The sequence below is a fragment of the Hyaena hyaena genome, unplaced genomic scaffold (genome assembly GCF_003009895.1).
Source record: "Hyaena hyaena isolate Hyena2069 unplaced genomic scaffold, ASM300989v1 scaffold_625, whole genome shotgun sequence".
In the NCBI taxonomy this organism is placed as follows: Eukaryota; Metazoa; Chordata; class Mammalia; order Carnivora; family Hyaenidae; genus Hyaena; species Hyaena hyaena.
This window is the reverse complement of record NW_024081256.1, coordinates 852,779-924,867: the sequence shown is the minus strand read 5'-3', so window position 1 is coordinate 924,867 and position 72,089 is coordinate 852,779. Positions and strand designations below refer to the sequence as shown.

The window sequence follows — 72,089 nt, the reverse complement described above, 5'->3', positions numbered from 1 at the left end:
ATCACTAAACATGGTTGATCACTTACCCTTTTTCTAGGCACTTGTGCTATGCACAGAGGTGATACTCACAATCTAGAAGTTGGCCCAAGGACTGAAGTGCTGTAAATGGTCAGCATTCAGACACAGCTGGTGGTTACAGTGTTACTGAATATTCTACCTAAAACTTAAATATGCTTTTGGCCATGCTTAGATTTACGTGGATTTCCTAACCAGCCAGAAAGACCCTTACTGATGCTGTGGATGTATGTACTAATAGGATTTACCACTTACCCCAAATTAAAAATAAAACAAAACAAAACAAAAAACTGATTCATTCTCAGATCAATAAAGCTGTGATGGGTTAAAATAGCATGTTCTACTTAATGATATATCTCGTGCAGAAAGGTGGGCCAAAGGACAGCTGAGGATGCCCGGGGCGATTCTCTCTAGGAAGTAATTCTGCAATGAATAGAAAAGCTGACTGTACCTTGAGTCAGAAACTTTACAATTAGATTTGGTATGTCCATTACCTGGCTCTGATGACTCAAATCCGTTAACTCCGAAGGCCAGACAGTTCTCATCTGTGAGCATTCACTTTATGTATGCCTTGTGCCCTAAATTCCACTAAACACTATAAAATACAGGTATAAAGTTTAAAGAGTTTATGATTTAACTGGAGGGAGACCTTCAGACATGTCAAAGGACAAAATAAAATGGTATACTTTCTTCTCCTTATTTGGTTATAAACTAGGTATTATTGAAAAAGCACAAAGAAACAAATCATTGCTAGCAGTTGTCATCAGTGACGACCCACATACCACTACCAAGGATTGTTGGGAGAATTAAGTTGAACAAAGGGTGGCTATGGATTTTAAAGTGTAGATGTTCACAATGAAGTGTAAGGTATCTTTATAAACATAGCTATATGATTAAATGCTGTTATTCTATGAAACCAGAAATCTATTGCTGAGGTTTTTATGTTAGATCTACAGTTATTTCCTTTGAATTGAAAACATGTAAGAGTAAATTCACCAATGAGTCAGTCTGCTTTTGTTATCAGATATAATCACCTAGAAAGCAGGTGGCCTTTATGGGGCTTTAGGGCTTCTTCCAGTGTTCTGTGATGTGCTTTCATCATTCACTGTCTACTGCCACAAATCCATTCAGATTCAGTTACTTTGGTATAAATTCTTTTATCTTTTCTATTAAACAGCAAAGGTCATTTGACAACAAAATTTTGGACAATGCCCAAATATAATTCCAGGCAAATTACCAACACCATGGGTGAAGCACTGAAGGTCTGCAGATCCTTCATAAATGGTCAAAGTCAGATCTGTGATGGAATTGATTAATAGTTTGCATTTACATAGGATCTTCAAGGCTGTAAATTCACAGACTTTGCAAACTTTGCCTGTCATGAAGGTGAAGAACAGACCTGAAACATAACAACCATGTGCTGGCACATAGGGATTTGTTAGACTGAAGTGTTACATTTAATTGAAAATATAAGAGAATGTTAAGTAAGAAGAGTGCAATTATGTGAAATGGAATAGAGCCAGGCCTCTTTTTCTGTCTGGGGGCATTATGGACTCCTGAGAAGTGACCAGATTGTCAGTGCTAAGGCTTACGTGTGAAGGACACCATGGGGGCAACTAGTCACAGGGGACAGTTATAAAGCGAGAGTGGGGATTTTATTTCTTACAGTGAGATGGCCCTCATCTGGATGACAATACAATCATAGGGTGAAGTGACCTGGAGAAAAGATCCTTGTGTGAGCGCTTTTTCCATTTTATTCTTTCATTAGAAATCTCAGAACTGGACATGAAATTTGGCTTAAACTTCACAAACTGAAGTATTGCCCAAATAAAAACAATATAATGTAGGATTAAGGAGAGAATTCTGGAGTACTAACCACTTCCAATGAACTATACATGTTTCCAAACTAGCTGCATACATTTTAAAGGCTAATTACTCAGGAGAGAGGATAGATAAGTTCACTTTCTATTTTGGAGCTGAAGAAAATATGTATGAAAGAGTAAAGGAAAAGGGTAAGGCTGTAAAGAAATACTTCATGTAGACCATGATCCCAAAGGCAGTTTTACTGTTAATATTTTCATAGCATTTTTGTTTTAACATTTATTTTTACATATTAATATTTCCTTTCTCAGCTCTTTGATGTGGCAGCTTGACATGAGTTCCCATGTACTGCTGAAAAATGATTGCACTGATACAGTTTTATGTTTTATTTCCATTCCAATCATAAAGAAGGAGTGAAGGCAAGAAATGAACTGACTGGCCAGTGGCAGCACTATGTTGAAAACCCTAGGCTCATACGAGAACCTCAGGCTTGGAGTAGGGTACCTTTCTTCCCTGTACTTTCCTTGTCAAATGTTGTTGCATTGAGAGCCATTTGTAAAAAGAATTTACAAAATTCTTTACGTTCTCAGGTGTACCTTCAAGACGCAGCTTCTCATCTCCCAACTTCTCTTTATGCTAGAGCACTGATCTGGGTCTTTCATAAATACTCTTCTTATTTCTTACTTAGAACTGATTGCTATTGCAGTCCTAACCCGCATTTTGACTGTATTCGGAGATAAGGTGTTTAGGAAGTAAATAAGATTAAATGAAGTCATAAGGGTGGGGTCCTGATTCAATAAGACAGTTGCATACTCAGAGGAAAAACCATTTAGAGATAAAGAGGCCATCTGCAAGCCAGCAAGAGAGCTCTTACCAGAAACTGATCCCTTCCAGAATATTGATCTTGGACTTTCCAGCCTCCAGAATTATGAAAAAGTAAATGTCTGTTGTGTAAGCCACAGTCTGTGGTGTTTTGTTATGTTGGTTCTTGGAGACAAGGATACTTGTTGTCACATACATTTTCCTTCCCCACCTTATTCTCAATCCCAACTGTGTTCATTTCCAAAATCAGAAATTGCATTATCCTGGAAAATTGCTAATTAGAAGCAAAAATCACAATCAAGACGTGAACTCTTAGAAACAGAATTTTCACCACAGTGTTTACTTTTCAGCCAAACTTAGATGACCCAAAAAACTTCTCAGCATTTTTCTGTGTATTGGGTCACAGGATTTCAGTTTGGGAAAGAAATAGAATGCAGGTGGGTTCTAGAAACTGCAAGAAATCTGAGAAAGGCATAGTCCATACTGTGACGGAAATCCTGTTTGGTACTTTGCATTATACGTCCCACCTGTTGCTGGGACCTGCTATGGGAGGCATATCTCCACCTCCCTGTCCCCTGTTCACAGTGAACTTTGTCATTCACTTGTTTGATCAGTGAAACATGAGCAGGAATGACGGTGTGCAGTTTTCGCAGAAATTTTAATAATCACTGTTGATTTTCCAGTTTTCTTGTTCCTTTCTTCTCTATGACAAGAGAATGTTAGGTTTTGAGTAGGGCTGTTTTTCAGGCTGGATCTGGAAGTGAGAGGCTGTGTGTAAAAGAACCACAACTAACCCACCACTACTGACGTGTACTGGAAGCCACTGAGACTTAGGACTTTGTTACCACAGCCTAGCTTACCAAAAGATAACTGATATTGTGTATTATGAAGGGTTTGGACAGCTAGATCAGATCATGGAGGGCCTTGCAAACTAAATATTTAGATTTGATTGTATTGGCAAGAGAAGAAGCACAGAAAGGCTTTAAGGAGGAGAGTATAAGTTTTATTTTACTTTTCTTTTTTTTTTTTTTTTAAATGTTTTTTTTTTATTTATTTTTAGGAGAGAGAGAGAGACAGCGTGAGCAGGGGAGGGTCAGGGAGAGAGGGAGTCACAGACTGAAGCAGGCTCCAGGCTCTGAACTGGCAGTCAGCACAGAGCCCGACGCGGGGCTCGAACCCACGAACCGCGAGATCATGACCCAAGCGAAAGTCGGACGCTTAACCGACTAAGCCACCCAGGCGCCCCTATTTTACTTTTCTTTAGTTTACTTGCTCTTTTTTGTTTAATTATATAGAAATAACAAAGGTAGATGATTAAAAAAATTAAATGGTACTAAAAGCCTCATAATGAAACTGATTGGTACCCTTTCCCAAATGTAGGTCTAATTTCCCAGTGGTGAAGACATGTAATGATTTATCTTGCACGTTACATCATGTATCCTCCGTATTTCTTAAATGTTTGTTCATAATGCTTTTTTTAATTATAGATTTTAAACATTATTATTACTTCTACTTAGATATGTGGCCGTTATTTTTTTTTTTAATGGCTGAAAAATTTTGACATTATTTCCATTGAAAAATGGGGTCTATGTTCCCTCAGGATATCTGGGTAACCTTACAGCTTGCTTGTAGAGAATGCCATGTGACAGAAGGTGCATGACTTCGGAGGCCAGATGTGGCCACGTGAAGATGAGTCTCAGATCTCTTGCTCAGGGGAGTGGGACTGAAGAGAAACTCAGCCTCTGTTGGATCTGCCTCAGTGTTCTCACTGAGATGATGCTTCCCATTTGCTTCTCTCAGCCAGTGACTGAATGCAGTAGGGATGGCATTGATTGGCTGCTTCCTGTCAGAAGTGAGGCTCCTTTGATGGGCAAATTTGGTGAAAAGACTTCTCATCAGCTTTCTTGAAAGCTTCCTAGAATTGTCCTGCAGTCAAGAGATTCTACCTGTCTTCCTTCCCCTTTCTCCCTCCTTTATAGAACTCAGACCTGTATTGCCATCTGAAACTCACTGTCATTGGCTTCCTCCACGCCCCACCCCCACCACAGATATATCATCCAATAAATGCATTTTTGCATGTCTAATCCTGATCTTGATGTCTGCTCCTTAAAAGCCACAAACTAACCACTAGATCAGAAAAGGTAGTGTAGCTCTTTCCTTGTGTACAGGGCCTCTCTTTTGGAGTTCTGATCCACCATGTGACAAGTGTGACTATTCTCACACTGCTATGCTGGGCAGCAGAAAACATAAAACATGGAGAGACAAAGTGAAGGTTCTTTACTGACTGCCCAGGTGAAGTCTTAGCTGACATCTCAGCTCAATCACTAGACATATGTGAGAAGATACAGCTACATGATTCAAACTCCTGGCCATTGAGTTACTCCCAGCTGCTCAGTCTCCCTGAGACTCTAGTCATTGTGTATTAAAGAGGAGCCAGAGGAGCCAATTTTTAAAACTTGTTAATGTTTATTTATTTATTGAGAGAGAGAGAGAGAGAGAGAGAGAGAATGAGCAGCAGAGGGCCGGAGAGAGGAAGACAGAGAATCGCAAGAAAGCTCTGCATTGTCAGTGCGGGGCCCCACACAGGGTTCGAACTCACAAACCATGAAATCATGACCTGAGCTGAAATCAAGAGTTGGCTCTTGTTCACTGACTGAGCCACCCAGGTGCCCCACAGGAGCCATTTTGGCTACTGCAGGCTAAAATTCTTAACACATAGAATCAGAATCATAAAAAAATTACTTTGTAAACCACTAATTTGTGATTTTTGGTGTTTGTGCCTTGTAAATTTAGTGAAGTTTACCTAGGGAGAGGTTGTGTCCTTGCTGCCAAATTTTGCACTTGCATCTTTGAGGTACTTCAGGGGATGTATGTAGGGATATTTCTTTTTTTTCCTTTTTTTCTTTAATTGATTTTACTCTCTACATAAAAGTTCAGTAAAAATTGGGTAATGTAAAATGATTCTAAGCAGCAAATCAATCTTATCAACACTGCACAAGGCTGGCAGAAACCACAAGGCAGCCTGCTTTGGAATATTTACATGATAACAAATTAAACCTTATAGGAGAATTTAAACCTTCATTATAAAGTCCTCTTGTGATCTAGCACATAAAGGTGAAAAGCAAAATGAGAAACAAACAAAACCAGGAAAAAATAAACTAATATTTTCAATACATTCACACATACATTAAAATATAATACAGATCATCTGGATGAGGGTGAGGGGTGGGGATGCACATGGTCTGTGCATGCTGACAGCACCTCTGAGGAGGAGACCCAAGTTTGGGAGTGGGGATAGGCTTGGCCAGGATCTTAGCAGGGTCCCTCCCTAAGCCCTTGCCTCTGATGGCCTCCAACACCCCAACAGCTCGTGACTAGAGATGTCTCGTTTTGGCTTCCCATTGAAATCTACAGGTCTCAGTTTCCTAAGGCGATGTGTCACAGTAGCACAGCCCTGCCCAGGGGGGTGGGACCCCGGGCCTGCAGGGTTTCTTCTCGGGAGACTCTCCTACCTGCTCACCTGTCCTCCCACCTCAATCCCACAAGTCACTCTAATTCAGTGTCTTCCTTGGTTTTGTAAATCCCCCCGGGCTTATGCATGTACTTCTTAACTATTCCTTGGTTTCACCTCCTCATTGTACTCCAGGTCTTCATGGTTCTTACAGTACCTAGCACTTTATTCATAATGCTGTGGGTCAGCTTGTGAGCTAGGCATTTGAAGTCTTCAGTTGTGGTAATTCTTTCCACTTTGCATTCAGGTTTCTAGTAAGGGTTCAAGTACTGGACAATGAACTGGGACATCTCTGAATACTTCTTTGCTTTTCTTAGCCAGCTCACTAGAGGTGTCTGCTTTTACTGTCTTAGGCTTTTTTGAGGTCTTCAGGGGGTTTTCATAATATGTTGGGGTTCCTAGGTCCATCTCAGCTTTATGCTTAAGGCTGGCATCATCTCCTGGGCTTTCCCAAGTAGGAGGATCCCACTGGGGATCACACTGAGTTTGCCTTCTGATCACATGGTAGTAATAAATCTTCCCTTCTGGGTCTTTGGATGTCTTCCAGTTGGAAGGACTTCCAGTTTATTTGGGAGGAGAAGGAGTTGGCAGATCCAGGAGATAATTTGTCGCTACCATTTCAGGTGGCTGGAAAGGCCGAGGCTGCCCTATTGAAACTATTGTAGTCATGGCTGCGGGTGGGCATCCCACTACTCCTTGTGCATGAGCTGTGAAAATCTGTGAAAATCTGTTGTCCCTGGATGTGTTGAAGAGTTGACTGGGCATAACTCTGTCCAATCTGTGGATTTGTCTACGCATAGGGTGATGTTACAACACAGACAGTTGGACAAGTCTGTCCTTGATAACACATGATTGCTTAGACCGCAGGAGAATACTGTTGCTGGACACTGACGGACGGTTGGTTTGAATCTCAAACACCATAATTCTGTGCCTGGACTGGGCCTGGGGCTGGAACTGGCAAGTCGGTGATGCCAGACACTTGGGCAACCACCATCACTTTGGATCACATACTGTGAACCAGAAACTTCCCAGGGGCTGCCACATGTGGCACCACTGGCACAGGCTGAGGGGCAGTGGGGGCTTCTGTACAATGTCCCGCCAAGGGCTGAGAATGATCGAAAGGAGGAGGAGCACACACGGGGTCCATACTCGGTGTGGGGAGGAGCACCTTTCCAGCGTTAGGGTTGCTGGGATCCATATAGGCCTGCATGGGATAACCTGGTGGGTAGCCAGCAAAGGGGTGATGGGGGGCTTTGTAGCCAAAAGACTTATACGGCACTGGAGATGTCATTCCCAGGTTCTGCACCTGTTGCTGTTGTTTCTGAGCTTCCCACTGAGCCACCTCTTTCTCAAACAACTTCCAATGCTCCCCTGTAGAAAGTTTATTGTCGTCTTTAATTTGTACTTTCTTTTTAGAAGTTGATATTTTATATCTACCATCTCGTCTTTTTGTTCCCCACTTGTAGGTAGAAGTAGGTGGATAGAGGGAGCCCCTTCATCTCCTTTTCTCTTTTTGGAGTTTCCTTGTCTAGATCTATATCTCTTGACTTGTTAGAAGTCTTGGGGATCTCTGAAATTAACAACATCCCTTCCTTTTACAGTTATTGTGTTCCCCTTTCAGTTTAACTTTACTTTGGAATTCAATATACCTCCATTAGGTCTTCCAACATCCAGGAACTTGTTGACCATATCACTTTTATGTACTGTTTTATCTGGCTGTTCTTGGCTCCTCTCACTCTCCACATCAGATATACCCTCTCTTCATCTAGGGATGGTGTTTCCTGAAAAATGGTGTCTTCCAGTTTTATACCATTGGCCTCTTAGGCTGTAAATGGATAGCTTTCTGACTTCCATGGTGATTTCACTCTCAACTTTAGATTCAGGCAGCTGTTGTAACTACTGTGACTGTATGGGACATTTTCTAATGAGATATGTGGCTATTCCTGATATTAGTTTTCAACATGCAGCTTCTCAGAAAATGTATATGCATATACATTTATGTATATGTAATTCATATATATACATATATATGAATTAAGTTCATGGTTATGTATATTTTTTCCACCAGAGACCTTCATACCAGAGACCATTGCAACCAGAAATCTCTACTGAGGCAGTTCCAATGTTAGCTGATATGCTCACTGCAGGATTTCTTGTTAGTTTTAAACTGTTTTCATGTTACCTATGGGTACAAATGGAAGTAGTCCCTAAACTCGGTAATTGATTTATTAATGAACTTTTGACTGAAAATCATTTTCTCTCAGAAATCATTATTCTATTGTCTTTTAGCACTAAGGATTGCTGTTGAGAAATATGGTTATGCTGAAGATGGAACTTTTTCTAAAATGTCGCCCTAGCCTGGCTGCTTCTCCATCACCATTCTACTCCCACCTTACCCTTTACAATTTTTTCTGGGAATTCACCCTTAATCAATCACTTACATACACATCCAGTTCTCAGGGTTTGCTTCCTGAAATCACAGGTAACACAGGTGGTAGGGTCAAATGTTTTATCCTCCAAGAAATAGGCATTTCAAAGAAGGATACAAAGCCATTGAGGTGCGGAGAGGTCACTAAGTAGACCCTTGATTCTTGAATTACTTCAAGAAGGAAAGGATAAGAGAGCATAAGAAGTTTCATTTGAGAAGGCCAAAGAAGTGCATTTTTAAATCAAAAACGTTGTTGAGTCTCTATACCGTCCTTTCAGACATCTGCTTTTTGGGTGAAATTTTAGCTTCTACCATCTCATATATACCAGCTTGACACCTTTGTTCCTGTCTCAACTTCTGGAATGGCCTTTGAATTTCGATAGGTTATTGTTAATAAGGTAAATATATTGCAAAGTATAATTAAATTATTCAGTGTCTTGCTTTTTATTTATCGAATAAAAGATCACAAGCTTCAGATACAAAAAATTTATTGAATAGCTTTCATGTGCATCTAAACAGCTACTACTTCATTTTCCTCAGGACATTAATCTTTCTATTTATCATCTTTGCTTTTTTGTATGTTCAGACCCTGGTATCTTATCACAAATTCATAAGAACACAATAAGAACAATGCTTGCTTGTGCCTGTGCTGTGACAAATTGTTACCACCTCCTCAAAGAGGAAGACATTCAAAGATTCCACTTTAAACCATGTTTTCAATAATATTCTTCATTTGCTATTATCTTTATTTTCAGTATGCATAGTTGCGCATGGAGATATTATTCTCACTGTTCATTACAGTTCCTACTGTGCTTGAAAGCTAGGTCCTGACAGTTCACAGTCACTCCTGTGAGAAGAAACTAGGGCTCCCAAACTCTAAAATGCTTGCTCAAGAAGAAAAATGCTTATGTGTTTTATTTCTACCATCTTCCAACATTCTCACTGCTGATAAAAGATAGAAAGAGGGCAAACAAAGGATGAATTTCATGATTACATTTTGGTGTCGGTGCAGACCTCCCACTGGGATATATCTCCCACCTGACAGGTGGTCTATTCTGCTCAAATACTGAGCTGGTGAACTTAAGCAAAAACATATAACCCACCTCTCAGACCTCAAAACAGCAGGGTTCACATAGCCATCTGAAAATCTCGTGTTGAAAATCTCTTCTGTAATATCTTTATTAACTGGTTCATCTGATCTGCCCACTCACAAACTTCTGTGGATAATGAAGGCTCATCGTTCAGATAACAGAATGAGCCCCCTGTTCCCCACGTTTTCTTGGAAAATCTCTCACAGTTTCTGAAAGACTTCCAGCGGGCTCTGATTATAAACTTAAGAAAACCGTACTTCTATCAAGAAATAGCATGTGTAATCTTTAGATTAGAACCGTTTTTAGTGTTAGTTCCCTTTGAGAGTTGATAATAAATACGTGTTAAAGCCTCTCATTACAGGAGAAAGAGAGAGTTATTGGCAAATTTCCAAAGTATTAGGAAAAGTGAGAATCTCTTCTTTGTAATAATTACATATAACAGTAATTAATGGTCTGGGACTTGTGTGATTTAATAGATCTCATACCTAGATTTTTCTGTAAGTCAATACACCTGAGTATTTTCAGTTTCTAAACAGATCTACTTTCTTAATTCATATCGACCCCATTTCTTTTCAATTGTACCTACAAGCATTTGAAGTTCTCCAAAGCATATCTATTTTATCCTCTCTCCAGCTCACAACAGAAGACATGTCAAGGTAATTAACTTTGATAACCTATATAGCATAAAGTTATTATAGGTGAACAAAGAGCACAAAAACTTTCCAGGAAGTCCCCTGAATTCTTAAGATTCCTTTTTAGAGCACACTCAGTTAGATTCTTATTTATGAAGTTGCCATCTTCAAACCTTGAATGATATCTATTGTGACTAAATAAACAAGGTTTTAGTTAGGTTTTTGAAAAAGTTTTATTTTTTAATTATTTGAATGAAGAAATTCAAAAATTTTTCATTCCAATTTTGAATAAATTTTAATAAATTTTGAATAAATTGTAATGAAGAAAAAAATTCCAGAGATGGCTTGATCGTTAGGTTTTAATTGCGTAGATTATAAGTGAATATTTTTAAGCCAAAGATCATCTATAATTTCAACTGTGCTAATACTTTCTGAAGTTATCCTGGATTTGATGATATTGGGTCTAACAGAAGAAATATACTCATGGGGCGCCTGGAGTGGCTTAGTCGGTCAAGCGTCCGACTTTCACTTAGGTCATGATCTCGCGGTTCGTGGGTTCGAGCCCCGCGTCGGGCTCTGTGTTGACTGCCAGCTCAGAGCCTGGAGCCTGTTTCAGAGTCTGTGATTCCCTCTCTCTCTGACCCTCCCCTGCTCACGTTGTCTCTCTCTCTCTCTTTCCTAGAAATAAATAAAACATTAAAAAAAATTTAAAAAAAAAGAATTATACTCATTTTTGAGAAAGCCCTCAAACTTTTGTTTACATGGCAATTTATTTATTTTTAAATTTTAATTCCAGTATACTTAACATATGGTGTTATAATAAGAGATTCCTGTGTACAATATAGTGATTTAACAGTCCTGTATGTTACTCAGTGCTCATCATGAAAAGTGTACTCTTTTTAAGTTTTTATTTAAATTCTAGTTTGTTAACATACAGTGTAACATTAGTTTCAGGTATATGATATTGTGATTCATCCCTTTCATACAACACCTGGTGCTCATCACAAGTGCACTCCTTAATCCCCATCACCTATTTAACCCAGTCCCCCACCCACCTCCATTTTGGTAACAATCGGTTTATTCTCTATAGTTAAGAGTCTGTTTCTTGGTTTGATGTTCTCTCTCTCTTTGTTCCTGTTTGTTCCTTTGTATTATTTTTTAAATTCTACATATCAGTGAAATCATATGGTGTTTGTCTTTCTCTGACTTATTTCACTTAGCATTTTACCCTCTAGATCCACTCATATTGTTGCAAATGAAAGGATTTAATTTACATATATATATACATGTAAGTATATATTTAATTTACATATATATACATGTAAATATATAAAAATTATATATATATACCACTTCTTCTGTATCCATTCACCTATTGATGGACCCTTGGGCTGCTTTCATAATTTGACTATTGTAAATAATGCTGCAATAAACATAGGAATGAGTATATCTTTTTGCATTAGTGTTTTTGTATGCTTTAAGTAAATACCCAGTAGTGGAATTACTGTATTATATAGTTATTCCATTTTTAACTTTTTGAGGAAGCTCCATATTGTTTCCCACATGGCTGCACCAGTTTATATTCCCACCTGCCATGCATGAGTATTCCTTTTATTCCGCGTTCTCACCAACACTTGTTTCTTGTGTTTTTGATTTTATCCTCTCTGATAAGTGTGAGGTGATACCTCATTGTGGTTTCAATTTGTATTTCCCTGATGATTAGTGAAGTTGAGCATCTTTTCATGATTCTGTTGGTCCATCTATATGTTTTCCTTGGAGATATGCCTGTTCATCCCTACTGCTCACTTTTTAATTGGATTATTTGTGGGGGTGGTGTTAAATTGTATAAGTTCATTATATATTTTGGATACTACCATTTATCAGATATATCATTTGAAAATATCTTTTCCAATTCAGTAGATTGTCTTTTAGTTTTGTTGATTATTTTCTTTGCTATGCAGAAGCTTTTATTTTTATGTAGTCCCAAAGGTTTATTTTCAGTTTGTTCCCTTTGCTTCAGGAGACATATCTAGAAAAATCTTGTTGTGGCCAATGTCAGAAAAATTGCTGTCATGCTCTTTTCTAGGATTTGTATGGTTTCAGGTCTCAATTGAAGTCAATAATCTGTTTTGAATTTATTTTTGTATAGTGTAAGGAAATGATCCAGTTTCATTCTTCTGCATGTAGCTATCCAGGTTTCTTAACATCATTTGTTGAAGACACTGTCTTTTCCCCATTGTATATTCTTGCCTCTTTTGTCAAAGATTAATTGACCATATAATGGTAGGTTTATTTCTGGGCTTTCTATTCTGTTCTGTTGATCTATGTGTTTACTTTTGTTCCAGTACTATTATGTTCTGATTGCTACAGCTTTGTAGTGTATCTTGAAATCTGGGATTGTGATACTTCCAGTTTTGTTCTTTATTTCAACATTGCTTTGGCCATGTGAAGTCTTTTGTGGTTCCATACAAATTTTAGGATTACTTTTACTAGTTCTGTGGGAAATGATGTTGGTATTTTTTTTCAAAAAATTTTTAATGTTTATTTATTTTTGAGAGAGAGAGAGAGAAAGAGAGTGCAAGTGGGAGAGGGGCAGAGAGAGAGGGAGACACAGAATCCAAAGCAGATCCAGGCTCTGAGCTGTCAGCGCAGAGCCCAATGTGGGGCTTGAACCCACGAATTGGGAGATCATGACCTGAGCCGAAGTCGGAAGCTTAACAGACGGAGCCACCCAGGCACCCGAGTGCTGTTGGTATTTTCATAGGTATTGCATTAAATCTGTAGACTTCTTTAGGTAGTATAGACATTTTAGCACTATTTATTCTTTCAGTTCATGAGCATGGAATATCTTTCTATTTGTTTGTGTCATCCTCAATTTCTTTCATCAGTATTTTATAGTTGTCAGAGTACAGGTCTTTCACTGCCTTGGTTAAGTGTATTTCTAGGAATTTTATTATTTTTGGTGCGGTTGTGAATGAAATTGTTTTCTAATTTCTCTTTCTGCTACTTCATTATTACTGTATAGAAATGTAAAGGATTGTATATTGATTTTTGTATCCTGCAAACTTAATGAATTCATTTATCAGTTCTTGTAGTTTTTGCTGGAGCCTTTCAGGTTTCCTATATATAGTATCATGTCATCTGCAAATAGTGAACATTTTCACTTCTCCCTTACCAATTTGGATGTCTTTCATTTCTTTTTCTTACCTGAAAGCCGTGGCCAGGACTTCCAATACTACATTGAATAAAAGTGGTAAGAATGGACATCTTAGACTTGTTCCTGACCTTAGGGGAAAAGCTCTCAGTTCTCCCCCTCACCCCCCATTGAGTATGATGTGGGCTTTTCATATATGGTTTTTATTATATTAAGTATGTTCCTTCTAAACATGCTTTGTTGAGGGTTTTTTATCATGAATCGGTGTTGTACTTTGTCAGATGCCTTTTCTGCATCTATTGAAATGATCTATTGAAATGATTATGTGGTTTTTATCCTTCATGTGGTGTATCAAGTTGATTGATTTGCAAATGTTGAACCACTCTCACATCACAGAAATAAATATCACTAATAAATATCACTTCATCATGGTAAAAGATTTTTTAAATGTGTTGTTGCATTCAGTTTGCTAATGTTTTGTTGAGAATTTTTGTATTATGTTCATCAGAGATATTGGCCTATAGTTCTCTCTCTCTCTCTCTTTCTTTTTTGTGGTGTCTTTATCTGGTTTTGGCACCGGAGTAATACTGGCCTCATAGAATGAGTTTGGAAGTTTTCTTTCTTCTATTTTTTGGAATAGTTTGAGAATAGGTATTAACTATTCTTTAAATGTTTGGTAAATTCACCTGTGAATCCATCTGGTCCTGGACTTTTTTTCATTGGCAGATTTTTGACTATGATTTAATTTCATTGCTGGAAATTAGTCTGTTCAAATTTTCTACTTCTTTCTGATTCATTTTTGAGAGATTATATGTTTCTAGGAATTTATCTATTTCTTCTAGGTCATCCAGTTTCCTGGTACATTATTTTTTAGAGTATTCTTTTATCATCCTTTGTATTTTTGTGGTGTCAGTTGTTATTTATGCTCTTTCATTTCTGATTTGGGTCTGTTTAGCTCCAACAGTGTCTGTGTCCTACTCTACAGAGTTCTACTTACTCTTCATTTAGCTATTGAGAATTGTCTGTCAGGCTTCAGGTCACTTTTTGGGTTATTGTCCCTAATATGTGTGTTACCTAGTTGTATCCATGGGACGAGGTGAGCTTAGGGTTCCCCTACTCCACCACCTTCCCTGGAAGTCCTACTACATGACAATATGGTTTAGGTTTCTACTTCTTAAGTTTGCTTCTTTTTAAAAGTTTGTTTATTTTTGAGAGAGAGAAAGCACACATGAGTGAGTGTGGGAGTGAGGGGTGGGGCAAAGAGAAAAGGAGACACAGAATATGAAGCAGGCTTCAAGGTCCACACTGTCAGCAAACAGCCTGATGCAGGCCTTGAACTCAAACCATGAGATCATGACCTGAGCGGAAGTCTGATGCTTAACTGACTGAGCTACCCAGGCACCCCAGGTTTGCTTCTTGATATACAAATTAAAAAAAAAAATGTTTACTTATTCTTTGAGAGCAAGAGAGAGCACAAGTAAAGGAGGAGCAGAGAGAGAGGGGGACAGAGGATCTGAAGTGAACTCTGCGCTGACAGCAGAGCCTGATGTGGGGCTCATACTCACAAATTGTGAGATCATGACCTGAGCTGAAGTCAGAAGCTTAACTGACTGAGTCACACAGGCACCCTAATATATTGATTTTGTATTGGTTTGGCCCTCCAGTGATATATTAATTTGCTTTGAAAATCCTAGTTGATTGACTTCCAGATATTAGAAGGAAAAAAATAAAGGTTTCCTTTTTAAGTATGTTTTAAACATAGGTCAGTATTTAGAAATTCTCACAAAATTATTGAAAAGAAGGGAACTGGGAAGACTGTCAAATAATGACTAGCTATATGTGTTTATACTGTGATTTATGTCATCTGCACAGGATAACTTCAAATATCAGCACATTCTTCTTGGATTGGGAAAACTAAACTTTCTTGCAAAACTACTAGAAAGCTAACCAATTTCTATGAAAGCATAAGGCAAATAAAATTAAAACTTTTGTTTGCTTATTTCCTTATTTATTTTTTAAATTTTCTGTATTTAGAACATTGCTCAGGGTTTTAGGTGAGATAGAGAAGTTTCCAAGTGGGTACAGAGAGATTGATTAGAAAATTCAGTCCAAATTTTCTTATCTCAGAGCTTAAAAGAGGCAAGGGAAATTGATATTTAGTAATGAAACCCTTAGGGTTCCATCTATTCCATCCCAAATACTAGAACTATTTTCTAGAGAAGAAAAGAAATATCTGATGATATCTTTATACATTTACCAAAACTAAAATAGGTATAACTTTGAAATTTTGGATGGATATCATTGTTGGCTATTCTGTTAGATTTATTTTCTGCACCTTCAGTGTATTAAAACTTAATGTGATGGTAGAAAATTTCCTTCTAAAAAAGTTTTAATTTACCAAAAAATAAGCCTATAAACACAATACAAATATGAGGTATTTGGGTTATTCAGGCCACATTAAAATGATAATTTAAATAATGAAAATTACCAAATGTTGACTTTAAAATCTAAGGGTGCATAATCACATGCGTGTAACTGATTCTACCAATTTGAATGTATCTGAAGTTATTTAGAAAGCCTGTTGTGTGAGATACAGTGTTTGAAGATCTAACTTTGAATGGGAAATTTGATGTCTTATGTTAGCATGAAATGCTGCCATTTGACAGAAGAAAGAAGGAAATAAACAGAATTTGTTGCTAGCTGTACCAAAATTGAGACCTAATTTCCTTGCATTTTTGTCTAATGCTGTTCCAGTTGGAGGCAAGAAATGAGCTGGATGCATCATCTGAGGATGGCAGTTCCGCGGGCATCCACCGACCTGCTAAAAGGCTTTGCATGTGTTTGTTTATTTTGGGGATTGTATTTCTCAGTTTACGGATGCTTATCCAGAACCAGTTTTGTATGCTGGCAAGCAAAAGTGAATGTACTTCGAATGTGTGTGTGTTCTAGTCATATTGACATATTTTTTGGGAAACTAAATATTATTTGTTGATGAAAGTGGGGTGGGGGAATCTGGGAATTTTAAAAGAATAAAGATTAATCAGTTATGCTTACAGAAAACCTAGCTACTGCCTAATAGATAACTGAATGAAATAACTTTGAGTGATAGAAACGCATTGTATAATACATAAGCAATTTGTTACGGGAAAGATAATGTTCACATGTTAAAAATGTCAATATGCAAATGAAAGCATGGCTTTCCTCTCCTGATCTCTGGCAGGCATGCACATCACAGTGAATTTTCTCCCTTGATACTTTGTGGTTCATTTATGTCATTGTACAGACGTCATAAATAAGACTAAGCAACTGTAAGAGAAATATAGTCAGACATCAGCAGCAAATCTGTGTCTGGAAAAGTTAAGAGGCTTGTTGGCTTGAAAGAAGATTTCCATAGTTGTAAGGAAACTGCAGACACCACAGGGTAAACTGGATGGAGCAACCTCTAGGCAGAAACGCCTTAATAAAATGTTGATAGTACTTTATTTACAGACATAGACTCCGGCCTCACATTTCTCAGTTGTGATTTTTGTTATGTAATTTTTTTTCCTGAAATTTGTTGGGCTCTTATTTTAGCCTTTTCACACTCAGGTCTCAGTTTTTTCTCCCAGCTTTGTTCTTCAATATCTGCTCTACATTCCCTTCTCCATAAAAATGGATCCAATTCACAGTCTCATGAATCACATCTAACTTATCCCAGGCCATTTTTCTCACCCATCAAATTTCCTCCTTTCTCTACCTCTCTAAACTTACTTAAACTTCACATGGACACTCTTCTACCTTCCAAAGGAATTTTCTTTGAGAACTCCCCGCAGAATGGACTTATCTTTCTTTGAATTCTCTCCTCCACTTTTTTTTTGGAGTGTGTGTGTATGTGTGTTGTTGATGTGTTGTTATGTTAGTTATCTATCTGTGTTGATGGCATGTTGTTGTATTAGTTATCTATTACTGACCTAGCAAATTACCATGCATTTAGCAGCTTAAAAGCACAAATGTATTATTTCATTATTTGGTGGTCAGAATTTTGGGTACATGGTGGTGGTAACAGTTGGGTGGTACATACTGATTCCTAAATCACTGAGTCTTATACATTAAATAGATACCACTTCCTATACATCAACTGGACCTCAATAAAGTGTTGTTTTTGTTGTTGTTGTTGTTTTTAAATAAGTTTAAGCATAGAATGACTTGGCTCGTTCTCTGCTTTAGAGTCTCCCAAGGCCAATATCAAGGTGTTGGCAGGGTTACTTTCCTTTCTGGAAGCTCTGGCGGGGGGGGGGGGGGGGCGGGGGGGGGGATGCTTCCAAGTTTATTCAAGTTGTTCACAGAATTCAGGTTCATGTGGTCATTATAGACTGAGGTGCCTATTTCCTTGCTGGGTGATGGCTTGAGGTCCTTCTTAGCTTCTAGAAGCTCCTATGGTCCCTGGTAGGTGGCCTCATTCCTCCACCTTCACAGCCACACAAATATACATTGAATCTTTTTGACTTCCCTTCTGCAGCATCTCTTCTGCCTCTAGCCAGAGAATTTTTTCTGCTTTTAATGGTTCATATGGTTATATTGGGTTCATCTGAATAATTCAGGATAATATATTTTAAGGACTGTAATCATGCTTCCATATCTTGGCTATTGTGAATATTGCTGTAATAAATGCAAGAGTGCCTATATCTCTTTAAAATCCTATTTTTATTGTTTAGGGAGTGGGTATATATCCAGAAATGGAATTGCTGGTCATATGGTAGGTCTATTTTTAAGTTTTTGTTTTGTTTTGTTAGGAACCTCCATATTGTTTTCTATAGCGATTTGATCCATATCAGTGGATCAATGGATAAAGATGTGGTGCATATCTATTATCTGTATCTATATCTATATCTGCTTTGGCTTCTTGATTTGACTCAATAGTCCCTGAATCATGGCTTCACTTGGCCAGTCTTTAACCTCATCTTGGTCAGGTTGCTATGGCAGTGCTGTTCCCAGGTCTGGTCCCAGATGAAGTAACTACCTTGCTGAGCTGTTACGTGAATCTTTTTAAGAGGCTCAGGCTAGGGGGAAAAAAGGAAAAAGATAAAGAAAAAAAAAAAGTTCATGCTAGAGCATACTTCTTTATTTTTTATTGGCTTTTGTAACAGCCTATTCTCTTGTATTCTTCTTTGTGTTTAGAAACACAGTAGTTTATGGTTCCTCTACCAAGCCCTGCCTGACACAGTATTTGATCCCAGGCATAAGTGCAACATAAGAGATCCTTAAAATATGTGGCTTTGGATTAGTTGTCAGGTATAGAGAATGATACTACAGGTTAGGACCTTGTGGGTCCTTGGCCAAACATTTGTTAAAATTGTCATATATAGTAATGTGGGAGGAAAATGTTCCACAGTGCCTATAGCTTTGAGGGAAGTAGTTCTATAAAAAAATAATGTTGGTACATTATATCGCTTCTGACTGTTTTTAACAAAGTATTATATAAAACAGATGATCTGTCACAGGCAAGATTTTTTGAGTGTGTGGGCAGAGATAAAAGATATGGAAAGATCTAGAAATTCGGAGCTTCACATGACAGAAAAATCTATGACTACCACTCTGCCCCAAGAGTCAGATGTTAAGGCCAAGCAAAGAAGCCAGTAAATAAGATAGAATTAATGTAATCACCAAGTTCAGAAAAAAAGTTTGAGTATGATTGTTGGCACATGAAATCAACTGGAAGCAAATAGACCAAATGCCCAATATATTCTGAGGTAATTATGTTACTAATTGAAGAAATCACAATTCTGGGCTGAAAAACCCATGTTTTTCTTGTTGTTGTTGTTTGTTTTTTGTTTTTTTTTTCCAATCCAAAAGTAACCCTCAAATTTCCACTCATGAACAAGCAGAAAATGGACAGGCAATGAGATGGGTAGCCTCGAGGGGGAAGTTACTCTCTAACATTCAGTTCACTTTTGGCCACAAGAGATGAAAGAGGAGAAATGACCTCTAAGAGAGCAAAACCCTAACAGGACAACAGAGGTCCTGGCAATGCGACACCCCCAGAATGCTAAGGCAAGGTCTGTATGAGGAATCTACTTCATTTCCAAGAAACAAGTTTTGTAATTCTAGTCACCAGAATCATTCTTCACCAGTGACCAGTTGTCACTGAGGGTCTTTAATGCCCCTGCTTTTTTGAATGTTAATATTAACTGTTTATTTTGTTCCTATTCATTCAGGTATCTCACAGTTAAAGAACTTATTCTGAAATCATATAGGTGAAATGAATTATTGTAAATCTTAGTCTAAGCATATTTTTTAATGCATAGGGAACAATGAAAGGGATCAGTTTTATGTCTCATTTATGTTTCTACTTTAGAAACATTGCAATTTTATACTCAATTGCATAATTTATACAAGAGTTAAATTATCCATTTCCTAATGTAACCAACTTAGTGTTATGAATAAATTTTAATAAATGCCTTGAATTATTCTAGGATTTTCATATTCTGCCAAATTTCTGTAGTTTGTGTAAATTATGACAAATACTTCCTCCTTATTTCCTAAATAATTGAGAAATAGTGATAAAGAGATCTAACCTTTAGGTGAATCCAAACACCATTATAATAAAATAGAATTTTTAGCTGTTTGCATGTTAAATGCAAGTATCTTGATTATTTGTTGGCTTCTACAGTTAATTTTGGTCACAAACTATGGGAATCAGGATGCAACCTTTGATACAGTAGGGGCAAATGAATGTAAGGTTTTATGCCATGACTCCCATTGCTTTTGGAAACTTAAAAAAACCTTTTTTTATTATGGTTATATCTTATTCATATCTTCTCTAAAAACCCTTTAAAATTATTGTTGAAGTCACTAATAAAAATAGCTTATCAATTTTATCAACAGCAAAGTTCTAGGCATTTTAGTAGGCATATTTGTTATTATTTATAATATACCAGTACTCTACTGTTATTTCAAATAACATAGTTGAACATAACTTAATAATTTCTCAAGGTACAATATGAATCTTTAAAATAAAACAAACTTAAACAAAGATAGTAAATAGAAATGCAAAATTATTAGTAAAGATGAGAAAGACATTCACCTGTACAGAAAATATACACTGAATTTATGTTTTCTTAAAAGACTACTCCATATACACAGAAAATTATACAATAGACCTTCCATGAGTTAGAAAAAAATTATCAATATTTTGTCCACTGTGATTTATTTATCACCTCCAGTTTTCCCCACACCCTTTTAAATGACAAAGAAATATAGACATCTTGGTCACATCACTAAGCCGAATTTAGCATAGTGGTATAGAAGGACTTAATTACCTATGATTTCATATACACATCTTGCAAAAATTTTGAGAAGACTTTTTTTTTTTGAGAGAGAGGGAGAGAGCACGAGTGGGGTGGGAGCAGAGGGGGAGAGAAAGAGAGACTCTTAAGCAGGCTCCACGCCCAACACGGAGCCCAACTTGATTCTCGGTATTACCACTGAGAGATTATGATCTGAGCCAAATCAAGAGCTGGTCTCTTAACTGACTGAACCACCCAGGCACCCTGAGAACACATTTTTTAAAAAGTTATTCGCCCTTGAAATTTATTCATTATTTCTTGCCTAATAATTTTAATTATAGTCAATATCTATCCTTTATTGCTCACATTTGAATCCATATTTCTCATTGCTGTGGAATGTGTCATTTTAACAGAGAAGAGAAGTTTCATTCCATCTCGAGTCCTATACCTCTAGAATCCTAGGAAGAGGAAAGGTGCACTTAAGTTAAAGGCTATTTTCTTATTTCTTAGGAATTGGGGAGGTCTTCTCACTTGAGGAGGATCAATAGTTCCAAGCAAAAGGACTAACAATAAACCAAATATATGTATTTATTTTCAGTCAGTATGCTAATAATTGTGGAATTTAAAAAAAATGTACTTGCAAAGTACATGGTTAATAAATATCAACAATTCATGCATTCATTCCAACAATTTTTATTAGGACCCTGTTATGTTTCATGTATTATGTGATATATAGATATAAAATCTTAAGAGGCATATTTACTCATTATTTCTCTTGGCAAACACTGGGGCACAGGAGTGAATAAGGCCCTGGTACTGTCATAGAACAAATGGAACCAAGAATAATAGAACCAGTTAGATGCTGTGTTAAAGATAGAGGAGCAGTGCTTCTGGGACCATAAAAAAAAAGTCTAAGAAAAGCATTAATTATGAAATGAAGAAGAGGGAGTGATAATGATCATTGTGACAAGTGTGAGGTGATATCTCATTGTGGTTTTGGTTTGCATTTCCCTGATGATGTGTAATGTTGAGCATCTTTTCATGTGTCTCTTGGCCATTTGGATGTCTTCTTTGGACACATGTCTGTTCAGAGCCTCTGTCCATTTTTTAATCAGAATTTGTTATTGTTGTTGTTATTATTGCTTTTGTTGCTGTTGTGTTATATGAGTTCTTTTGATATTTTGGATATTAACCCCTTACCATATATATAAGTGGCAAATATATTTTCCCATTCAGTATCTTGCCTTTTTATTTTGTTGATGCTTTTCTTTACTGTGCAAAAAAGCTGTAGTTTGATATAGCCTTATTTGTTTATTTTTGATTTGTTGCCATTGCCTTTAGTGTCAGATTTAAGAACATCCTTGTCAAGACCAATGTCAGGGAGCTTATCACCTATGTTTTCTTCTAGGAGTTTTATGTTACTGGCCTTACATTCAAGTCTTTCATCCATTTTGAGTTAATTTTTGTGTATGATATAAGGTTGTTCAGTTTCATTCTTTTGCATGTAGCTATCTGGTTTTCCCAATACCATTTATTAAAGGGACTGTTCTTTACCCCATTGTATATTCTTGCCTCCTTTATTTAAATTGATAACAAGTGTTGGCGAGGCTGTGGAGAAAAGAGAATCCTTGTGCACTTTTGGTGGAAATGTAATCTGGTGCAGCCACTGTGGAAAACAGTATGGAGGTTGCTCAAAAAATTAAAAGTAGAACTACCATAAGATTCAACATTCCACTACTGGGTATTTACCAAGAGAAAATGCAAACACTAATTCCAAAAATATATATGTACCCCAATGTTCATTGCAAGATTATTTATAGTAGCCAAGATATGGAAACAACTCAAGTGTTCATCAATGGACGAGTGGAAAAAGAAAAAGTAGTGTGTGTATGTCTCTCTCTCTCTCTGTCTCTGTCTCTCTCTCTCTCTCTCTCTATATATATATATGGACAAACAAAACAAAACTGATAGATATAGAGAACACATTGATGTGTGGGGCTAGGCAAAATTGATCGAAGGGGTCAAGAGGTACAGACCTCCAGTTATAAAATAAATAAGTCATGAGAATGTAATGTACAGCCTGGTGATTATAGTCCACAATATTGTACAGCAAACGAAAGATTTGAAAAAGTAAATCTTAAAAGTTCCCATCACAAGAAAAATATTTTTTGTAAAATTGTATGGTGACAGATGGTAACTAGACTTATGTGATGATCATTTTACAATGTGTACAAATGTTGAATCATTATTTTGAACATAATGTATGTCACTTATACTTCAATAAGAAATAAATGGAGAGGTTGTGGAGGGGGTGGTGATATGTAACAAAAGTTTTAAAGAGGAAATAAGAAATAATCTATGTGGTTTGAAGGGCAGAGAATAGTTTGGCAGAAGAATATTCAATGCAGACAAACTGGAGAAAACAGTGTTATATGATGACAATATTTTAGGTCAGAAAGGATTTGGAATTACATGCTGAAAAAGCTGGACTTCAATGTATAGGAACATAAAAAAGGAATTACATGATCATATATAGTTAATTTAACCATAGTTCATATGCCATATAGTGCCATATATCCACATTGTCAGATGTGTATCATTTGCTGAGCCAGATGACAAAGCTAGGCTCAGAGTGAAAACTACATATATTCCACTATAATTTAGCTTGATTTTCCCATGTTTTTGCTATTGAAGCCTATGGCCACAGCTAAAACTCTGACAGAGTAGGGACATTTTCCTCTTGCCCTCCTCGAGTCTCTGCTCAATTCAGGTTCATTCTTTAGTGGAGGAAAGAATTGCTGATCAACTTCCTGCAGCCTTGGGCACAGCTGGTATCTGCAATACTTTGGTGCGTGTCCAAGAGCCATGCAGAGAAGTGGCATAGCAGGGTGGAAGGGGAGCCTAGAAGTGATTTCTCCACTCCCTGGAGAAGTCTGTACTCAACACAGTGGCAGGGTGGGGAGGGCACTGGAAAGGTAGGTGAGGAAAGTGATTTCTGCAGTGACACAGAAACCTGCACCAAGGTTTCCATCCCAAGATTTAGGCTAGTCTAGTGTCTGATTTCTTGGGTCAAACTATCAGCCTGATTTTGTCCTATAATTACAATTGTGACCACAGCATTAGCTGCAAGGATTGCATTTACATCACTCCCCTTAGGCAAGTCTATGGATTTGTCTATCAATGGTTGTTTAGAGAGGGGGAAAAACATCCTCATGCATTCATGATTGTGGTTTGTAAATGCTGTACCCTTGTAACTCATTGTTCTGGAGTTTCCCTGGTGAGGAAGAAATTTCATATGGGTGTAATTTTGTCAGAGCTCTGGGAAGTGCTTACCACTTTTGACATGTGAGACATCACAGCCCTGGGAGAGAGCTGATTACCAAGTCATACTTGTTACGGCTTTCCAGGTGGCTGGGTATTTCTAAAGCATCTTGCCTCTCATACAGCTGTACTCACACTGTTTCTTTAGAACAGAGTCTACACTACACAGCAGCATGTGAAGAAGTACTGCCAGTTGTGCAGATCATTTATGCTTCATAATTAGGAGAATCAGAAAGGTAGTAGAGTGCAGTGGTTCCACTCCGTGGTTATATCGGATTATCCTTGGACTAGTCATTCTTCAGTAGTATTATTGTGGGCAATTTACTAAGCATTTGAAATCTCATTTCCATAATCTGTAAAAGGGGTTAGCAAGAGATCCCTCACAGACATTCCTTTATGCTGTTTAAAGATTTTTTTAGCGTATGCAAAGCATTTAGCATCCTCTATCAGGTAACTACTTCTCAGTAATTAATGGCTCTTATTCATATATCAAGTAAGTCTAAGTTTCAGATCTGGAATAAAATCTGAAGAATAAGAAACTTATAACACCTATTCACTTCCTTTGTAAAGCCAGCTTCCATTTATTTGCATTCTTCATTTTTCAGAAAAGAGGCATATCGTATCTATCGTCTATATAGAGTCAATCAATGCATCCCATTCATTGGTCTTTTTCAAATAAAAAAAACCTTTCTACAAGTGGAAAATTTTTGTTTACTTTTTTTGCTCAAAAATCCACAATTAGTTTTAAATTACTTATTTTGATAAATGGAAGAGTAGATTGCTGAAATTTTAGCAAAGCAATGCACCGATTGTAATCCATTAAAAGAAGTTGGAGCGTTATTGAAACAATCCTTTAAAGACCACAGTAAAACATTTGTTAAATTGCTATCATTACTATTAATTTTGATATCATTTTGACATATAGCATAGGGTATCTGGAACTTGACTTTATTGATGGGGTTAGAGGTAATTTACTTTCCTCAGTGCCTTCCTTGATCAATGAATTTAGAACTAGAGAGCTTACATTTAATTCTGTAAGCCTGTAAATCTATGTGAGTGTTTAAGCGTTGAGCATTTAAATACAATTAACTGGTTGGCAAGAATTTGGCAGGATTTTATTTCAATAACCGTTTATTTGTTTGTGTGTTTCCAGCTGGAATTGTACTGTATCATACTGAATGGTATCGATCAAGTCAGTTGGGTGACTGGTATGAACCCTCTGAAAATAACTCATCTCATATCCAGCACTGCTTGGCACTAGATCATTCATCATTGTGCACAGAGCATGAATGTCTGGGATTATTTTGCTTCCTTTTTGAGTGATAGTACTCTACTTAAATTAATAGAACAGTAAGAAAATGATCAGACTTTCCTCTGAAAATCTAGGGTAGTCATTACCAAAATTACTGTTCTGTCCTGAATAAGGAATAAATAAATGTTTTGGAATTCATGATTAAGATGATATAGTCAACTGATATTTCAGATTTGAAACCTAATGTAAAAGTAACATCTAAGGACAGGAATTATACAAAAAACTAACCAAATGTGCTATCTCCAAATGACTAATTTTTTTATTAGTATCTATTACTTAACATCCAAATACTATATTTCACCAAACTGTCCGGTAGCCTATGGATATTTTGGGGAAATTTAGAGAACATAATTGTTCATCTTCTTTTTTGAAGAAAGAAAATACCCTTGAGCTTAAATTCTCATCTTCAACACGGAGATCATAATACCTACTCATAGGACTGTTGAGTGTTAAATGAGAAAACATGTATCTGGTTCCTGAGAGACAAGCACAGGAACTATTTTTACAAAACATTTTTACTATTTCACTCTAACCTTAAAACCCTGGGGTTCATATCTTTTTTAATACTTACCTCATCACTCAAAATGCACACTGCACCAAGAAACAAAAACAAAAAGGAACAAAAGTGATATGGTGAGTGATTAAAGCCCACAAAGGTACTTCTTGCCCATAGACAGGCAGAGAAATGCAGATGAGATATCACTGGACTTTCTCCTGTTAGAAACACTTCCATGAATGTACTTAAGTTTTACATGAAAAGAAATGGGGAAAGGAAAGTTAAATTCAAGTTAAGGCATTGCTTGAAGGGCATCAATCAGACTGAACCTGATGTAAATGCTGGAATGCTTCTGTATTCCAAGTGACTTCTCAGGTTTTAAGAATCTCCTATCCTCTCAACTGGCAATTATTTCATAATAGGACCTAATGAAATTTTAAGAAGCCCTGTAATTTTTCAACAGAGAAAGATTGAGTAAGGACTAGACTAAGAATCATTTTAAAGACTGGAGGACATCAATGATGATTTATTCTAGTAATTAAATGATTTTTATACTTTCTTTAAAGGAAACATAATAGAGTTTGGAGTTCATAGACTAAGAGGGTCTAAGAAAAAACCCTGGGCATCTCAGGACCACCTATGATGCTCTAGATAGACAAGACCAAAGCTGGGTTTGGAACACAGGAATTCCCAAGCAATAAGTGAGAGTGGGACTGGCAGGTAGAACAAAGTCAGATGAACTTAAAAAGCTGACTCAGGTCAGGGCATCTGGGTGGCTCAGATGGTTGAGTGCCTGACTTCAGCTCAGGTCATGATCTCACAGTTTGTGGGTTTCGGCCCCATGTCCGGGCTCTGTGCTGACAACTCAGAGCTGGAGCCCGCTTCAGATTCTGTGTCTCCTTCTCTCTCTACCCCCCACCCCCCAACTCGTGCTGTGTCTCTCAAAAATAAATAAATGTTAAAAAAAATGTTTAAACCCGACTCAGGTCATTTTTCTTGTTGGTTTATTTCACATAAGAACTTCTTACAGCTTTATTTTTTTTAATGTATATTTATTTATTTTGAGAGAGCGAGAGAGAGAGATTGCAAGTGGGGGGGGGGGCGCGGCGTGAGGTAGAGAGAGCGAGACAGAGAATCCCAAGCAGCCTCTGGACTGTCAGTGCAGAGCCTGACCAGGGGCTCGATCTCACAAATCTATAGGTCATGAGCTGAGCCTAAATCAAGAGATAGATGTTTAATCGACTGAGGCACCCAGGCACCCCAGGACTTCTTAAAGCTTTAAAATGAATATAGGTATTGTGAGTTTTCAGGAAGGAAATCTAAGATGCTGTACTAGCTAAGTTTGACCGCAAAATGATTTTATTTTCTGAATGCCTATTAATGTCTTATATAAATAGTTGTTTTTCTATGGGATACAACTGATAAAATATGGACCTATAACGTTCACAGCCTCTTGAGATATCCTTTATAGGTCTCCTCTGCTTCTTGCTACTCCTAAAACTTACGGAGATTTTTTACCTACTTGGGGATCCTGTTGAATCATGAATCATATTTTAATGAAAACAAATATCAATTTGTTAATGAAGTATCTAGTGCAAATATCAAAATAGTTCTTTTTTAAGTTTATTTATTTTGAGAGAGAGAATGAGAGTGAGAGAGAGAGCACTCATGAGCAGGAGAGGGGCAGAGAGACGGAGAGAGAGATGATCCCAAGCAGCCTCCACACTGTCAGCACAGAGCCCACTAGGCTCCAACCCATATACCTTGAGATCACGACCTGAGGGAAAATCAAGTCAGATGCTTAGCCGACTGAGGTACCCAGCCTCCCCTCAAAGTAGTTTTACATTTATCTTTCTCCATTCCAAAGAACAAATTGAAGTGGAATTACATTATGAATCAATCACATCAGTTTTACAAAGTTGACTAAGTACTAAAAATGATTTGAATGTTGGTTGAATTATGTTCTAATGAAAATGAGAAGTGGAAATATACCTTAATTGTCCAATTACATCTTTTTAAAGTTATATATTCTTCCTGAATATATATGTAAAAGTAAGAATCACAAAAATGTTTTGAAATAAATACATATTTTCTCTAAGAAAATTATGTATCTATACCTAAATATCTCTTTAGCTGTCTTTCTATCTATAACGTTTTCAGGAAAAATTAAAGACATTATACGTTTTAGTAAAAGGCTTTTAAACTAAAATAAGTGGAGCTGTTTCAAAGATTAGAACAAAAAAAAAGGATTCAGAATTTCACTTCAAAATGTGGGCAATTGTTTTGGTTGTAAAAGGACGCTCTGGAAGGCTGAGTGGCGCTGCCAGAACCGAACACATCTGAGAAATCTCAGGGGAAGCGTCGTCCTCCAGAGATTTTCCGTTTGCTTTTCACTTCAAAGCAGCCAGGCTCCGCATCTTGATAATAAGCCAATGTGAACATCCAAACATCTGTAGTTTCTCCCTTCACATGCTTGACCCTTTTGCTGGCATGTCAGAATATGGCAATGTAAATCACAAAGAAAATGTTGCCCTTTTACTTTTGACTTCAGCACATCTCTCACTGAGTCAGATAATCGTATTTGTGTTACTTATTCATGGAATTAAAGAAGTAGCTATTTAAAGCTGGATGGGGTCATAGATTCTGATTTCTGCTGGTTTAGGGAGAATAAATGGGGGCACAGAAATGTTCAGTGACTTGCCTAATGACACACAGTGGGGAAGCCGACCGGCTCTGGTTGTCTCCTGCAAATCCCTTTGCTCCTTGAACTCTTCTCTACACGCAGTTCAAGGGCTGCTTTTTGGCACCGCCTTCACAGCAGCCCTGTGCCAGGCTCTGTAGGGATGCTCGATCCGAGTATAACGTGACTCTTTTTTGGGCCTGAGTAGCTAATGGTGTCGATTTTTTAACCAAATGTTTTTGAGGGACATTGTAAGATCATTTATTTCTAATGATTAATTTTCAAAGAGCTTCAGATGTATGTTTGCTTATACAAGAAGACAAAGGACATAGAATTAAACTAATTTTGTTAGTATATAATATCAAACAAAGTGACTTCAGGGTGATCTTTTTATTTCATTTTTTTAAATTGAGGCATACTTTACATACAATAAAATGTCAATGGAATGGGTTTATACCTACATTTATAATCGTATCTGTACCTACACATAAACTTACGTCTATATCTATATCTGCATCCACCTATTATCATTAGTCTCTCAGCCATTTGTGTTTTTTTTAAATGTTTTTATTTATTTCTAGGAGAGAGAGAGAGACAGCATGAGCAGAGGAGGGTCAGAGAGAGAGGGAGGCACAGACTGAAACAGGCTCCAGGCTCTGAGCTGGCAGCCAGCACAGAGCCCGACGCGGGGCTCGAACCCACGAACCGCGAGATCATGACCTAAGCGAAAGTCGGACACTCAACCGACTAAGCCACCCAGGTGCCCCTAGTCTCTCAGCCATTTGAAAGCAAGCTGTAGATATAATGCTTCTTCAGATATTTCTGTGAATTTCTCCTAAACTAAGGATTTTTTTTTCATTATTTCCATGTAACGCTTTGAATACTTGAATACAATAGCCAGCTTTTTAGCAGGCCAACACAGGACAGAGATATACAACACCAAGATAATAATAACATAATAAATATGATGTAATTGAATGTAATATATAATAATCAATAATATTATAATATATATGTGTTATTTTAACATAAATGTACGGGAATTATTGTTTATTTGAAAATTCATAGATTATTCTTTCTACTTTTCTCTTACATCAATGCTATTATTTATATAGGACTAGCTAACAGTGCCAACTAGCAGTAATTAATATTATTAATTAATATATGTGAAAATATCACAATATTTTATTATGTCTGTCTTCTGATATGGAAATTTAACCTTCTTCAAAAATTATTTTATATTTATATTTTATAGACTGTATTATTGTATATTCTTAAAATACATTTAAGTATTTTTAAAAGGAGAATGTTAAAACAACAAGGCTAATTACACAGGTATTAGATATACTTAATAAAAGTAACAATGTGTTTCTTTCGTTCACATGATACAGTAGGATTTTTTTTACTCTTTCTGTTTCTTTTTTTAATATTAGACTTCTGAACTGCCCACACCATTTAAGACATCTTCTTTCCTCTCTTCCTCCCTCTCTCTCTCATTTCTTTCTTTCTCTCCTTTGTTCCTTTTCTCCCCTCCCTCCCTCCCTTCCTTCCTCCTTTCCTCTCATCCTTCCTTCCTCTTCCTTCCTCCTCCCTCTTTCTTTCTTTCTTTCTTTCTTTCTTTCTTTCTTTCTTTCTTTCTTTCTTTCTTTCTTTAATGTTGTGGTAAAACTGAATACCATCAAACATAACATGTACTTTGACTTACACCCCTGCTTTTGCCAAGCCCGTATTATATGCATTACTGATGTCAGCCAAATGTGATGACATCAGGCTAAATATACTCTCAACCAAAGTTTTTTAGCATGAAATATTTAGAATTTTATAAGATGTTAATTTTTTAAAAAAGCTTTTATTGACATATAATTCCCATAACATAAAGTTAGCCATTTTAAAGTATATTTTTAGGGGAGCCTGGGTGGCTCAGTTGGTTAAGCGTCCAACTTTGGCCTAGGTCATGATCTTGCAGTTCCCACGTTCAAGCCCCACGTCAGGCTTTTTGCTGACAGCTCAGAGTTGGAGCCTGTTTGAGATTCTGTGTCTCCCTCTCTCTCTCTCTGGCCCTCCCCAACTCACGTTGTCTCTCTCTCTCTCAAAAATAAATATACCTTAAAAATATGTGTATATTCACAATGCTGTATAACTATAATGTCTATTTGGCTCCAAGATATTTTCAGTACCTCAAAAGGAAACCCTGTCCCATGAAGCAGCCCTTCAACCATTTCTTCTTCCTCCGGGCCTTTGCAATCACTAATCTGCATTTTGTCCCTATATATTTACCTCTTCAGGGATGTATTACATAAATGATGTTATATATAAAATGTGACCTATGGGTCTGGTTTCTTTTACTTGACATAATGTTTCAGGGTTCATCTATATTGTAGTAGGTATTGATACTTTTTCATTTTTTATGACTCAATAGTATTCCATTGTGTGTAGGTATCAAATTTTATCTATTCATCTGTTGATTGGTATATGGATTATGTGCACTTTTTGTCTATTGAGAATAGTGTTGCTGTATAAATTTATGTATATCTTTTTGTTTTGAATACCTATTTTTTTTTCCATGTGTATCTAGGAGAAGAATGATTTTAAAGCACAGAGGTAACTTACATTTGTGACATTGAAGGTGGATTTTGGAGAAGTTTTGGTTTTAGTAAAGAAATTGAGAAAAATGTCTTTCTTTAAGTTGACTGCACTGTTTTGGTGACTTTTGGGTTCTGAAGCAATCTTATTTCCAAAAATTGAATCTTTTTGCTCTATAGTTTTGTTATAACCTATACATAATTTTGAATAACTAATATACAGTCAGTTCATCATGTTCTTATGATCTTTTCAAATAATACCAACATTTTTGGGGAACTAAACATATTTTTTTACTGTAATCCTCTTAATAATTTTCATTCACAATGTATTTCAAGTTAGAGAAGGGCAGTTGTATTGTAGATTTGAATGTTGCTGAAAGTAAAATTTAAAAATTCTCATCCCAAGAAAAAAAATGTAACTATGTATGGTGATAGACAGTAATGATACTTACTGTGGTGATCATTCTGCTCTGTATACAAATATTGAATCATGCTGTTCACCTGAAACTAATGTAATGTTGTATATCACTTATAGCTTAATGAAAAATAATGGATTACAGAAGGGCATTCTTATTGTTCAACATTTTTAAAATATTATATTTCATCAGGTCAGCATTTTAACTTAAAAAAAAATTTCTGGCAATAATGATAGTCATCTTATAAGCCCCTGTCTGAGCAGACTCTCTCCTTCAATTTCTATAAAGTCAAATGTCTCATTAAGTGCTTTCATACATTTTGAGGAAACTGAAAATGACCCCCAGTTGTAAAATCTTCGATAACACAGGCAGGAGAATCATATCCATTTTAGTAGTATTATGTACAAGGTATGCAATACATTTAGAAGGAAATACCATTTTCTTTGGTAAGAAGGTTATAGGCTGAATGGAATTTACCAGATAGTACATTTACACTGTCTGCTGAATTTACAAGTATGTAAACAAAGCCTAATTTTTATATGGGCATGATACTAGCAATTATTTGTTTTATGTTTTCTGATGTTTTCTTGAAATCATTTTAGAATTCAAGACTATAATTTGAAACTCCATATTTAAAATCAAAGTACTTAAGGGGCTCCTGGATGGCTCAGTCAGTTAAGCACCTCCCTCTTGATTTCCCCTCAGGTCATGATCTCATGGTTCATGAGATTGAACCCATTGTCAGGCTCTGTGCTGCCAGCGTGGAGCCTGCTTGGGATTCTCTGTGTCTCCCTCTGTCTCTGTTCTTCCTCCACTCGTGTGAGGGCGTGCACACACACACACACACAAACACACACACACACTCTCTCTCTCTCTCTCTCTCTCTTTCTCTCTCTCTCTCTCTCTCTCTCTCTCCAAATAAATAAATAAATAAATCAAAGTGCTTAAGAGCTCAGGAGGGAGGAAGTTCATAATTTTTTTATTGTTGCTATGATTTGATGCATCACTTGATAGAAAATGTGATCATTGGCATGATCTTACATAATCAGCTCTTCACTATAAAGGGCTAATACATCTGTCATCAAAATCTCTCCTTTTGTTTACCCACAGGACAGTTTAGTTGCAACCTCTGCTATAGGAAATGTCAATTTACTCAGTTTCACAGATTAATTAAGCGAACAACACAGTAATGTGTTCCTGTGGTATGCCCACGTTAATTCAGTGCTATGATTTGCAGTTAATTGCTAATATTCTTTGGAGAGATGAAAACTGTTGATTGATTTAGACGAGCATGCCTGTCTCAACCCATGCTCATTAGATTCACTCTTCGTATTTGCTTTCACAGATCTTTCTCTACTATGCCCCATCCCAATTATTTTGTACCGTAGTCTCTCTTTTGCTTGTTCACCTCCCTACTCCATTTGTATATGTCCATCTTAAAATAATAGATCAGTTCTTTTTCAGGGGTATTTGCGTCATGCTGGCATACATACTGTGATCATCCTCATTTTCCTTATTGGAACCCTTAAAAAAATAATCCTAATATTCACAGTGTTGAAAACTAAACTAAAGCTATTTGGATACAAAGTGCAACAGTTATTCCACAGGAAGTGTCATGGATGAACTGTTGACATCATGACTATAACTCACATACATTGCACAGTTGTCACATCATTCAGAATGAAACAATAACAAATGCTCTATAATCGAGACCCACAAATCATTCTCAATATCAGAAGTAAAGTGTAAAACACCAGGAACTATGGAAGGGGGATAATCTGTGTTGTATCTGTGATGCAAAAACAGTGTTGCTTTCATCCTCCATTATTTGACTTGTAACATGGGTTTTGTAACTTTCCCCCAACCTCCTACTTGTGTCCTCAAAAGCAAGTGGTCTTTTGAGATTTTTATGTGACTGGGGAGAAGTTTCCCATAAAACTGTACTTTCTGCGGTAAAATCTAGATAGTCTTGGGCATATTAGGTAGCCAGACTATGTTTAAATCAGATGAACAACACTACCACTCAGTTCACAAACGTCATGCACATTTCTCCATCTGTTTCTATTTACATCCATGTGGATACTGTTCCTTTTCTCTTTCTGGTCCAGGATCATACGTAGCATTTACTTGTCATGTCATAGCAGTTTTCTTAATGTGGAAGAGTTTTCCAGTTGCCCTCTTCTTTCATTACCTTGGCAGTTTATTTTTTACGTAAAAAGAGAATTTGGTGTTTTCCTCATGATCAGATTTAACCCTTGTATTATTTGCAGGAATCCCACAGAACTGACAATGTGTTAGTCTCAATACATCACATCTAGAGGCACACACTGTGGACCCATCCTGCTAATGGTGGTGGTGACCGGATCATATGGTCAATTTCATGTTTGCCAAAAATTTCACTAGGATTTTCCAATTTATAGTTGATAAATATTTTATTGGAAGATACAGTAAAACCTTAGATTGCAAGTAACTTGTTCTGTGAGTGTTCTGTAAGACAAGCAAACATTTCTAATAAGTTTTAACTTGATGAATGATATCTTACAGTACAAGTAGTACATGATGCCAAATGTCACATGATCACAACTGAGCCTATGGGTCTTCTCTCTCTTTCTCTCCTCACTGAGGGATTGTGGGTGATTATCTCCCAAGCTCCGATGCTTGATCTCAGGCTGTGCTGTTTGGCAGAAATCAATGATTTTTTCAGAGCTTTGGAAGGTGCCCACAACTGGCACTAGTGTATTTTTTGTTACTTCAAAGCACCTATTGACAGTCCTTTGCTATTCCATACACAGGTCAGTTTAGGAATGCTTTGCTTCATTCTAGGTCAGTCTACCTGCAGATATAGACCCTTTCCTCTGCTGCCTTATTGACAGTTACATTAAATACAGTACACATTAATACTGTACTGTAGTCAACATCCGTGCGGGCATATACAATGGCCCCCATGCAGAAAAAGGTTGAACAGAAAGACAGTAAAAAGGAGATGATTACCGTGGAAGTTAAGAAGGAAATCATCAAGAAGTATGAACGAGGTATATGAGTGGCTGAAATTGCAGTATTTTATAAGAAGTCTATGTCCACATCTCATCTACAAAAGAAGAGGAGAAAAAGGAGGAAAAATCCCTCACTTTAAATGAGATTAGGAAGATGTGTAAAATGTGGGAAACAGTGCAAAATTCTGTAGAAAAGTACCACCCAATTAAGGCTGTAGCAGTGCGAGCAATGAATCACATCACAAAGCAAGGTCACATTTCCACAAAATTCTGAAAAGGAGTCAAAAACAACTGTCAGTAGATACTTCCTTGTTAAATTTGCATGAAAAGAAGATTCCATTGAGCCAATTGAGGGCAGTGATTCCGTTATTGATAGTGACAGTCCTCCTACACAATAACCCTCCTCTCTCTCATCTCCCTCACAGTAGCTACGAAGGTTTTCAAAGTTAAGTTCAGGTTAGTTTGTTTATTTTTCTTTATATTTTGTATTTTCTTTACTATTTGTGTTATATTACAGTATTTTAATCATTTTTATCTGAATATTTTTGGGTTGTGGAACAAATCACCTGAGTTTCCGTTATTTCTTATGGGGAAATTTGCTTTGATATACAAATGCTTTGGATTATACGCATGTTTCTGGAACAAATTATGCTCACAAACCAAGATATTACTACACTCAGAATCTAGGACAATATTCTGCTCTTCATAAAACTTTTACGCATCAGCCTGAACATCCATTGAAGATTTATGTGAACCACTGTGTTTCTTGTCTAATTGTGAATTTGTATTTCTGTCATTTCCTTTGTATCTATTAGTTGTCTTTCTTTTTTAAGAAGGTACTTTCCCTTTTATTGAAACTTAAAAAAAATTATATCAGCATGGACTCATGGATTCTTGTTTTAATCAATGAGTTGTATTTTATTACTATCACTATTAATTTTGATGCTGAAATTGTTTTATTTTAGCACGTGAGCCCTTTCTGCATTCTTTTGACATACTGCCGTCATTTTTTGGCACTTACTTTTTCTGTTTGCACAAAATTGTGCAAGCTCATCGTGTGTTTTTCTTCACTCAGCCATGGAATCAGCCATTTCTCACAAGCTGTAGATTCTTAGAATTTTAAAAGATGGCATTTAGAAATAATTGTGTTTCAGCAAGTAGAGATTTATGAAATAAATGTATATACATATGCACATATATATCTATTTCCCTATCTATATATTTATGATTAATAACCTTAACTGAAGTTCAAACTGCTACTTTAATTTCCAGTGCAGTATCTCAGAATTTTTTCCAGTATTTGCACATTCCATATTTGTCAATCCTTCTCTGACATGGAAGAACCTGGCTTCCATTACCCTCAATTTATTCACTTATTTGTTCAATCCCTCCCCAGAACTTTGCTATTGGACACTCTATCATTTCTTCTCACTTGACCCCCAACCCTACTGTCACCTTGCTAGGTGTTAGGTCTGCCTCACCTCTGCACGTCACGCCCATCATCACCTTTTCCTCAGCTGCCAAGAAGATGGCTGCCTCCACACAGCTCTGTCAACTCTTTGGTACTTGTTCCTGCTCATCCTTCAGCTCTCTGCCAACTTTCTCAGACTTGAGTAGGCTACCGCTTCTTTAAAGTTACTCTGCTGTCCCATGGAGATACTTGGGAAAATTGCACGTACATTTTGCATATCATCACTTACTCAGTTCATCTACACTCTTTTTTTTTTTTTTCCTTAGGGAAGGGAGATATGCCCTGCAAATAATCAGGCAGCAGTTATTCAGAATTACTCAAATTGTGTCTGAGATTCGATGACTAATCAATGGGAGTATTTTGGTGAGTATCCATTTTTATTGCCTGTGATGTATGTATAACGTATGGATGGATGGATTTGGTCATTCATTTATTTCCACTTAAGATTAGATGTCCTTTCCTTTCAATTGAGAGGTGACTGAAACGTGATAGTACATATATTATAGAGTCCTACTTTATACCTTACTTTGGGCCTCTTATAGAGGAAAAATATTTTTCCTTTAGACATGGGCCACATGAAATCAAAGCTAATAAAACTATTTTCTGAAAGTATCTTCTAACCTTTTCAACACTTGGCCCACTCATAAACACCATAAGAAAATCAGACTCGTCAAGAGTACTCAGGTTGGAATACTGGATTCAGAGAATAAAGAAGTTTATTTTATATGTTTAAAAATATTTCTATGTAAAAGTTGGACAGAATTTCAATTGCTTCTTATAGAAGTTGTGGTAAGTTATTTTTGACAGGACTGTTTTCATCATTATTGAAATTATGCTTAAAATTATATTACTCATTTTATTTCTAACTTGTGAAAAATATATTTTTTCTTGATCTGATTGTAAAATGTCTATTAATTTCATTAGTTGAGCCAAAGAAGTTGCTTTTGTCCTTGCTGAGTTTTTTATGTATTTTGTAATATTGCTGAATTGTTATAACATAAACTATCTATTTATGAGCTACTGTTCAGAGTGATGAATTATTTTCTACATTACCTATAATATGTTTATTAATCAGTTGAAATTAAGTTTTTTGCCAGGCATTCTAAAATTATATATGAATTTATAATGTGAATATATATATAAATTCATCTATCATGTTTGAAGTAAGCTTTGAGAAATTAAAAATATTAGAATAGTCATAAAAATAGTAAGAATGCATTCTCTAAACAAGAAAAGAAGGATGTGCAACTTCCTAAAAATTATGATTTTTAAAATATTAATGACCTTAAAATATATCCTGTTATATAAGTAGCAAAGAATGTGAATTAATCTATGTAACTTAATACTTACATGGAAACAGGTGAGTGTGAATATATTGTTTGTAAATTCTGTTTATTAGTGTGCTTGTAATTGATTTGTAAATTTGTCATTAATAGTAAATTAAACTTTACCAATATTGAGAATGTTTTCTAGATTATGGAATATTTTAAAAGAAGCCTAGATTAATATAACTAGATACAATGAAAAAGAAAACTGTCATCTTGGATTATTTCTACAAAACACTTAAAAATAAGTTATTATAGTATATATTGCAAAGAAAATGTAAGCAGTTTTGATTGTGAATAAACTAAATACAAAAGGGATTATTTTGTAGATTTTTAAATAAGTTATTTCGCAGTGCTTAAAAATAATTTATTTCTGAAATTTGATAAATATATTGCTAGTGCTCACTATTGACTTAAAATGACTTAATCAACATATCTTTATATATACATTTATTTATTTATTTATCATTTTAAATGTTTATCTTTTAGAGAGAGGGAGAGAGAGAGAGAGAGAGAAGGAAAGGGGTTCAAGTTGGGTAGGGGCAGAGAGATAGGAAGACACAGAATCCAAAGCAGGCTCCAGGCAACCATGTGTCAGTGCAAAGCCTGATGCAGGGCTTGAACTAGTGAACTATGAGATCATGACCTGAGCTGAAGTCGAACACTTAACCAACTTAGCCACCCAGGTGCCCAATCAGCATAACTTTAAATGTGGTTAAGGGTTAGCATCACCAAATTGCTTAGCTAAATTATGATGTATTCAAAATTTAAGAAAATTTAAATATTATGAATTTATATTGAGTCTAACCATCAATTCTATCTCAATCTAAAGCAAATATTAATTAAATGATGTTGCATGTCATTGTGTGTTCAGTCATACCAGGGAGTTCAGAGGCCCTTTTTCTTGTCTTCATCAGAGCAGTTACCTGTTTTGCTTCATTAGCTTCTTCCTGTACATTTCATGGAAATTGTCTTCTTAGCCTGGAGCTTTTGAATTAGTTTATAAAGTGGGAATTCATTAAATCATATGGCCTAAACTCTACCAATATTGAGAACATTTGCATTGCCTAAATGGCTTCAGAATCTTTGGGATCAGATTGGTATACAGTCTAATCAACTTAAAGCACATACTTTTGTATTATTAACACTGAATATGAGAGGGGGCAAAGTTGAATACAAGTAAATAATTTATTAAAGTAGATACTTTAACTGAAATTCTGAATCCCTTGGTACCTTATGTTTTATCTATGGAGCAATTCTACCTCATTTTCTTTGTAAGGAAATGGAAAGTTGTGGTGTATACCTTATAGTATATGTATCCGTGTGTGTGTGTGTGTGCACACACACACGTGCACAAATGTAGTATATCATGAAACAGTTTTCTAATTTTGTAGCAGTTGCTGTTGGTACCTGGCCCAAACCCTCTGGTCTTTTACATTCTCACTTAATTTCCAATTGCCACCCACTTTTCTTTGCCTGAGGATTTTCTCTGATAGTCAAACCTTCTTGGCCTCCATCTGGCAGGCTGAGAATGTAGGAGAAATAATGGCCGCTAGGAAGAGCTGTCAAATAATGACTAATGGGTGATGATTTGTTGATACTTCAGCTTTCTCACCTATGAGGTGGCATAATTGTGAAGCACATGTCTATATTTCCCGCCAAGGTGAAACTCCTTTTTCAGTGGTAACTTGCTCAGTAACACACCCTTTGAGTCCTGACCTTTGTCTGCTCCCTTACTGTCTCCATTATCCCTGTTTCCTGGTATCATCTCTCAAGTAAACTACTTGTACGTGAATCTGTGTGTCTGGTTCTGTGCTGGGGGTAAACAATACTAACTCAAATAATTGTTCAGTCAACAAATATTTATGAATAGCTCACTCTGTGAATAAAATAGAAAAAAAAATCCTTCCTCATGGGGTTTACAGTCTAGTAGAGAGACCAAATAAATAAATATATGATTATATCACACATAAGATTATATAAAAAATAAAGACATGCATATATGTGATTATATCAAACATTGATAAGCACTACAGAAAATATCAAGGCAGGGAAAACAACTGTAGAGTGCATTGTAACTTGCAGTAGGGTGGGTAGGGAAGATTTTACTAAGATCATTTGAGCAAAGCCTAGAAGGAGATGAGGTGCATGCCATAAGGCGGAACATGATCCCATTCTAACAAACTTCAAATTATATCTTTTTGTGTTTATTTTTTTATAAGTATGATTTTATTTAAAAATATAATGACAACATAGTATTATATCAAATGGAAAGTAAAAAATCTGACGTATCAAGGAAGGAAGGATCATGGAAGTCAAATATATTGCACCTTGACAGAGACATTTCAGTCTTTGACTGTATCAGAATGGCTCTATCCACGTGACTCCCACAGCAAATATAGTTGTATCAAAAGGTCCTGCTCTGAATAAGATAATGTTGCTTCCCTCAATAGACTAGATTTTAGATGCACAAACTAATACAAAAATGTATTATATTTAATGAAAAGGAAGAGTTCAGAATAATAAGGATTTAATCTATGAAAGTGCAGATCAAAGAAACTTTTAGACAGATGCTAGTACATGGATAGCATATTGAAGATCAATCAGACAAACAAGCCAGGACATTCTGGATTTGAAGAATAGGTCCAGTGCTGTGAAATCATGTGGTAAATGCCTTACCCTTGTTAAGAATTGTAGGTGCACACATTTCCAAGATTATGGGATGCCATACAGGTGAAGTTGAAAGAGGTAGGAGTCAGATCATGAAGGACGTGGGTGCCTGGCTGAGGGGCTTGTGAATAATTGGGCACAGGACACATGGCATCATTAGGAATGTGTTCCAAACATCTTCTGGCTGCAGTGTAGAACAGCAGTTGGAAGGAGCAAGGAAGAGAGTTTGGGCATTTAGTCATAGTGAGTACGATGAAGATTCAGAAGGAGAAGCATGAGGAACCGACAGGATTGCCTGAGTGACAGTGCAGGTGTCTGAATGGTGTTCTTGGTGGATACCCAATGACTCCAGAAAAACTTTTCATTGCTTCACAGTATTAGTACAATCTGCTTCTACTTATTTATCATGTTACTATAGTATTTTATTCCTGGATTGATGGAAATTAAAAGATTGAAGTAAGTTGGATAATACTTGTTGGAAAAGTCTTTTAATTAGTTTTCCAAATGAAATGTTTCCATCTTCTTACATTTTATTCTGTAAATGACCAGGCATTTGTCTAGTTAATGATGCTACAAATAAAATTTACATATATAAGTGAAACAGAACTTTAATTTTGATTGTGTAATAGGTGTACTTTGATCATGTTCCCTTCCTCATGAGAACTCTATACACTAAGACAATCCTGTTTTAAAGGTGAGAAGCTGAGGATCATTTTTCTATTGTTCCATGATTCATAAGTGGTGAGACTGAGTGATTTACTCTCTTTTGTTCTTGATGACAAAACCCTACACCTCTTCCTAACACTAACACAAAAGTTCAAAAGTAAATGAACAGTCTGCTGTTTGTATATATGATTCTAATTAGATAAGGCCTCTGTATTTTTGGTGGGATAGTAAATCATAAGGCCCAGTTGAAACTCTTCAATTTGGGCAAATGATAATTATTTCAAACAGGAATAGTTGGTTGAGACTAAGCCCAGGGATTCTGATGATGCCATTGTGGAAAGGCCAATTATGATCTAAAGGTAAATGAGGGGTGTCTGGGTGGCTCAGTCGGGTAAACATCTGCCTCCCTGATTTCAGCTCAGGTCATGATCTTACAGTTAATGAGTTCAAGCCCCCTCCCATCTTCCTCTGTGCTGACAGTGCAAGGCCTGCTTGGCGTTTTCTCTTTTTCTCTCTCTGTCCCTTCCCTGCTTGTGCTCTAAATAAATAAATAAATAAATAAACTTAAAAAAAAAGATAAGTGAGATTTCAAGTTGAGTGACTTTTATCAGTGACGTTTGCCGTAATACTCCTTTGGTTTTACATTCTGATCAAAAAGTTAGAAATTTTTGCTCAACTAGAACATGTAGGCACATAACTTTTTCTGAAAAAGGTGTTAGTGAAGTCACTTTATATAGAAATACAATACAAAAATCTATAATTCATGATTTCATATGAGGTATGTAAAAATTACAGCATGTATGGAAACGTGCACATATGTATATATGTACACTCACAAAATTATATATAAATTCATATGTGAATGCTTGTTATTTAATTCAATTCATAGCAAGGAGAAATAGAAGGACATTTACTAATATTGCTGAATGTTTACTTAGTCACTCTCAAATTTGTATTGACACAAGCATGATCAGACGCAATTATATAGAGATAAAATTCCATGGACTTACAATCAAAGTCCCTTTGATATGTGCATAAGAATAATTTAAGCAAAGAAAAGTGTTTTTAAACAATGATGTCAGATATCCTTTTAGAACAGAATTACCAATTTCAACACCATTAAAATAGGTCAGTGTTGGCTTTACAACTTCTTACAAGGTTATTAATTATTATAAAGGAAGTAACATTTTAAAATCATAACAAACATTTTTGTTGAGATCACAAAGGTTTTTTAAAAAATAGACCATTTTCAAAACCACTTACATCATCAGTGTGTGCTGCCTATGGGTGTTCTGGCCCCAGTGTAGTGATCACTGCAGCCAAGTACAGGATCACAGAAGATGGGATTGATGGGGGCTGGAGATTGTTTCCATAGTTCTTACTTGCCTTCCAGGGCTTCAGGAAACACACCTGTCAGAGTCATTGTTTGAAGAAAATATGATCATGTCTCTTCTCTCCTTAAAACTCTTTAATGGTTTTTAATTGTTTTATAATCTGAAGTCCCAAGATACCTTCAAAACTTCCAGCATGATCTGCAGCCTTCTTGCTCTACTTCTTGGCTTCCCTCACCGTATTTGAGCCACTGGGTTTTTCTGAGTTCCATCTTGGACCTTCATGCGTGTGCATTCCTCTGTCAGGAATGCATGTCTCTACTCCATGATTTCAAACTTAACTGTTTCCTTTTCTTTTCTTTTTTTTTTTTTTTTTTAAGTTTATTGGGGTGCCTGGGTGGCTCAGTCGGTTAAGCCTCCGACTTCGGCTCAGGTCATGATCTCACGGTTTGTGGGTTCGAGCCCCGTGTCGGTCTCTGTGCTGACAGCCAGCCTAAGCCTGGAGCCTGTTTCAGATTCTGTGCCTCCCTCTCTCTCTGACCCTCCCCTGCTCATGCTGTCTCTCTCTCTCAGAAATAAATAAAACATTAAAAAATTTTAAGTTTATTTATTTTGAGACAGATAGAATATGGGCAGAGGAGGGGCAGAGAAAGAGGGAAAGAAAGAATCCAAGCAGGCTCCATGATGTCAGTGCAGAGCTCAACGCAGGGCTCCATCTCACTACCTGTGAGATCATGACCTGAGTTGAAATTAAGAGTCAGATGCTAAACCAACTGAGCCACCCAGAAGCCCCAAACTTAACTATTCTTTCAAGTCTTAACTTGAATACTGTTTTCTCTCTAGAAATCCTCTACCGAATCCACAGTTTAGGCTGAAGTCTTCTGTAATATATTTTCATAGTATAGGACACTTCTCAGAAAGAACACTTTGGCACAATTGAAGTTGATTAGATATGTGTTTAGAAGTGATTGTGTAATGGCTATTTTCTGAGTCTAAAGCCCTTGCGGCACAGAGGCTCCTGTGTTCAGCCGGCTATTTAGTAGGAACACCTATTAGAAGGTGCTTGTGGATTAATTACCATGTGATAGTAGTTTCATGTAAAAGTGTTTGAAGATTCCGGGGTGTGATCTCACAGTTCATGAGCTTGAGCCCCACGTTGGGCTCCTCACTGGCAGTGCAGTGCTTGTTTGGGACTCTCTATCTCCCTATTTCTCTGCCTCTACCCCACTCACTCTCTGTCTCTCTCTCTCTCTCTCTCTCTCAAAATAAATAAATAATAATTTTTTAAAAACTTAAAAAGAAGTGTTTTAAGATTTTAAGCAGCTCGGGAAGCTTTTCTTTTGTAGACAAGCCCATTAAAGAATAATGAAGAAACATTTCCTTGTTTGACATGTGTATGGGGTCCTCTGTCATTTTAGTTCTTGCCTAATTTGTTACTGTTTTTAAGAGTGGTATCAAAGTGGGCGGTTGTATGTATGTATGTATTTCAGAAAAACACACATTTATTCAGCATCATGATCAGACTATTACAGTTAGCAATCAACAGCATGGGTACAAAAAAAAAATCTACATAAACCATTTGTTGGAATGCTTTACACTTTCCAAAGAACAGAAACTAAAATAACCTGTTATACAATTCTTCACAAATACAGTCTTTGAGGGGCGCCTGGGTGGCTTAGTTGGTTAAGCGTCTGACTTTCGCTTAGGTCATGATCTCACGGTTCGTGGGTTCGAGCCCCACATTGGGCTCTGTGCTGACTGCCAGCTCGGAGCCTGGAGCCTATTTCAGAGTCTATGTCTCCCTCTCTCTCTGACCCTCCCCTGCTCATGCTGTCTCTCTCTCTCTCTCTCTCCTAGAAATAAATAAAAAATATTAAAAAACAAATACAGTCTTTGAGGTTTTTGTCCATACACATGAGTATTGGCTAAAACATGTCTTCTTTGTAGCAGCTAGGCCCTGCCACCACTGTGCTTGGCTGATTTCACAAATCTGCTGTAACCTGTAGTTTCCCCGTCACTTCTCTGACTCTCCTCTCCTACTAAGCTTTGCTTCCTGCCAATAATTAAAACCTTCTGCCACTGCCATAGCTACTGCTGCTATTGGAACCACCATAGCCACCTTGGATTTGTGGTTTGGCAAAGTATTGGCCTCCATTGTAATAGGGGCCAAAGCTTCTGTTCCAAAATTTCCTCCTTTCATGGGTCCAAAATTTGAGGATGGATGGTTTTAATTGCCAAAATCATTATAGCTTCCACCACCCCCAAAGTTGCTCCCACTACCACCGCCAAAGCTGTCACCACCTCTTCCGTTGTTATAGCTGTCATAGCTGACACTCCCGTCTTAGCCATTGCTCTGGACTGCCATATGCTTTGCTTCCTCCAGAGTAACCGGGGCCACCTCGTCCATAAAGACCATCATTACCAAATCCATTATAACCATCCTCACTGACACCATATCCCCCACCACCTCGACTGCCACAAAAGCCACCACACCCACTGAAGTTTCCTCCACAACCAAAGTTGTCATTCCCACCAAAACCACCCCCGAAGTTTCCAGAACCACTTTGACCTCTGTCTGGAAGAAGAACTAGCCATCTCTTATTATATAGAGCCTTCCTTACTTCACAGTTGTGGACATTCAGAGCATGGTATTTTTGAATGACAATCTTGTCTACAGTGTGATGGTCATCAAATGTTACAAAAGGAAAGCCTCTCTTTTTGCCACTGCCTCTGTCATTCATAATTTCAATCACTTCAGTTTTCCCATACTGTTCGAAATAATCTCTTAGATAATGGTTCTTCAGTTTCTTCTTTAATGCCACTGACACAAATCTTTTTCACAGTTAAGAGGGCACCAGGTCTTTGAGAATCTTCTCCGTGACAGCCCTCTTTGGTTCCACAACTCTTCCATCCACCCTGCGTGGCCTTGCATTCATGGCTGCGTCCACCTCCTCCACAGGGGCATATGTCACAAAACCAAAGCCTCTGGAGTGCTTGGTGTTTAGACCTCACTACCACACAGCCTGTAAGTGTTCCCCATAGCTCAAAATGACTCCTCAGACTCTCATCGGTTGTTTCAAAGCTCATACCTACAATGAAAAACTTCCGCAGCTGTTCAGGCTCTTTGGGAGGCTCTGACTTAGACATGACGGTGGTGGGAGAGGAGACTTTAACGATGCACTCGGCTGCATCCACCGGCAGAAAGGAGTAATCTAAGGAACATATCGCTGGGCTGCTGTATTTATATACCATTGGTTCTCAACCAGGGTCATTTACTTCACAGGACATCTAGCAATGTCTGGAAAGGTTTGGGATTGGCACATTGAGGGGTGGTACTGTTATCTAGATAGAGATGCAGCTAAAATTCTACAACATATAGTGGAAGTACTCAAAGAATTATCCAGTACAAATGTCAATAGTGCCAAGGTTGAGAAACCCTAATATAGAGAATGGAACTCTGAATCATTCTGTCCTGGGTAAATATAGTTTGTATAGTTCAACCTGAAAGAATGTTATTTTAAGCTAATTAATTTATGTTTGGTACTCATATAGACATGAATGATATTCTTGTTTCATAATGTATATCTGGTTTATTTAGAGTTCAGTACAAATGGCTTTCTATACTAAACAATATCTTGCACATTCCTGACATTCATAAATCTTTGTTGAATTGAATTTTATTTGGCACATCATTCCAGCTTGTCAAGACCATTTTGTATCCAAAACCTAATGTCTAAATTAGATCTAACTTGCTAGTTTCATGTCAAGCACAAAGTTAATCAGTATGGCATCTATACCATTGATGAAATAGTGAATAAGACCATACATTAAAACAAAATTCTGGGAACACTGGGGTGGCTCAGTCGGTTGAACATCCGACTTCGGCTCAGGTTATGATCTCCCAGTTGGTGAGTTCAAGCCCCACATAGGGCTCTGTGCTGAGAGCTCAGAGCCTGGAGCCGATTTCAGATTCAGTGTCTCTCTCTCTCTTTCTGCCCCTCCCCCACTCATACTGTCTCTCTCTCTCTCTCAAAAATAAATAAACATTTAAAAAAATAAAATGAAATTCTGGAGATTCTGTTATGAAATATAAGCATTTTTAAAATTACCATTTCATCGTAGTGGTGTGTACTTTGCCCTGTGATTCCTGCTTTGTTTAAGTTTGGCATTCATTGATGAAAATAATGTGATTATACTTTCCAGAAGATTTTATAAATAGAAATCTGAAAAAAAAAGGATAATATTTTAGAGTAATTATAAAAAAATGAGTTAATACCTTAGATGTACTGAAATATTCCTACAGATTGATAAAAGAACATTAGGCCCTTTATAAAAAAATGGGTAAAGACCAAGGAAAAAATACACAAGAGAAAATCATTTTAAAACATTATTAACTTAAATAGTAATAGTCAACATTTATTGAACACTATTTTTCAGGCACTGGGCTAAGTAACATACATCTACTTTCTGACTTACTCTGAAGTATGTATTCTTTTTATCTATATTTGATGGGCTCATCAAGGTTAAGTAATTTGCCAAAGTCCCTTAGATATAAAGAAATATAAGAAAAAATATTCAAATATACTAATGGTTAGAGACTTGCAAATTAGGCAACCACATGATAGATTTTTGCATTGCAGGAGAGAGAAAATTAAAAATATGATAATATGCAATGCTGTAAATTTTGGAATAAACTATATATACACACATTGGTGGAAGTGAGGTGTTTAACTCAATGGAAATCAAATTGACAGTGTTTTTCAAGCATCATAAAAATATTTTTATGCTTTAACTTATAATCTGGCATACAACTTATCTTAAGGAAAAATACATTTTAAAATAACTACATATAAACTTGTTTATGTTTAAACTTATTATTTAGAATGTCAAAGTTGATTATCTAGAATCAATTGGAATAAATTGGACAAGAGCAGATTAATAAAATATTATGAGTATTATTAAGGCCTATTTTAATTTCAAAGATTAAATAGGAACCTAGAATCTTTTCTTTTATTATAATTTTGAGAAAAGGAAGACAGAAGCAAAATAAATTTATTATCAATTAATCAAAATATGCCTGCCTATAAGAAAATCCAGAAAGGAACTTGTAAGAAATGAAAACAGGTCTGAATTGTAGTGGCAGAACAATTAAATCAATGAAAACAAAGTTAGTGTGTGCTATTCAAATCTATGAGTATCAAAAATGAATTAATTAAAATAATGTATTCTTAGGTTGTCTTATAGAATCTGTTATCCATCCAGAATTGATTAATTTGACATCATGCTCCTTATATCAGGGTTTCTCAACCTCTGCACTATTGACATTTTGGATTGGATAATTATTTGTTGTTAGGGACTGTCCTGTATATTGTAAGGTGTTTAGAAGCATCACTGGCCTCTATAAACTTATGGGGGCCTTTATACCCCCATCTCACCATCCTCTATTATGAGAATCCAAAAATGCAAACTCTTGTTTTATAGAAGATTGTTTGGAAAACTGGTCACAAACATTCCTCTGTCTTTATCAGTGTGTTCTGTAGTGTGCCTGCAACTCTTCTCAGGTGGGCTCTATTTTTCTACCCTCTTTATCTGGACTGGCTTTGTGACTTCCTTTGGCTAGTACATTGAGCTAGTAATTAAGGGTCCGGCTCCAAACCCAGGCTTTGTAAGACCACACACATGCCGTTCTACATATTATTATAATTTTGCTCCCCTGCCTTTCATGTGAATAATTCCAAACGGGATGAGAGGAAGAAAGACAACACGGGCCAGAGTTGAGTTAGTTCAGAACTTCCAGCTGAGTTTCATATATATATCTGAGAGTTGCCTGAAAGATACCGATAGATGAGCCATAGCTAACCACAAACTATGAGATCCCACTCTTCAGCAGAACATCCCTGTTGAGTTTAGCCTAAATTCCCAAACCACGTATTGCAATCCAAATAGATAGCTGTTTTAAATAAGAAAATATTTCGGGCACCTGGGTGGCTCAGTCGGTTGAGCGTCCGACTTCAGCTCAGGTCATGATCTCACAGTTCCTGGGTTCGAGCCCTGCGTCAGGCTCTGTGCTGACAACTAGCTCAGAGCCTGGAGCCTCTTTTGGATTCTATAGCTCCCTCTCTCTCTGACTCTCCCCTGCTCATGCGCACTCTCTCTCTCTCTCTCTCTCTCTGTGAAATAAAGAAAAAAAAAACATTAAAAAATAAGTAAATATTTGAGTGCTTTGTTACCTAGTAATAGGTAACCACCTTATTGCATGATACTTAACTTTATACCTTCTGGAGAATGTGTATTAATGCCACACATCTGCAAAATAAAATTCTATGTCCTGTATACTGTTTACCTTTCTCCCCAAGATTACTCATTAATACTTAAGATTTCTAGTTGAAATCTACCTGGGTTTTCTACAGAATGTGTAATTTCCAATCAAGTAGTAGAGACTGCCACATCTTGTGGATTTTGACTACATAAATAGCTAGATTTACTCTAAGATATGATTTGTTTTTACTTGATTAGAACCAATTATGAGTTATTCAATTTGTTTTACACTTTTTTTGTCACTTAATGTATACTGCATGGGAGTAATGAAGTTGCAAAGAAAAACAAACTATTACTTTAAGATAAATATTTATAAGAAATAGGTTGAAACTGCTAGGATATTTTGTGAGAATAATTAGGTGTGCAGATTAATGAAGTAAAAATTATTATAATTGTATTCTAGCAGTAGGACACTGCTGTTGCTGGGGTTGTTTGTATTGAAGTCCCTGTATTGTGTAAACTTTCCACTCTTCTAACAACTTATATGATAATTATTCTGATGGAGTTTTTTAGTTTTAATCTCATCTCACACTGTGGTACTAACAATAATTTAATATAGGATCATATGTTATTCTATTTGGGCAATAGATACTGGGTTGTATTTAATGTATTTTTGAAGACATACTGAAAATCCTTACAGATATACAGATGTTAATATTTTTAGACTTAAAATCAGAACATTCAGGTTGCAGTTGAAAACTTTTACTACTGACATCTTTCAAACTTCTACATTTCTTGCAGTTTCCTTATTTGAAATTTAGACATTGTGATCAACTGATTGTAAAAGTGGCCTCAATTCTTCACCTTACACTTGTGTGTGGTCCTTACAATGTGACTTTACAGCTCCTTCCATCAAGAAGTGGAGTTTCGGGATGCCTTGGTGGCTCAGTGGGTGAAGTGTCTGACTCTTGATTTCGGTTCAAGTCGTGACCTCACTGTTCATGGAATCAAACCCCATGCTGGGCTCCATGCGGAACCTACTTGGGATTCTCTCTCCCTCACTCTCTGCCTCTCCCCTACTCGTGCATGTGCTCTCTCTTTCTCTCACAAAATAAATAAACTTAAAAAAATAGAGAAGTGGATTTCTTCTCCCACTTCGAATCTGAAGTGACATGTAACTTATTTTGACCACTAGAACATGGTGCACCAGGTCTGGAAGTAGGCCTTGAAACATAGTGCTTTGGCTCACTGTCCCGGACTTCTGCCTCTCCATGAAAACTAGCCTGGCCAATCCCATGGGTAGAAGGGAGACCACTTGAAACAGAGCCATTGAATCATCCATGTGAGGCCAAGCTAGACCAGCCAATCCCATCTGACCCACCGGCTGCTTGCAAATGGAAGCATGAGCAAACCCAGCTGAGATCAGCATTACCCAGAGCCGATGAGCAGAAGCACAGAGCTGATCTGTGGTCTCGAGGGCTCTAAGGAATCTTCCTGTTTCAAACTACTTTGTTTTGGAATGGTTTGCTAGGCAGCTCTGACAAACTATATTATATAAAATAATTTCCACAATTTGTATACCTTGTACTATTAATTGTGAAGCTTAAGTGGCATTATTTATATGAAAACACAAGCACATATGTTTGGCCTATATTATTTTATAAAACGATGCCATAACATTTTATAAATTAAATTGTAATGCATTTTCTAAATAAACCAATTGTATAAATTATTTTATACAGATAATATATTTTTTGTTTACCTAAATGTTAATTTTACTGATTATTTTAAACTAACCACACTAAAGGGACACACATTACAAAATCCATTTTATGGGGCCCCTGGGTGGCTTAGTCAGTTAAGCATCAACTCTTGATTTCTGCTCAGGTCATGATCTCATGGTTCATGAGTTCAAGCCCCACCACAATCCCACCTCGGGCTCTGCACTGATAGCATACAGCCTGCTTGGGATTCTCTCTTTCCCTCTCTCTTTTCCCCTCCCTGCTCTCTCTCTCTCTCTCAAAATAAATAAATAAACTTTAAAAAATCTATTTTATATGTGCGTAAAAGCATTGTTTCCTAAATTGTGTTTAATTTTTTTTAATGTTTATTTTTATTTTTGAAAGAGACAGAGAGACAGAGCACAAGTGGTGGGGGTAGGGGGGAAAGAGAGAGAGAGAGAGAGGGAGACACAGAATCCGAAGGAGGCTCCAGGCTCTGAGCTGTCAGCACAGAGCCTGATGCAGGGCTTGAACCCATGAACCGTGAGATCATGACCTGAACCTAAGTTGGATGCTTAACCAACTGAGCCACCCAGGTGCTCCAAAATTGTGTTTTTAATTTGAGAAAAAATCTTTGTTTTAAAATTATTTTAAAATAGGAAAAAGTTTAGGAGCACCTGGGTGGCTCAGTTAGTAAAGTGTCTGACTCTTGATTTCAGCTTAGGCCATGATATTATGGTTTTGAGAGCCCCACGTCAGGCTCCATGCTAACAAGTGAGGATCCTGCTTGGGATTCTCTCTTTCTCTCTCTCTCTCTCTGTCCCTCACCCACTCACACTCTATCCTCCCTCTCTCAAAATAAATAAATAAGCATTTAAAAAATAGAAAAAAAAATCCAGTGGAATGTGCTTTTTAGAACCTTTTAAAAATGTAATTAAAAATGTAATGTAATTAATCCAGATTGTCTGGATTACAGAGTATTTCAATATTTTTTAAAAATTAACTGTATAAATATTTAGTTATTTGAAACATCAAGTGAAAATTAAAATGGGGAAAATCATAGATCCTCAACAATGAATTAGAAAATCATGCTTGTTACTTGAATGGAATACTCACAAACAGTTTAAATCACTGTGAAATAGCATATTCTCTGATGGGACATGTTTACACTGTTGTGATAAAGATAGCTGTTACTGTAATTTTCTTCCCTGAAAGGGCACATATGGGAAAATAACATTTTCTGTGAGTTTATTGACTTGGCTCGGGAATTGTCTTATTAGAAATGACTGCTGCTACAGAAAAACAGCCAATAATTGTTTCAAAATTCTATTGAAATCCTGTGCTAGATTGGTGTTTATGTTAACTTTTGCAGGTGCTATGCTATTCATGCGCTTCTATGAGCTACTGGCTTTCATTCATTTGTCCTTGTTTCGGCTGAAATTATCATTCATGAGTGCACAGGACTATAAATGATGATCTAATGTCACTTATCTAATTGCTTGGCATCCTGCACTAAAGTTTAACCCTCCTGTGTCAATAACAGTTTTCAGCTTGGCATTCAACAAACAAGCATAGATATGTGTATGGATATATCTACAGGGAACTAATGTGTAGCTTGTATCTTTTTTTTTTTTTGAGTCATGATTGACATACAAAAAAAGTTGTACATGTTTAATGTATACATATAGATGAGTTTGGAGATAAGTGTATACCAGTGAAATAATCACTATAAACAATGCCATACACTTAGCCACCCCTGCTAAAAGTTTCCTCTCCTGTGTGTGTGTTTGTGTGTGTGTGTGTGTGTATATGATAAGAATATATAGCAAAAGATCTACCCTCAATAAAGTTGCAAATATACATTTTTGTTATCAATATGCATTATGTTGTACTGTAGAGCTCTGGGACTTATTTATCTTGTATAATGAAAACTAGATCCCCAACATCTCCCAATTCTTCCTCTTCTGAGCCTTGATAAACACCACTGGACTCCACTTCTATAAGTTTGACTATGTTAGATTCCTGCTATAAGTGGGATCATGCAGTATTCTCTTGTGTCTCTCTTACTTCAGATAGCATAACATCCTCTACGTTCATCCATGTTATAATAAATGGCAGTATTTCCTTTTTTTAAAAGTTGAATAGGGGCGCCTGGGTGGCTTAGTTGGTTAAGCGTCCGACTTTCGCTTAGGTCATGATCTCGCGGTTTGTGGGCTCAAGCCCCGTGTCAGGCTCTGTGCTGACTGCCAGCTCAGAGCCTGGAGCCTGTTTCAGTCTGTGTCTCCCTCTCTCTCTGACCCTCCCCTGCTCACACTCTCTCTCTCTCTCTCTCCTAGAAACAAAAAAACATTTAAAAAAAAAAGTTGAATAATATTCTATTGTATGTACATACCACATTTTATTTATACATTCATCTATTGATGGATATTTAGATGTATTTTTCCAACTCTTGACTGTTGTGAATAGGGCTGCAATGAACATATGAGTGTTAATATCACTTAGATCCTGATTTCAATTTTGGGGGGAATAAATATGTAGAAATGGGATTGCTGGATCATATGGTAACTCTATTTCTAATATTCTAAGGAACCTTAATCCTTTATTCTCTTTCAGTTTTCTATAGTAAGTGTACAAATTTATACTCTCACCAATAGTGTACATGATTCTTTTTTCTCTATATCCTTGAGAACATTTGTTATATCTTGTGTTTTCGATTATAGCCATCCTAAGAGGAGTGAAACGGTATGTCAGTGTTGTTTTAATTTGCATTTCCCTGATGCCTAGTGATACTTAGCATCTTTTCATATACTGTTGCCTAATTGTATGTCTTCTTGGAGAAATATCTAATCAGGCACTTTGCACATTCTTTAATTAGGTCATTTTCTTTTTTGCTTTTGAGTTCTAGGACTTCCTTATATATTTTGAATATTAGGTATTTTTAAGGTTAATTTTTTATTCAGCACTTAAAACACGAGACTTAAATATATATAGTGGTCAACTATAATTCTTGAAATTCCTGTAACTGAAATTTAATAAATTATAATGGTTGCTTAGAACTATTCCATATTCTCCATATCCTGCATTTTTTTTTTTAGTATTAATGTTTTCATTTTTTTTGAAAGAGAGACAGAGATAGAGAGAGCCAACACAAGGGAGAGAGAGGCAGAGACAGAAGGAAGCAGAGGATCCAAAGCGAACTTTGCACTGACAGCAGAGAGACCAATGTGGGGCCTGAACTCATGAACTGTGAGATCATGACCTGAACCAAAATTGGACACTCAACCAACTGAGCCACCCAGGCTTCCCTCCTGTATTTTCTTCTTTCTACCTTTTCTCTCTTTCTATCCTCCATCTCTAGTCCTGTATATATATATTTTTTAATGTTGAGTATAGTTGTATCAGGTGTGCAGCATAGTGATTTAACTTCTCTACACATCATGCTGTGGCTAGCACAAGTATAGCTACCATCTGTCATCATACAATGCTATTACAATGTCATTAACAATATTCCCTATGCTATAACTTTTATACCTGTTATTTACTCATTCTGTAATTGGTATCCTGTATCTTCTACTCTGCCTCTCACATTTTGCCCATCTCTCCAGCCCCCTCCCCTCTGGAAACCACCAGTTTGTTCTTTGTATGTATACGTCTGATTCTGCTTTTTGTTTGTATGTTCATTTGTTTTCATGCTTAGATTCCACATATGAGAAATCATATGGCATTTGCCTTTTTTCAGTCTGACTTATTTTACTTAGCATGATATCTTCTGGGTTCATTCATGTCACAAATGACAAGATCTTATCATTTTCATGGCTGCATAATATTCCATGGTATATAGATGGAATATACCACTTTTTCTTTATCTAGTCATCTGATCAGTGGATACATAGGTCGCTTCTGTGTCTTGGCTATTATAAGTAGTGCTACAATTAACATAGAGGTGTATATATCTTTTCAAAATAGTGTTTTCCTTTTCTTTGGGTAAATACTCAGTACTAGAATGATTAGGTCATATTGTATTTCAGTTTCTTAATTTTTAGAGAAAACTCTGTACTCTTTTCCACAGTGGCTGTACCAGTTTATATTCCCGCCAGTGGTGCATGTGGAAGGGTTCCTTTTATGCCACATCCTTGCCATATTTCTTGTCTTTTTTTTTAATTTTAGCCATTCTGACAGGTGTAAGGAGATATCTCATTGTGGTTTTGATTTGCATTTCCCTGACGATTACTGATGTTGAACATCATTCCATGTGGATATTCAGCCTTTTGAGATATGTGATGTTCAAGTATTTTTTTCCCATTCCCTAGGTTAGCTTTACACTCTGTTGATGGTTTGCTTTGCTGCGTAGAAACACTTTAGTTTGTAGTGGTCCCATTTGTCTATTTTTGCTTTTGTTGCCTGTGCTTTGGTTCATATCCAAGAAATCATTGCCAAGACCAAGAAGCTTTTCGCCTATGTTTTCTTCTAGGAGTTTTACAATTTCAGGTCATACATTTAAGTCATTAATCTACTTTGAGTTGATTTTTGGGTATGGCACAGTATAAAGGTCCAATTTCATTCTTTTGCATGTAGATATCCAGTTTTCCTAACACCATTTATTGAAGGGACTATCTATTCTTTCCCACATTGTATTCTTGCTCCCTCACCTTTGTGAATGATCAGTTCACCATAAATGTGTGAGTATATCAGCTTGTGTTTTAAGGCCTACAAAGTGTACATTTCTGATGAATCCTGAGTGAACAAAAATCATGATTTTTCTAAAAATTTATAAATCTGAACCAGAAGGGGCTTCCTTTCATGAATGTGATTTATAAAAATGTGTTTATAACACCTTGATTTGTTGATTTGTTAATTGTATAACATTTGATTAGTTGAACCACACCCAATTCCTTTAGGAGAAGTGCTTTTATTGTTTCCTCTTAGTAGATGAGAAACTTAGATGTGAGGCAGTTTGCCCAGTTCCACACCATAAATCACCAGCAAGGCTGGGATTAGCATTCAGTGAACTTGGACTCTATTCATACATCTGCATCCCTAAACCCATAGATCTGATGAAAGCTATTATAAGGTGAATTATCATTCATTTGCAAAGATTGCATACCCTTACAATTACTTGGATTTAAGTAGTTAAGCAAAATAGAAACTATTTAAAAAATAAACAATTTCAACATTATTTTGTATTGTATTAGCAGAAGTTATTAATACTCTCTATTTAGTCCACTAGATAAATATGTGCAGGAGAGTGAGATTGAGACACAGAGAAAGACAGATAGAGACAGAGATTTAGGTCATCTGAATTCATATTAAAATGTCTTTGCTTTGGGGCACCTGGGTGGCTTAGTCGGTTAAGCGTCCGACTTTCGCTTAGGTCATGATCTCGCGGTTCGTGGGTTCGTGCCCCGCGTCGGGCTCTGTGCTGACAGCTCAGAGCCTGGAGCTGTTTCAGAGTCTGTGACTCCCTCTCTCTCTGACCCTCCCCTGCTCACGCTGTCTCTCTCTCTCTGATAAAAATAAATAAAACATTAAAAAAAAATGTCTTTGCTTTGAATGTCAATTTAGTTCTAGCATTATTTTAACCAATTTTCAAAGCTTGTTTTATGTTCTAGGAAAAGAACATTGTTTATGATTTTTTAAATTGAAGCAATTGGCAGAAGCTAATATATCTTTTTATGCCTCTGTACTTCCTTTCAGAATATGATCAAGTTGATAGTATTAGTATTGATATAAAGGATAATTTACCACATAAGATATATTGGAGGATATAGAAGTCTTCAAACAAAATTTAGTTTAAGGATAGGTCTTGTATGGGGCTCTTGGGTGGCTCACTTGGTTAAGTATCCGACTTTGGCTCAGGTCATGATCTCACAGTTTGTGGGTTCAAGCCCTGCATCAGGCTCCATGCTGACAGCTCAGAGCCTGGAGCCTGCTTCACATTCTGTGTCTCCCTCTCTTTCTGCCCCTCCTCTGATCACTCTGTCTCTCTCAAAATAAAATAAAGACATTAAAAAAAATTTTTTTTAAATGATAGGTCTTGTGTAATAATATACTTGTAAGTCATCTGCTGGCCATTGACAACATGTATATTAGATATTTTTATTACATTTTTTTCCTAACAGCAAAGTCTCCTGAATTCTGCCCTAAATAAACTCCCTTATTTTTATTTTTTAACATTTATTATTTATATAATACTTTGCCCTTGGTAAGTACGTCTATCCATTATCATACAAGAATCAAAAAGAGAACTCATATATCCATGTCCACCTCCAATCACCTGTCCGTTTCCATTTGGAGACATGTTTTCCTTCAAAACTCGAGATAACTGGAGTCAGCTCAAGTGTTTTTTAGTTTAATTTAGTTTTGGGGCGCCTGGGTGGCTTAGTCAGTTAAGCGTCCGACTTTCGCTTAGGTCATGATCTCGTGGTTCATGGGTTCGAGCCCCGCGTCGGGCTCTGTGCTGACTGCCAGCTCAGAGCCTGGAGCCTGTTTCAGTCTGTGACACCCTCTCTCTCTGACCCTCCCCTGCTCACGCTGTCTCTCTCTCTCTCTCTCCTAGAAATAAATAAAACATTTAAAAATAAATAAATAAATAAATAAATAAATAAAAATAGTTTAATTTAGTTTTTTGTTTTGTTTTGTTTTTGGTTTTGTTTTTCGTTGTTAATCATTTATACTCCACTCTGAGCTGGATGGTAGAGATACAGCTTCTGAGAGTCTAAGAGTTGGTAGAAAAAGATAGTAAAAGAGTTTCTCTGTAAATTCAAAAACTGTATATTTCCGGGGTACCTGGGTGGCTCAGTCGGTTAAGCATCCGACTTCAGCTCAGGTCATGATCTCACAGTTTGTGGGTTTGAGCTCCACATCAGGCTCTGTGCTGATAGCTCAGAGCCTGTTTCAGATTCTGTGTTTCCCTCTCTCTCTGCCCCTTCCCCACTCATTCTCTGTCTCTCAAAACTGAATAAATGCTAAAAAAAAAAAAAAATACATTTCCCCCACACTGAGGTAGGGGTGATGGAGTGGGGATTGTGTTCCTCAACATTTTCAAATCCTTTATGTGGAATTCATATAGCTCAGAGTTTGGATCTCTGTTCATGTTTTTACCTGATGTCAAACATTCCTTTACAAGTTACTGCTTCCATCAGAATTCTATTGGCTTTATTAGCAAAGAAGACAAATCTTTGCAACAGGGTGTAAAAAAAAAAAAAACCAACCAACTATGGGTGTGGGTGACTCTACCTTTGTACTTTTCTCTAGAAACACTACAATATAAGAAATTCAATGTACTGAAATGTAAAACAGTCATCCTTGCCTTTAGAACCACAGAGGTGTCAAATATGATGAAAAGACTAAAGAATCAGTGTATAAAAACACAATCAAAATATTTTATACACCTTGGGTATTTTATTCTTGGTAGTAGAACTTCAATAAAGTCATCAAAAACAGTCTACAAGTATTTCTTACCACATTGCTGAATTGCCCTGATTTCCTCATGTTCTCATGGGCAAAATGATGCTGTGTTTCTAAAGGGGGAAAATACTGTATTAAAGTTCCATCTCTATTGTTTAAAATCATGTCTTGGGGCACCTGGGTGCCTCAGTCAGTTGAGCAATCCGACTCCGGCTCAAGTTAAGATCTCACGGTTTGGTTTACGAGTTCGAGCCTGGCATTGGGATCTCTCTATCAGCACACTTCAGATGTTCTGCCCCCTCTCTCTCTGCCCCTCCCCTGCTCACACTCTGTCTCTGTCTGTCTCTCTCTCAGACATAAATAAACACTAAAAATTTCTTTAAATCATGTCTCAATACCCATACATAACTGTGTTTTTCTCTAATTTAGTGAAGTTTAGTGTTTGCAAATAAATATAACAAAGATAATAAGGATTAAGTAAAGTCTCTGCTTACAGACTGGTTGAATTAGAATAGGTTGTATAGACCTAAGACAGTTTATTCTGACTTAAATATGGCTTAGGATATAATAACAGGTGAGGTCTGAAAAGGTTAATATGGATCATTAACTTCTGTATGTATGTACACTACATGAGTGTGTGTGTCTATGAGAAATACATATGTTAAACATTATTGAGTACCTATTATATAGCAGGTTGTAGCACTAGATACTGGGAATATAACTGTAGAGTGATTGTATTTTCTGAATTGTTGAAGAATAGAATTTGAGCTCAGGGTGAGAATAGCAGCCATTTTTAGACTTCAAGTGTCAATCAAAAATAACTATCTGTTTCATTAGAGACAGAAGTTTGAATTAACTTTGAAAGCTTTTTTCATTTTAGAAAAAAAATACTTCAATAGTGATATGGTGGTAGGGAAATGGTACTATTCTTAAATAGGGAAGGGCTAAGCAATGGGAAGATAAAATGAACTTCATAATAATTTATAAAGGTTTCCTTACTGTGGTAAGAGTTGTATCCTGAAGATTTTAATAATACTTCTCACTAGTGGAAATGGTTTCTGGAGTAAGCTGGAGTCTGCTGGGAGTGAGCAGAAAGCAACTCTGTTTATTTGTTTTTATTTACACTTCAAACATGCTTGTTTGATTACTCTTTCTTACCCCTAGATTAGATAAAAGCATACGCAGATGTCATTGTTTATGTTTGGACCTTCTAAGGTATTGCCAAATAGCCATAATTTAAAGATATTCAGAATTCTACCTTCATCAAATTAAAGCTTTTCTCTCTTATCTTTCCTCTCCTGCACCCAGCTTTGGCTGGATTCAGGTTTTAAAACCCACACAGTGGGTTTAACAAGAAGAGTTTCAAATTAGAAAAAGACACAGGCTATTACTATTCCATTCTTAACTCTAATATATTCTTAATTTAGAAGCAATGGGTAATATTCTTTGTTTATACAAATTCTAAACATTTGCCCCCCCAAAATTGAAGAATTCATTGCAGTGTAAGAAGGAAGTCACAGATTTATACTTACATTAGACACTAGTACCACATGCTTTTATAAGAGCTTAGTGTCTAAATATTGGGAACAGATAATTTCCAAATTGCATAAAATATTATAGATCACAAACGATGATGAAAGCTATTCAGTGTATTTAATGAGATTAATATCCCCACAATCAAAACTAGGTAAGAGCAGTATAAAGCACAAAAAGAAAGGAAAACACACAAGTTAACTTTAAACTTTAAACAACAAAATAAATCTAATAACCAAAGTCAATCTCATATATCCGTCTTGAGGTGTACATCTTAAATAAAACATTATTTAACTAAGTGTATAGGTGTATTAAAACAATACTGTATTAGATCCAAGTGAGTTTCCCACTCACGCCTTGTGATACCAAAATGATTCAACATCAAAAATAATATTGAAGTGAAATGTTCATAAATATATTAAAGAGAGTATGTATTCATTTCAATTGAAAATGCAACATCCATCCAATAGGTGTTTGCATTTGATTGAGAAAGAGAAGAGAGATTTTTCAGCAAAATTCATACTCAGGAAAAAAAATTAGAAGCAATCCAAATTAAGTAACATAGATAAGATGACTGCCTTCATTAATACTATTCAATAATAAAAAGCCACTAGATTTATAGTTTAAAAAAATAGTATGGAAGAAAAATAAAAGTATAAACACTAGATTGTGTATAAACACAATCTTTCATTATATGCAGAAAATATAATTCATCTACAAAATGCAATAAAATTAATTAAGAAACAAAATAAAAAAATAACAATATGAGTAGATATAAGATTAACATAAGAATTAAAAAGTTTTTTATGCATAAGCAAAAATCAATTTAAAATAAAAGAAAAAGAAGTTATCATCCCAAATCATCACAAAATTATAAAATAAATTTGAATTGAGTACGTAATACCCATATAAAGATAAATATAAAACTCTCCTAAGAGTAGAAACTTCTCCTGAATAGAGAAACATACTATGTTTCTGTTTACAAATCTTCAGTATTATAATTTGTCATTTCTAGCTTACTTTATACACAAATTTAGTGCAATCCAATTAAGAAATTGGTGCAGTGTTTTCATGTAATGAGATGAACTGGTTCTAAAGCTTAATGCAAGGAACAAAATTAATTAGATTGCCAAAATAATTTTTGAAAAATTGTAAAACAAAATAGTGGGCTCAGAAAAAGTTCAGCGTGGGAATTAACTATAACAGTGGCATTTTAAGGCATTAGTGAAAGAATAGGTTAATAAATGGTTTTGTGGTCATTGGCTATTTGAAAAAAAACTAATAGAAATCTATACAATACTATTCACCAAAATATATTAAGTTCCTGATAAAATTAATACAAAATAGATACAAATACTTAATTAGAAGAAAATAAGGGAAAACAATTTTTTTGACATTTCATTAGCAAATATCATCTTGGACACAATATGAAATGCAAAGCAAAAGATAGATTACATTGATGTATCATGAACTTCTTACCCTGAAAGATATATCGTTTAAAAAGTTAAAAAAACAAGAGATTGATAGGGAATATTTCAAATATTTATAGCAAGTTAAAAAGAGAAAGACAAATATCTGGATAGAAAGTGAAATAAAGATTAAGAACTGACAGTTTACTGAATAGGACATTCTAATATTTAGTAACAGATGAAAACATGTTTAGTTTTGATGGATATCAAGGAAACCACAACTAAAATAAGAAATGTCCTATTTACCAATCAATATAACAAAAAGTTGAAGAAATACGTCCAATGTAACATTTGATATAAACATTGGGATGTAAATACTTTAAGGCATGTTAGAGGGCTATTTAACAATACCTATCAAAATTCCACATATTTGCATCTCAACACTTCAACAAATATGTTCAAAGCAACTTTCACAAGAACAATGATTACAGGGAGATTTTAAATAGTAAAAAATAAAAAAAATAATTAAATGTAAAAACTCATCAATAAGGATTATTTGAATAAACCACAAAGATATACATTCTATGGAATCTAACACCGTGCTTAAAAATATTAGAAAATTTTATGTGTATTCATAAAAATATTCTTAGTATATTTCAAAAATTTCTTTGTATCTTCTGTATGCCAGATATTGGCCTAAGAAGAAAATATTTAAATGGAGTAATCATCCCCAAAACTTATGAGACAGAAATATTATACCCATTACAAAGATGGGAAGAGTGAGTCACAGAGAAATTGTTTAAAATTTTAAAAAGAAAGAATAGTATGCTTTTCCTTGATTTTTATGTAAGTATGTAATTATATTGAACCATCTTGAAATAGAACAGTAAACTGGTAATGGTGAAACTATTTACAGAGCGCGGCCGGATTTGGGCATACTATTCATGGAAAATCAGCTTTACTTTTATTGATTGACTGTTGTTTTAACAAAATTATCATTTTATTCATAATTTTAAAAATGTACTTAATATAAGGAGTGTAGATCCAAGAAGTGTAGTTTCCTAAACTGTATATTGAAAAAAATATTTTTTTCTCTATTTTGAGAAAAACACAGAGCTTGTGAGGGAGGGGTAGAGAGAAAGAGGGAGAGAGAGATAATCCCAAGCAGGCTCCACACTGCCAGCGCAGCTCAATATGGGGCTTGAACTCAGAACTGTGAGATTATGACCTGAGCCAAAACCAAGAGTCGGACACTTAACTGACTGATCCACCCAAGTGTCCCCAAAACAAAATCTTTATCTAAGAAGTAACTCTTAATTAAATATCTCAGATATCTTATTGCATAGCCAACATACATTTTGTATTTCCATAATTAATAAGCTTTGGAAAATACATAGTAAATATCATAAATGTTCATGCTATAATATTCAAAAATTGATACAATTCATGCTCAGTAAAATAAAATTATTTCTGAAAAAAATATAAATGTCATAAAAATTAGTAAAATATATCTCAGTACAAAAGGACTCAGTACTTTCAGATATCAAGATCTGAAGGCACTAAACACAAACAAAATATAAATTTAATTATAATGTTTAGGGAATAGCAGCTTCTGCTTAATTAAACTTTTCTGGTGTCAAGAATTGTGTTGGTTAGTTCATTTTATCCCTACTTGTTGAACACAATTGAATATTTAAGAAATGACTGAGGAAGTGCTCAAAAAAATAAATAACAAAATAATGAAGGTATGTCAAAGGGACCCACCTGAAAAGTTCCCAATAGCCACAGCTGCAACAAAATGCATAATATACTATTGGACTATACCCCAAAGTATAATATAAATATGTGTGAATTTCTATTGATATGAATAAATAATTGAATAATTTAAAAGTGGAGAAGATACAATCTCAAGTACAGGAGAATTCCAAATTATTTATGGAGGTACCCATCCCTCAAGAAGGTGGAATTAATTCTCAATCCCTTAAGTGTGGGTGGAGCTTAGTGATTTACTTCTAAAGAGCAGAGTACAGAAAGGAACAAAACAAAATAAAACAAAAACAGAAACTTCAGAGTGGTGAGACATGGCCGACACATCTCATCCAGTGGTCAGTTAACATCATCAAGGGCACCTGGGTGGCTCAGTTGGTTAAGTATCTCCCTTTGGCTCAGGTCATGATCTCACAGTTTGTGAGTTCAAGTCCTACGTTAGGCTCTGTAGTGACACCTAGGAGCCTGGAGCCTGCTTCAGATTCTATGTCTCCCTCTCTCTCTGTCCCTCCTCTGCTCTCATTCTCTCTCTCTCTCTCTCTCTCTTTTTCTCTCTCTCTCAAAAATAAATAAATATTAAAAAATATTTAAAGGATCATCAGTATGAAATCATGTTGAAGTATGCATACTTGATCTAATAGGATGAGAATAGCACTTCAACTCTGGTCTTCCCCAAAACTATAATTTTTTTTTTTTTCTTAACCACTAGGCAAGCACCAGACAAGCCCAAATTGAGGAACATTCTAAAAAAGACCTGTGCAGTACACCTTAAAGGTGGTAGTCATGGAAAGCAAGGAAAGTCTGAGAAATTCTCAGTCTAGAGGAAGCTAAGGACATATGATGATTGAATGTTATATGGTAACCTGTACTGGATGCTGAAACAGAAAAAGGACATTAGGGGAAGACTAATAGAATCCAAATAAAGTGTGGCATTTAGTTAAGAATATATCACTCTTGGTCCATTACTTGTGATAAATGTACCATAATAATGTAATATGTTTATGATAGGGCAAGCTGGCTACGGAATAAATGAGAGCTCTCCATATGTCTTTACAACTTGGCTGTAAATCCAAAACTTTTCTAAAATATAAAGTTTATTTATAAAATGATTGCGGACATAATCATATTTTGGGGTCAATCACCATCCAAACTTGAGTGAAAAGGCAGTGCACCTCATGGTAGATGCAGGTGTATAGATTTAAATGACTAGAAATGGAGAGGCTTACAAATATCAAAAAATAATGTCACATATTGTTAAAATCTACCATTCAGGTTTGTTTTGAAGCTTGCTTATATATTTATGATAAAATATAAGTGAAGTGAAGAGAGTTAATTGAGGGTTTGACCATCAGAGATCTGTTATCATGGCACATTTTGGAGTCTATAAGTAGTTACTCCTACTTTAGCCATATTTTAATCTCCCGCTAAAATTTGATGAGTCTAGGAATTAAATTGATGGGTGTCAATGCCTCACGTCAGACTTTCATGAACTGGGATACCTTATTAATCTATATAATTGTTCTCACTGCTGAGATTGGTGGAATCTTCAGACATATTTGTCCATGTTTTTGGTCTCTACTTCAGACATATTTGTCCATGTTTTTGGTCTCAATTTTTTTTTTTAATGTTTCTTATTTATTTCTGAGAGAGAGACACAGCGTGAACAGGAGAGGGTCAGAAAGAGAAGGAGACAGAGAATCTGAAACAGGCTTCAGGCTCTGAGCTAGCTGTCAGCACATAGCCGGACGCCGGGCTCGTACCCACGAACCGCCATGAGCTGAAGTCAGATGCTTAACCGACTGAGCCACCCAGGTGTCTATTTGTTCTCTACTTCTGAAAGTCTTAACACAGATCTACTTACTCTAATTAAAAAATTCTAAGAAGACAAAGAAAAGAGAGATTAAAAATATTGTTAGGAAATAATTTGTTATAAATTAAGTATTATCTGAATGTATAAACAGAAAACACAAAATCTTCCACTGCAGTATATATTGGGTGTTTTCACAGGAAGAATGTCAGCCTTTCCTCTATAACTATGAAGTTTGAACTCTGTAAATTGCTTGTGTATGAAAAAATTTTCATTTACTTACCTTCAATTAAAAAAAAAGTGAAACTGAGTTGGAATATTGTTGAAATTAACAGGATTCCAGGGCGCCTGGGTGGCTCAGTCAGTTAAGCAACTGACTTCAGCTCAGGTCATGATCTCGTGGTTTGTGGGTTCGAGTCCTGCATCGGGCTTTGTGCTGACAGCTCAGAGCCTGGAGCCTGCTTCAGGTTTTGTGTGTGTGTTTCTCTCTCTGCCCCTGCCCTGCTCATTCTCTGTCTCTCTGTGTTTCTTAATAATAAATAAATGTTTTTAAAAAAATAAAAAAAAGAAATTAACAAGATCCCCACTTTATTCTCCAAACCGACCTCCTCATTTTTTACAATTTTGTTGAGCTCTGTGATATTTGAGTGGGTACCTCTTTGTATAGCTACTTATGACAAATAAGGGGATATGCAACAAAACTGATTTTTTAAAATTTTATTTTCATCACCCTTATAAAATGAGAAGATAACATTGACCATAAGAGAGGAAAAAAGATCACTTGAATTACCTCTTCTCTCTTCTTTTCTCTTTCCTCCTTTTTCCTCTCTCTCTTCTCCTCTCTTTCTTTCTCTCTCTTCCTCAGCTATTTTTGTGATAGTTGCAGAGTTAATATGTCTGTTTTACCTGTTATAAGGCTGTACCAGCTTTATACCCCAAAATATTTGTACCCTACCATGACAGCCTATTCCAGTGGCCTTCCATTTGCCAAGACATACATCTTGATGTCTGAGGGCTTTATTTGAATCCCTTTCTCCCTCCAGGGTCACCCTGACCAGCAAAAAATTATACTCTCAGGGCATAGCATCAACTCCATGAGGAATAAGTGTTGGTATATAAATACCCCAGTTACTTGTTCTCTTGCCCATAAGATAGAAAATTTCTGAGATATGTGTTATTTCTCATAATTTCTCTATGTGGTTAAATTTTAGATGATCACTTCCTACCTTTTCCTTTCTCATTTCTCCACTACTCTGAAATTGTTTTCTGCATCTTTCAAATAAGCCTCTTGCACTTGAATCTTTATCTTGGAATCTGCTCTCAAGAAAGCATAAAGGTGGTCTGGAAATTATGGAAAAGAGAATACAAAAGAATGAGAAAATGGTTTGTTTCTAAATATGTGAAGTTTAAGATCCAGACAATTATTTTTTTGCAACCAATGGGAAAAGTAAAACATTCACATAACACTCAATTTGATATGTCATTTGCTATCTCTCTATATCTAATTTCCTTAACATCCTCTAATACTTGAATATTTTATTATTTATCACCAGTAACATCTTGTCAAAGATTTCAACTTAAACATAAGGGAAATGCTATACGACAGGAGCCATTAAGAGATTTATATAAGGTTATAACACTAATTGAGAAAATTTACACATGTCTTAATTTAGTGTTTTTAATACTTTTCATATAGTGATAAAATAAATAAAGCAATTCATGCTTTGCTGAATAAACAATAGACCATAATAAGGTCATTAACTGTGTCACCAAAGGTGCAAAAAAAATTTTTTTTGATGTTTTATTTATTTATGAGAGAGAGAGACAGAGAGAGAGAGCAGGGGAGGGTCAGAGCGAGAGGGAGATACAGAATCCGAAGCAGGCTCCAGGCTCTGAGCTAGCTGTCAGCACAGAACCCAACGCCGGGCTTGGACCCACGAACGGTGAGATCATGACCTGAGCCGAAGTTGGTTGCTTAACCGACTGAGCCACCCAGGCGCTCCCAAAGGTGCAAAAATTTTTAAAGAGAAACACAGAATATGCCAAACAGGCATGAAGTGGACCACTCTGTTTCTTAGAACTTGCAAGGGAAGGACTCTATGAGTAACTAGAATATCAATTATATTAGTCCCACACTCACCTCTAGAAAGTGGAGGACTTTATGATCCAATGCCGCATGAAGGAAGAAATTTTGCAGTAATATATCTTAGGGGACTCACTGCATTTATTTATCCACTTATCACATATTTGTTAAATATAACTTTTGTATTTTGCTATTTTATATCACTGAACATTAATCTATAATTTGAAGATTTTTTTAACTGAGGGTTTCCTTCTACTAAGTGAACTTTGAAACACTATTGATTTCAGATACTTTGAAAACCACTTATTCTACTACTGCAAACAAGACAGCAAGTTAAATCTTCTTGCAACGTGTGGATAGTAATCTCTTCTAGATTACTGTTCTTGCAGGTTATAATCTCAGTACATGAGGGTTCATAGAAGTTAAGAAAAGAACCATCAGGTATTATGAAACAATTTTAGGAAAGTCTGAAGGGGCTATTGTGACAGGTGCAGTATCTTATAATGATGATCGTGTTAATGGTATTATTATGTTTCCAACACTCTCTGTTTAGGATACATTATGTTAGACATTCTGCAAGGCCCTTTATATTTATTATTTTATTCTCAAACTAACATTACAAGATAGCTTTTTTTTTAAATCATTGTATTTTTTAAAACTGAAGCTCAATGAAGTAATACTAAAATTTCCAAGGTAACACAGCAGGTCAGTGAAGTAATTCAAACACAGCTGCATCTAACCCCAAATCCCGTAATTCCTAGTAGTAATGCAAAAAAAAAAAAAAAAAAAAGTAAGTAATGCCTAAAGAATAATCTTGAGGTTAAAAAAAGATTTATTAAAATGTGTAAGTACCATATTAGCATATTTCTGAGTGAATGATTTAAAAAGCTAATAGCTGGCACTTGAAAAACTCAGAACTTTATGAAGGAGACAATTTTCATACATATGTGTAATAGAAAAGACAAAAGAGTCCATAAAATTATTTCTCCAACATAATGACCTTATGGTCTTTATTTTTCCCATAGTGACACTTTTCTTACCTGCAAATGTACTATTTTTTTTTTTTTTTTTGCCTCTAGTTTATATTTGCAGTGAGAAACAAAGAGGGAATGCCTGGATTTTTAAGGAAGAAGGCACATAATGTAATTTTTTCTCTTGGCTGTGGGAAGCATCTATCAAAATTAGTATATCAATATAAATTTTTTCCTTATAAATGTCTAACTTGTGAATCATGTGACTCATTTGTGTGCAATATGAAAATCAACCCCCTCTATTGTAAAAATGACTCCTTACTCGGCAGCATGAAGTAACTACTATTTTCCCCTGCCTTCTTCTTCACTTGCAGGCTCCACCAGATATGTAAAGTGTGTCTTCCCTAAGACCTTATTTATATAGAAATAATATATCTTTAGAATTCCTGTGTCACAGCCAAGTATTTATTCATCTTATTGTTTCTGTGCTCTTCAGCTATCTAAAGTTATTTTACATAATAAGTGAGTTTGTAAAAGTCTTTAGGATTGTATCATTTAATAGAAATTTTTGTATATTCATTTATATTATTTTATCTTGGCCGATTCAATAATTCATTAGGGAAAACTGTTTTTGGACTTGCTAGCACAGAGAGAGGAAATGAGAAAGAAGAATCACCCCTGAGTAAAAACCTTATTAACGACCATTCAGTGAATTTAATCCTTTCTGGAATGCTTCCACCATTTATTTTTTGGCATGCTGGCATATTATTTATACCAGTAGTTTTTGTGTTCACACCAGAAACATTATTCTGATTATCAAAGCACTTGGGAAAATTCAACCTGAACTGACCTGAGCTTCTGCTATGAAAAGGGAAGGGATATAACATTAAAAGTTATCAGTCTATTATTAAGAGATAAAAGAAGCAAGAGAGAAACTCCTAAGTGAACTAAAATATGCTCATCAAAGATTAGGCAGTCTTAATTGCTACCAATGATTATTGTTCGTAGAGAGACACTGGGAGAAAGATAGGTCCCATCCAAATATTAAGCTTTTTCAAAATTACTAATTAAGAAATACTGATTCAGAACTGAAAACTTCACTTGAATGAGAATGTGCAGAGTTGCATGTCACTGGCTTTAAGTCTATAGAGATTTGTGTGAAATACAAATATTGAAATCATAATTGTAATTGTATATATTAAAAATTTCCTGGGGCGCCTGGGTGGCTCAGACGGTTAAGCGTCTGACTTCAGCTCAGGTCATGATCTCACGGTTCATGGGTTCGAGCCCCACTTCAGGCTCTGTGCTGACAGCTAGCTCAGAGGCTGGAGCCTGTTTCAGATTCTCTGCCTCCCTCTCTCTCTGACCTCCCCTACTCACGCTGTCTCTCTCTCTCTCTCAGAAATAAATAAAAAACATTAAAATATTTTTTAATTCCTTAAGAAAATACTAGATGAAGAAAATAAAAGCTGGATAAATGGACAGGTAACTTTTAGACAGTTTTGATTTAGTTCAAAACATTTATTAAATATCATCTACTAACAAAGCAAAGTGATCAGTATAGTTAAAGATCTATAAAATTTGGCCTAGCTTTTGGGTCAGACTGAGGTTTAATCAAAGTTGATAAATAAAACATAAGGAACAATAGGAAATGAAAGTATCAGTAAAGATGTATGAACACATTCCTATGTCTATTTAAATCTTTGAAATCAAATTAATTTATTTATGTCTTCTCTGTTGAATAAGGCAAGCTTCTATTTGGGTTGGAGAGCAAAGAGAGATGTTCAGTAAAAGAATTAATTTCAGGTGGATCTGAAAGGAAGGGTAGGATTCCAACAGGAAGAAATTTTGATAAACCTCTGTGTATGTGTATGTAAAAGAGTTAGAAACTTCTTAGATGCATTTACTAGCTGTAGTTCGTACATTTTGATACATTTTATTTTCACTTTATCTTAAAGAAAATCTTTAAATTTACTTTGTATTCCCCTTTGATTTAAAGGTTATTTTTATTTACCAATGAAAGGACCTTTACCTTTCTTTTTTTTTTTTTAATTTTAACATTTATTTATTTTTGAGAGAGAGTGTGAACGGCGGAGGGGAGGAGAGTGAGGGAGACACAGAATCTGAAGCAGGCTCCAGCTCTGAGCTTTGAGCTGTCAACACAGAGCCGAACATGGGGCTTGAACTCACTAATTGTGAGAGCATGACCTGAGCTGAAGTTGGATGCTTAACCGACTGAACCACCCAGGCATCCCAGGGCCTTTTCATTTCTTTTATGTTACTAGTGTTGGTTTTGTTTCATTTTGCTCAGTGAAAGCTGTTTCTGTTAATTTTCATCCTTTGGGAACAATTAAAGTGTGTTTTGTGTGTGTGGTCTAATGTGGGAAGTTATTAATGAATGTTCTATAAACATTTGAGAATGTATATTGTCATCCTGGTTCAAATATTTATGTAAAATAATACCACATACTTTTGATTCTTTTTTTTATATCATGTACATTTATAAACATTTGGTCCACTTAGTGATGAGAGGACTCTTAATATCCCTGTGATTGGTGGGTTCCTGTCTATCACTCCTTACATTACCCGTTGTTTCTACTCTATGAAAGCTGTTGCTGCATTTGGGGCATAACTATCAATCACTTTGTAGTTGCCTTTTCCTGGCACAGAATATGCATCCAAATCATAATGTTTGTGTTGAATTGATTTTAACAAAGTGATCACACAAGTGTAGTATGCAGCCAATCAATAAATAGAATGTTAACGTTGCCCAAAAAGCCCCTTGACCCCTCCTAGTCAATTACCATTCCCCTTTGGGAGTCATATACTGGCTATGAAAATCAGGTTTAGCTTTTCCAGTTTTTGAACTTCATATAAATAGAAGTAAGTCATTTTTTCATGTTTGTAGGATTTGCCCATATTTCATGTAGTGGTAAGTTGTTCATTGTCATTGCCATAGTATTCCATTAACTGCTAACGTTGAGAAAGGCTGCTCAGATCTTCCTTCAAGAAGGCTTCCTGCGCCCTCCCCTCCAAAAATAAAATTAAGAAGGCTTGCTGCCCAGCTGGTAAAAGCACTGTCAGCTGCCTGCTATCATTTTTAAAAATTTTTTTTAATGTTTATTTACTTTTGAGAGAAAGAGACCCAGTGTGAGTGGGCGAGGGGCAGAGAGAGGAGGACACAGAGTCTGAAGCAGGGTCCAGGCCCTGAACTGACAGCACAGAGCCTGATGCGGAGCTTGAACTCAGAAACTGTGAGTTCATGACCTGACCTGAATTCAGATGCTTAACCGAAAGAGCCTCCCAGGCACCCCAGCTGCTATCATCTTTACCTGTTCTGTTTCAGCTGCAGAGGATTTCCTCTTATGTTATACACTTTCTGTGACTGTCCATGTCTGGTTATTGAGCTTGACTGCCGGAGGTCGAGCCGGCTCTGGCAGGTCCAGGGGTCCCTGAAGGATGGACGGTGTCAGCGAGAGAGAGAGAGAGAGAGAGAGAGAGAGAGAGCGCCCCGGAGATTCTTTCTGATCACCAGGCAGGCATCTCTGTCCTGTTGGTTTTTGTATCTTTATTTAAAGGTTCAGCAACAAGATGAAGTCATAGAAAGGAATTTCTTACAATGGGAGGCCTTTTGTGATATCAATAGTAGAATTATTCCGACCAAGGAAATAACAGAATGTTCTTAGTGAAAAACAGGATAACATATAGGTCAAATTGTATATAGATAAGTTAGGAGTATTTTGTCTGGCTCTCAAGAGGATGAATGTTTCTGCATTGGTTTGTTTGTGGAGACTAACATGGGGTCCCTGAATGGGTCAGTCTTTTGCCCCCGGGTTATGTTTTAGCTACTCGTATCTATCCTCATCCCAGCTGCCAGTGTAAGAGAGGGTGTTTGTGGAAAGTAGGCCTTGAGGAAGGGACTGTTATGTTTCACCAATTAGCTAAGATATATGTGGTAACTATGTTTTGCTCTTAACCCCAAAATAGGCCCTTGGTTTCAGGGCCAGGTTCAATTGTAATTCTTGTGTTCTTAACCCCCTAAGTCTCGGATCGGCAAGGCCCATAGGAAGAGCCTTTTGACAATCACCCATAGAGCTTTCATCTAAAATCTCTTTTGTAAAGGCAGGAATATGCTTTTCCTTATGAGGTATCTGTATTCAGAATATGGGTCTGATATGGAATATTGTGAGGCCTGGTCAGTACCAGTAGGCTTATATCCAACATGAGCCAATAGTAGCAGAAGGAGATACCAGTTTTCATTTCTCATGGCAAGAGCTGCAAACATTGTCACTTCCTTGCTGTAATTGCCATCCAGAGAGGCCAGTGTGGGTCCCGGCACTTGACCCCTTATTTCAACCCCATTTAGACAACTCTGATGCTCAGGCAGCACTTCCTTTGCCATCTTTCCATAGGTATCCATCCCTAGTAATCATCTTCCACTCCAAGCTCTGTCTCAGAATCTTCTTCCAGAGAGGGTTCAACCTGTGATATCTTATAGAATACTATAGAAGAGCACCTGGATTTTCCTCCATTATTGCCTATTTCCAATAGAGCTACCAAGAACATTCTAGTTTATATATTTTTATATTTAGGTGTGGAATTGTTGGATAATGGAGAATTTACTTGCTTAATTTTAGTAAGTATATTTTCTTAAAATGCTTGTACCTATTTACCACTGGAATATGAAAATTCCAGTTGTTCAACATTTTCACCAAATCTTATTGGTTTTTTTTTTTTGTCTTTTGTGTTTTAACCTTTTTAGTGAGTGTTTGGTTGTCTCTCACTAAGGTTTTAATTAACATTTTTATAATGACTAATGCAATTCGGCAGAATTTCAATGTTTACTCAGTATTTACAGACATATACATTTTGCGTGAAGTAGCTTCTTAAGTTTTTTGTATGTTTTTACTGAGCTGTCTTTTTCCTATTGGTTTTAAAAGTCTTCATTATTCTGGATGTAAGTCTTTTTTTTTTTTTTTAATATATGTATTGCTAATTTCTTCTCCTAATCTGTGGTTTACTTTTACATTCCCCTAATGGTGATTTTGATTAGCAGAAGTTTTTAAATTTAATGTCCAGTCATCATTTTTTACATTAATAGTTTTTGTCTTTAATATAACAAATGTTTTCT

At 36.2% G+C, this 72,089-nt stretch overlaps 1 long non-coding RNA gene across 2 annotated transcripts; it reads right to left on the bottom strand.

Moving 5' to 3' along the window:
- Positions 1–18,349: 18,349 nt before the first annotated feature.
- LOC120249033 lies at positions 18,350–46,219 on the bottom strand. 2 transcript variants are annotated; one of them, XR_005532754.1, is made up of 3 exons: positions 46,112–46,219; positions 41,935–42,081; positions 18,350–18,513 (listed from the first exon to the last, which is right to left on the bottom strand). It is a non-coding gene; the product is annotated as an uncharacterized LOC120249033 (long non-coding RNA). The 2 variants fall into 2 exon arrangements; XR_005532755.1 differs by lacking the exon at positions 18,350–18,513 and adding an exon at positions 35,567–35,649.
- Between the last annotated feature and the right edge of the window lie 25,870 nt (positions 46,220–72,089).